This window comes from Schistocerca piceifrons, chromosome 11 (assembly GCF_021461385.2).
Source record: "Schistocerca piceifrons isolate TAMUIC-IGC-003096 chromosome 11, iqSchPice1.1, whole genome shotgun sequence".
Lineage (NCBI taxonomy): Eukaryota > Metazoa > Arthropoda > Insecta > Orthoptera > Acrididae > Schistocerca > Schistocerca piceifrons.
In genome coordinates this window covers 111,581,965-111,654,053 of record NC_060148.1, presented here as the reverse complement: position 1 = coordinate 111,654,053, position 72,089 = coordinate 111,581,965, and positions in this window count along the sequence as shown.

Genomic DNA, 72,089 nt, shown 5'->3' with positions numbered 1-72,089 from the left:
AATGAGACGGACAAGAAGTGCAAAATGGCTAAGCAGGGATGGCTAGAGGACAAATGTAAGGATGTAGAGGCTTATCTCACTAGGGGTAAGATAGATACCGCCTACAGGAAAATTAAAGAGACCTTTGGAGAAAAGAGAACCACTTGTATGAATATCAAGAGCTCAGATGGAAACCCAGTTCTAAGCAAAGAAGGGAAAGCAGAAAGGTGGAAGGAGTATATAGAGGGTCTATACAAGGGCGATGTACTTGAGGACAATATTATGGAAATGGAAGAGGACGTAGATGAAGATGAAATGGGAGATACGATACTGCGTGAAGAGTTTGACAGAGTACTGAAAGACCTGAGTCGAAACAAGGCCCCGGGAGTAGACAACATTCCATTAGAACTACTGATGGCCTTGGGAGAGCCAGTCCTGACAAAACTCTACTATCGGGTCAGCAAGATGTATGAGACAGGCGAAATACCCTCAGACTTCAAGTAGAATATAATAATTCCAATCCCAAAGAAAGCAGGTGTTGACAGATGTGAAAATTACCGAACTATCAGTTTAATAAGTCACAGCTTCAAAATACTAACCCGAATTCTTTACAGACGAATGGAGAAACAGGTGAAAGCTGACCTCGGGGAAGATCAGTTTGGATTCCGTAGAAATATTGGAACACATGAGGCAATACTGACCTTACGACGTATCTTAGAAGAAAGATTAAGGAAAGGCAAACCTACGTTTCTAGCATTTGTAGACTTAGAGAAAGCTTTTGACAATGTTAACTGCCATACTCTCTTTCAAAATCTGAAGGTGGCAGGGGTAAAATACAAGGAGCGAAAGGCTATTTACAATTTGTACAGAAACCAGATGGCAGTTGTAAGAGTCGAGGGGCATGAAATGGAAGCAGTGGTTGGGAAGGGAGTGAGACAGGGTTGTAGCCTATCCCCGATGTTATTCACTCTGTATATTGAGCAAGCAGCAAAGGAAACAAAAGAAAAATTCGGAGTAGGTATTAAAATCCGTGGAGAAGAAACAAAAACTTTGAGGTTCGCCGATGACATTATAATTCTATCAGAGACAGCAAAGGACTTGGAAGAGCAGTTGAACGGAATGGACAGTGTCTTTAAAGGAGGATATAAGATGAACATCAACAAAAGCAAAACGACGATAGTGGAATGTAGTGAATTAAGCCAGGTGATGCTGAGGGAATTAGATTAGGAAATAAGACACTTAAAGTAGTAAAGAAGTTTTGCTATTTGGGGAGCAAAATAACTGATGATGGTCGAAGTAGAGAAGATATAAAATGTAGACTGGCAATAGCAAGGAAATCGTTTCTGAAGAAGAGAAATTTGTTAACATCGAGTATAGATTTAAGTGCCAGGAAGTCGTTTCTGGAAGAATTTGTATTGAGTGTAGCCATGTATGGAAGTGAAACATGGACGATAAATAGTTTGGGCAAGAAGAGAAGAATGCTGAAGATTAGATGGTTAGATCACATAACTAATGAAGAAGTAGTGAATAGAAATGGGGAGAAGAGGAGTATGTGGCACAACGTGTCAAAAAGAAGGGACCGGTTAGTAGGACATGTTCTGAGGCATCAAGGGATCACCAATTTAGTATTGGAGGGCAGCGTGGAACGTAAGAATCGTAGAGGGAGACCAAGAGAAGAATACACTAAGCAGATTCAGAAGGATGTGGGTTGCAGTAAGTACTGGGAGATCAAGAAGCTTGCACAGGATAGAGTAGAATGGAGAGCTGCATCAAACCAGTCTCAGGACTGAACACCACAACAACAACAACAAGATGGGTAAATTCAGTTCTTAACGAAAAGTTACATAATCGAATGGATGAAACATATAGAAGAAAGCAACTGACAGCAAACGTCTTCAAGTATGAAGGCATCGTTAATCAAGTAATGGAACAAAGTGTGTGGTAGTACAGAAAACGTGAAGAAGCAGAACAGTGAATGGTTGGAGCTATCAGGAATTCTTTACGTGATTAGCTACAATTGAAAACATTACTAACAGATATTAGCATCCATAGGTTTAATACTGATTCGCAGGGCAATTTGAGACACATTGCCCATGATATCCACTCCTTTAGATTACGAACGACTGTGCAAAGAGTGTTACTTAAATAGTGGTCAACGTTTTGCTTCGAGATAGAGATTTTCTTCGGTCAGTCCTAAACTATTCTACCTGTGTTCTTCAGAAGTACAGTGCAATGTTCTTTCGGACATGTATGCATTTACGCACGCTTGCATGTCCGAAGAAACAACGCATCGTATTTCTGAACAACACAGGCACTGCAGCATCGCATTTATCCGCCGATACCGGGCAAGCGACTGTCAGTTAACATGTCTCCCCTGTACGGGAATATACACAACGTATGTACGAGTGCAGGGATAGCAGACACACGGTTGAAGACATAGCCAAGTCAGGGTCCAGTGATGAAGAAAAGCAAGTGAATTTACGCTAATGAGCATGGTTTTATGCGCCATTTCGTCACATAAGTGTTTGAATGTCAATTAAATAGGTGGTAGAACACTGGTATTTTTTCCTGTATTGGTTGATGAGTCAAACTTTACATTTTCCTTTCATTTCTTTCCCTGTTCCACTTTCTCCTCAGCGTGAATGTGGCGTTCCACGTTCGTTCGTTCAGATGACAACAGCAGACAGTAGAGCGGTGTACAGTCTGCATTTCGATAGAAGCACAAAAAAAAATGGCTCTGAGCACTATGGGACTCAACTTCTGAGGTCATTAGTCCCCTAAGAACTAGTTAAACCTAACTAACCTAAGAACATCACACGCATCCATGCCCGAGACAGGATTCGAACCTGCGACCGTAGCGGTCTCGCGGTCCCAGACTGTAGCGCCTAGAACCGCACGGCCACTTTGGCTGGCGATAGAAGCACAACACAGCGACAAAGAAAAGAAGAAGGAATTATCTTCTCACTGCGTAATAACACAATGACTACTGCAGCGTTGAAAATTAATACGTCGCATAGGGTGAGAACAGTAACAAGCGCTAGTGTTCTGTATATTTTATATGTTCATATTGTAACGATTGTTATCGGGTCTGTCTTTGTGACCGCCATTTGTGTTGTGTGTACATGTGTGGCCGGTGGTAACATTTATGCTTCAGGTTTCACCATGCAAATTTAATGTTTGTAATGTATCGTCAAGAAATGTAAGTAGGACGTAAGTGTGTAATAAAATTTGATAGCAAGCTTTCTACAGCATAAACACAGTATGGTAGCAGTGGATGGATTATAATATTTCGGATCAATCTTTGAGATAAATTATCTTCTAATGTAATTCAAGAGTTCAGGACTCCTCATTCGGCGTTCATCTGAATGCGCTATTATCCTAAAAATGTTGGCCGGGGAGTCTAGGTATGCCTGTAGATGTTGGTCTATTGAATTTCCTGTTAAAAAGTGTCCGTTGAATTTTATATTGCTGTTAGACATTTCGGGGCTCAGATTCTACAGAAGCAGCGTCGCACTACCACATTTTTGTTAATGTGACGTGGAGGACTGACTTTATGGCAGCTGGTGAACAGTCATCGCAGCAGTCTTCTTGAAAGACGGTGTTGCTTCGTCTTAGCCTTCCAGTTCTACGGTGGCGGTGGCGTCCTTGTGGTAGCACGCTGTGCATGGCCTTCTGTTCGCCGATGAGCGTCAATTCCGTAATGGATTTAGAGTCACTGACCAGCGCAGTCGCTTTCCTGCAGTAGACACGCTACAAGAAAGATTTACCTGTTATGGTCACGAATCGAACCGGCTTGAAAAACTATAAGCATCCCCAACCTTATCTGGTGAGACTGCCTTTTGGGGTGATATTCCCTTGCATTCAGCCTCCTCCTACTTGCCAAGGGCAAAGTCAAACACACTATGATCGGCACAGTGTAGATGAAGAGTCCGTGTGGAACCACTTGCCTTCTACCATTTCATGAGTACTGCATACTGGAAGTGTCTGCGCCTGCGCAGTATAGCGACATACTTGCCAATTTGTTGAGCCTTGCATTTTGTCGTCAAGGCATCGGTTGAGTTAGCCAGTCCTTGTTGTATTCTCGTCATGGCCCGTTTTCAGGTATATTAATTCACAGTTTATCAAATCTTTTGACATTCTTGGTCTCGTTTTAATTTTAAAAAATAAGAAAAACGTCTGGAAACGGAGAATGACAGTACCATTTCCAGCTAACTACGATATTGTTTTATTCTCTTTGGAAAAGAAAATGTGTAATGAAATTTTAAAAAAAGTAAAAGTGGTAGACCGTTTAGCTACGAATCGTAGGATCACACGATCTAATCCTGCCTGTATAATTTTTTTCCAGTCTGTTAAAAAAAGAAAAATAAGCAGTAGGTGCTCGATCCCTTAGTTTACTAAGCACTTTAAAACCTCCCGTAAGAAGATTACAAAAAAGTGGGTTAGGGTCTTCTATTAGTAATAAAAACGTCCTGTGTCGCTGGTTCTGACCTCGGCTCTGCTTAATTTTTGAATAAAAATCAACAGCAATTGCAGCTGAAGACTTCTGGCATAAGAAGTCAAGTCAGCATCGTTTCTCCAATGGCCTTGTCAAAGACGGAAGACGGTGGACAGCCGATGGTGGTTCAGGACCCTCTCTTAGCCTAGGGGTGGGAAAGTGCCCCTATAAGACGGAAGAATCAGTAGTTACCAACAGTATGAGGAAGCAGAAGGTAATGAGAACCACTGCATTAAAGATACATAAAGTGTATCAACAGGAAATGTGGCATGTAACTGAAAAAGTGTCATAACTGTCTCTGCATTGGCAAAATATTTCAAACTAATCCACCAAACTAAGAGACTGATTATCCAGTGAAAGGGTAATGTTCTAGGAGTCGGTGCGTTGAACGTTAGAAGACTCAAAAATGAAATCCTAAGGCTCAGTACAGATATAGTGCGGGTGAGTGAAGTGACTTAGAGCCTTGGCATCTGACACTCAGCCAGCACCGTCTCTCTTCAAGCCCAGAAAAAGTTTTGTAAGGGTTTATGTAAACAACAACAACAAAAACCAAAGGCTAGACGCGTGGAGAAAGAGAACAGAGACTGCTCCTCTGGACTGCAGACAACCTAAAGAAGAATTACCTCCCAGCGATAATGAGAGCTGGTGTACCTGGAAGTCCCTCAACAGATTATGAGCTGGTGTTGGGCGGCGTAAAGAAACTCTTGAAAAATGGGGATACGCTAGAGGACCCTCACCTTGTGAGTGTGGAGAGGAGGAGATGATGTCTGCGAAACTGACGTCTGTACCCGTCGTCATGCACTGAAAAAGATTTTATGCTGGCCAGTTCTAACGCTTTGGGCGAAGATAATTTAATTCATGTCTGTTATTCCATACTTAAGTATATTTATGAATTTTCATTTATGTACAATTACTTCTAACAGTATGCTAACTGTAATGCTTTGAACGTAGCTGACTTTTGGGCAAAAGCAAGTTAAATATGTGGTGTCACCGCCAGACACCACACTTGCTAGGTGGTAGATTAAATCGGCCGCGGTCCATTTAGTACATGTCGGACCCGCGTGTCGCCACTGTGTAATCGCAGACCTAGCGCCACCACAAGGCAGGTCTCGTGATATGAACAAGCACTCGCCCCAGTTGTACGGACGACCTAGCTAGCGACTAGATGTACAAAGCCTTTCTCTCTCATTAGCCGAGAGACAGAATAGCCTTCAGCTAAGTTAATGGCTACCAACTAGCAAGGCGCCATTAGCCTTACAGTGATTGTAATTAAAGTCTCCTGTGATTGTAATTAAAGTCTCCTGTGTATAATCAAGAGCGATGTACCACAATGATTGATTAAATATAAGTATTAACCCAGCTACGTACTTTTCTTCATAGCATTAATTACATATCCTGTTCCAGTACTTCACGCCCGTCTGCGTTAGTCTAGCGTGCATTTTCAGCCATCTCTAGCTACAAGGTGTTGGCCCAGCTGCCGACACATCACATGGCGATGAGTCTACAAAGGATCTTGTGTTTTACTTTGCCCTAATTTATTTGTGTCATGGCTTCGCCACATTCTCCAGATGTACTGTCCGAGTTTTATCGCTTGCAGAATCAGCAGACGCAGGCGTTATTGGATGCCCTTGGACAGCTCGTCCAGGGTCAACGTGCCATTCAAACCGATGCGGCCGCCGCCGCTTCACCGCTACCGCAGCCACAACCTGCCGTTGCACCATCATTTCGAAGTTTTGATGAAACCCACGAGACTTGGCGGGAATGGTCCCGCCAGTTTGCCTTCCTCCTCGCCGCCTACGGAATTCAAGGTAATGAGCGGCAGCCGTTTTTGCTTTCTTGTGTCGGTGTGTCCACCTACCGTGTGATAGTGAAATTGTTTCCCCGACGCGACGTAGCAACTCTGTCTTACGAGGAAATTTTGTTTGCTTTAGATGCCTATTTCAAAGAAACAGTTAATGTGGTTGCAAAACGGTATACGTTCTTTCGTACAAAACGTACGGCCGGTCAAACTAAAAGGGAGTGGGTAGCAACATTGCAAGGACTTACTAGGGACTGTGCCTTTGACTGTGACTGTGGTCTTTCTTATTCAGATACAATGGTACGTGATGCTATTGCACAGAACGTTTCTGATGTTCGCATACGGGAGCAAATTTTGAAACTAGTTAATCCCTCCCTTCAACAAGTGATCGACATATTAGATAGGCAAGACACACTTGACTGTGCTCAGGAATCTTTTGAAACTTCGCCAGCAGTGTGTAACATTAACCGGCCCGCCGGGCGAGCTGCGCGGCCCGGTCAACTGCCCTCGCGCAAACAAACGCAGCTGCCGCCGCGTTATAAACCAGGTGTGCCGCGCCAGCCCACAAATGCAGTGAAATCGTGCCCGCGGTGTGCTACTAGACATTCGCGTGAACATTGCCCGTCACGCCAAGCTATTTGCTTTTTCTGTAATAGGAAAGGACATGTTCAAAGTGTTTGCCAGAAAAAGCTCAGATCAGACAATACCAATCATTCCAGGCCCTTTGCTTCGCGCCGGAATCGAACCAAGGACACTCAGGCTCGTGGACCTTCGCCCATGGACATTCATGTCGTTAATTCCAATTCGTCCAGTGCCACTTTCTCTAACAGTGACTGTGTTCGTCCCACAAAAACTGTGCGTCGACGTCGCCGGAAATCACGTCAATTAGCAAGTGATTCTGTACCAGTGTCTGTTCCTATTGCACAAAACAGTCGCTCTTGTCGTCAGCAGGACAATAAACTTTTTGTGGACTTAGACTTGGAAGGCAAAGTGATACCATTCCAGCTCGATACCGGAGCTGCAGTTTCATTGCTCAATCACGACACATACAAACAACTGGGCGCACCTCCGTTGCGTGCCGCAAATGTTCAGTTAAAAAGTTCTTCCGGACAGACAATTCCTGTGTTAGGACAGTGCACTCTTCTTGCCACATACAAGGGACAAACAAAACTTGTTTCATTTTACGTTCTTCGTTCTTCTACTGCAGTGAACTTGTTTGGCTTAGATTTATTTCAGTTGTTTAACATGTCTATTGTAAATCAGGTACTATCAGTGATTCAAACTGTGCCTACAGACAGTGGTTCTGGTGTATGTGAAGAATTTGCAGACATTATTGCACCGGGTTTAGGTTGCGCTAAAAACTGTGAAGCACATTTGGAACTGAAAATCAAAGCGCAACCGAAATTTTTCAGAGCGCGCAATGTTCCCCACGCATTGCGTGATGCGGTCGCACGACCGTTAAAGGATATAGCATCACAAGGTGTAAGTGAATGTGCGCAATGCCTCTTCCCTTTCAGCTCCGCTCAATCGCTTGCGCCGTACAGGTGTTCCGTTTCTCTGGACGACGGAATGCGTACGCGCCTTTCGCCAGTTGAAATCGGCGTTGCTTACAAATACTTGCCTCACGCCTTTCGATCCCCAGAAACCCCTTTTGTTGATGGTAGATGCATCGGATTTCGGGATCGGTGCTGTGCTTGCGCACAAAGTTGGCTCCCATGATCGCCCTATTGCCTTTGCGTCCAAATTGCTCTCGTCTGCGCAAAGAAATTACTCGCAGATAGAGAAAGAAGCTTTGGCTCTCGTGTTTGGTGTTACTAAGTTCCATGATTTCATGTATGGTCGTCACTTCACCATCATCACAGACCACAAACCTTTGACATCGCTTTCTCATCCGAACAAGCCTGTACCTCCGCGTACAGTGCAGAAATTCATTCGCTGGTCTATTTTCCTCTCGCAGTACCGCTACGATATCTTGTATCGGTCCACTGCTAAGCACGGAAACGCCGATGCGTTGTCCCGTTTGCCGGTTGCTGAGGATAAAGCATTCGATTCTTCCGAACTTGCTTGCCTGTTCATTGATTCGGAAACCGATGAAGTGGTCGAATCGTTTCCGATTGATTTTCGTCGTGTAGCTACAGCCACCGCTGCTGACCCTGTCCTTGCTACTGTTTTGCGTTTTGTTGCTACGCAATGGCCTTTGTCAAAGTCTCGGATCGAGGATCCGTTGGTTCGCAGATTTTTTGCTCACAGGGAGAGACTTTTTGTTCGACGTGGTATTTTGTTGTTGCGTTCTGATAATCAGTCAAGAGTCGTGGTCCCACGTTCGTTACAGTCCTCTGTCTTACGGCTTCTTCACCAAGGACATTGGGGTATAGTGCTAACGAAACAACTAGCTCGTCAGCACTGCACTTGGTTCGGAATCGATGCTGCGATTACGAATATGTGTTCTTCTTGCATGGCGTGTGCCGAACAACACTCCGCACCGCTGCGGAAGGTCTTGCATGGCCGAAAGCCACTTCCCCTTGGCAACGCTTGCACATTGATTTTGCTGGTCCATTCTGGAATGCTCGATGGTTGGTTCTGGTCGACGCCTTCAGTAATTTTCCTTTTGTTGTCCGGATGTCTTCCACGACGTCCTCCGCCACCATCCAAGCGTTGTCTGCTATCTTTTGTATTGAAGGTCTTCTGCAGACTATTGTTTCCGACAATGGCCCACAATTCATGTCCGCAGAATTTGTCATTCTGCCAGGCCAATGGTATTCAACATCTGACATCCGCGCCGTTTTCGCCTCAGTCAAACGGTGCCGTTGAACGATTGGTCCGGACTTTCAAGTCACAGATGTTGAAGTTGAAAGAGTCGCATTCTCGGGAGGATGCGTTGTTGCTCTTTTTGTCTTCGTATCGCTCTCAGCCCCGAGATGGTCGCTCGCCGGCTGAGTTGCTCTATGGTCGTCCTCATCGCACCTTGATGTCTTTGCTGCATCCGCCGCATCAGGTTCCTGTGCAGCGGCAGACTCCTGCTTTTGCTCCAGGCGACGTTTTATTCTATCGCAACTATCGCGGTTCACGGCGTTGGCTCGCAGGGCGCATTCTTCGCTGCCTCGGCCGCGCGATGTACTTGGTTTTGGGGGCCTCTGGTGAGGTGCGTCGGCATCTCAATCAGCTGCGCCTCTGTCGTCGCACGGGTTCTGCCGCTCCCCGTCTGCTTTCAGCGACGGTGCCGTCCGGTCAGCGCCCTGGGGACCCATCTACTGGCTCGCCTCATCCCCAGGTGTTACCGACGATGCCTTCCATTTTGCCCCATGGCGGCGCGCCGCCGCAGCAGCCGCCGCCGCCGCCGCCGCAGCCGCCGGTACTCCCGCCGGCGCCGCCCGCATTCGACGCTTCGCTGCAGCCGCCATGCGCCTCCCAGGGTCACGCGCCGCCGATCGCTTCCCGTGACCAGCTGTCCTCCACCATGGAACTCCCGCCCGCTCCGGACCACATGACGTCATCGCGCGTCGGCTACCCCGACGCAATGGAGGTCGACCCTTCGGCCCCTCCTGTCTCTTTACGGGCGCATACACCGCATGTTGACGTGCACCCTGGACTAGGTTTTCAGGCGTTTCCTAGCTCCCCTCGGACCGAATGGCCGGGTGCGGGTGGCACAGCCTCGCCTGTTGTTAGGCTCCCCACCTCATCGCATACGTCAACATGGGGTCCTCCCCACGGCGGGCGGAAGCCTTATCTCACGACCGTTCGCCGATTTGCGGGGGAGGAATGTGGTGTCACCTCCAGACACCACACTTGCTGGGTGGTAGATTAAATCGGCCGCGGTCCATTTAGTGCATGTCGGACCCGCGTGTCGCCACTGTGTAATCGCAGACCTAGCGCCACCACAAGGCAGGTCTCGTGATACGAACAAGCACTCGCCCCAGTTGTACGGACGACCTAGCTAGCGACTAGATGTACGAAGCCTTTCTCTCTCATTAGCCGAGAGACAGAATAGCCTTCAGCTAAGTTAATGGCTACCAACTAGCAAGGCGCCATTAGCCTTACAGTGATTGTAATTAGTCTCCTGTGATTGTAATTAAAGTCTCCGGTGTATAATCAAGAGCGATGTACCACAATGATTGATTAAAGATAAGTATTAACCCAGCTACGTACTTTTCTTCATAGCATTAATTACGTAGCCTGTTCCAGTACTTCACGCCCGTCTGCGTTAGTCTAGCGTGCATTTTCAGCCATCTCTAGCTACAAGGTGTTGGCCCAGCTGCCGACACATCAAAATATACATCTCTTTGTCCTTTTCATGTTTACATGTTAATGTCCATGGTCTACTTACATGTTTTATAACTATTAATTTCTGTTAATTCCCTTGTAATTCGTGCCCTTAACACGAACAAAAAAGTGAAGTGAAATGGAAGTAAGACAAGGGTTTATGGTCTGGCGAGTGTAGCAGTAGAGAAGGTGTATAACAGGTTATGAATAGGAAGACAGGCCACGGAGTGAGCTAGTGTGAATAGTCATTGATATGGTTTTCCTCGTCAGAATCGGTAGCAAACCGATACCTACGACGACAGTTCAGGTATACTCGCCGATGTCGCAAGCAGAAGACGAAGATATAGAGCAAGTATGTGAGTGTATTGAACGGGTAATTAAGTATGGAAGGGAGGTAAAAATCTAATAGTCATGAGGAACAGGAATGTGTTTTAGGGGAAGGAGTAGAAGATAATCTTACGGGACAATATGGGCTTGGCAGTAATAATGAGACAGGAGAAAGACTAATTGTGTTCTTCAATAGCTTGCAGGTAGTAATTGCGAGTGCTCTGTTCAGTATTTACGAGTGGTAGAGGTAGGCACGTATTTGGAAAAGTTTGGGTGATGTGGGGTGCGTCCAGTTAGATGACATCATGGCCAGGCAGAGATTCCGAAATCAGAGGAGACATGGGATCCAGTACTGGAATCAAGTACACGCAGAAGATGATGTAGACTCATATCACAATTTAGTAACGACGAAGACTAGACTGAAGTTGAACAGTTGGTCAGGAAGAAATAATGCGCTAAGAACTGGGATACACAAATACTAAGAAATAAAGATTCAATTGAAGAGGAATGGACATTAATAGAAAGAGGAACTACACAATTTGGAAAGAGAAACATAGCTAAAAGGTAACAGAAGAAATACTTCAGCTGATTGGCGAAAGGAGGAAGTACAAAAACGTGCAGTGAAATTCAGGAATAAAGATATAGAAGTTATTTAGGAATGAAGTAAACGGGAAAAGCATGAAAACTAAGGCAGAATGGCTGCATTAAATGTGAATAAATCGAAAAAGTGATATATAAATGTCAGAAGGACTTACTCAGCAAATAGAAAAGTCAAGACAACCTTCGGTTATATTAAAAGGAAGGGTGGTAAAATTACTAGTGCACTGGGGATTGCAGTGTTAAATGCAGAGGAGTGGGCTGAATACAGTATCAGAATCACAAACAGTTATGAAAATGTAAGTTGGCGTTTCTACTTTCGCCAAATGAACATTTCAGAATTGTGCTATCAGAATGAAGAATGTCGTCTGAGATTGGTGTTTGGCGCAGCACAAAAGAGGATGTAGACGGACCGAATTTTAGTACATGATTGGTTTGGAAAAACACAAAATTTTTTTTTAACGTTTGCAGGAGCCGCACATGTAATCAATAAGAAAGAACATTTTAAATTAGCAACAAAATCACGCCAGTGACGGATCAGTAACACATAGAAATGTTGCGACTTCCCTGCTAGATACCCTGAAAATTAAAGTTGTTACACAGTGAATGATGAAATTAAACACGTGAACTGGATTATTTATAATAAAACAGCACTTAAGTAACTCAAGACAAGCTATTACGTTGTAATATTACTACAATTACAGTCCCTGTTGCTCACATTATGGAAGTTGGACAGCAGAAAGACACGTGCGAACACTCTGGCTTCTCCTAGCTGGTCTCAAAAAATTTGAAGGCCGCGCCGCCTTTTATTACACAGATAATACAAAGAAAAACTTCGACTCTGTGGTCACAATCTTAATACAAAGGTTCTGAAAAAAACACAGTTACTTTGAATGTGGGGTATTACAATGCCCCCTGAATAACTACGATACAATGCGTAGCTCGGTTGTGAGTAGTCATTCAGCCTTTACACACCGGTAAGAGATGTTGATAGGTACATTCCTCTTTCTTATTCGACAAAAACACTTGCATTAAATGTAAAGTTAATCACAGTGAAGTCTTTGGCACGGGCTTGTCCCTCATCAACATGACGTGAGTGACACACCAGCTAATAAGATTTCTTTGGGACACATTGTGTTGTCCTCGTGGTCTCACCCCACAACCATTCATCACTCTGTCGTATTTTATCAAGGGAAAGGCTTGGAAATTGTTCATAGCGTAGGAATAATTTGACTTTATACACATTTGGACAAAGTTGAATGTTTGTTCCTGTTTGCAGAATAATTTGCTTATCTGCAAGACTTAGGAGTTTTTGAGTTCACACGAATATCAGGCGGCAGGATCTCTTGTTTCGTCGTAAGCTTATCAGCGTGTACATTTTATATTATCAATCATGTACATTGAACACAAGTGCGGCCGGCCACGGTGGCCGAGCGGTTCTAGGCTTTTCAGTCTGGAACTGCGCGATCGCTACAGTCGCAGGTTCGAATCCTGCCTCGGGCATGGATGTGTGTGATGTCCTTAGGTTAGCTAGGTTCAAGTAGTGCTAAGTTCTAGGGGACTGATGACCTCAGATGTTAAGTCCCATAGTGCTCAGAGCCATTTGAACCATTTTTTAACAAAAGTCCGGCGACAATTGGAATTTTCGGCTGGCGCGCAATTTTTCGGGCCATACGATCTGGATCGCGCATGTACGATACTTTACGGTGGCGCACGGACATTACGACCCACCCTTCGGATCATGCTCTTTAAACGCTTACTTTTGATAAGATTTCATCTTTATTATTATTTTAGTTTTTACGATTTCTTTAATTTATGGCAGTTTATTTCACAAATACGATTCTGAGCAACCTACATGTCAGTCTGTCTGGTCGTGGGATTACCCAATTTCCTTATGCTGCAGCTGCGTAAGTACGTGTACGTCATTCCCCGTGGTGAATCCGCTGGGGAATTGAATGCACTGACTGTCTCGCAATGTGCGCAGTGGCTCGCTCTTACGGGAGTGAAATCGATTACAGTTAAGTCACTGGTTCAGGTGGGGGCAGTGAGCGATTTATAAGGTGTTAAGTAGTGCAAAACGATCTCAGTGGAAATAGAAGACAGTGATAGAGGTTCTAGTACTCCCAAGGAATGTACAGCGGCGTTGTTTGAATGTAAGATTGGAAAATAAAAATACGGAAAGTGTGGGAAACGTCTCGTGACTGTAAAGGTTGGTTCGGCGCTATTGAATCGTACTCAGAAAGGGCTGTATGTAGCACCTGTAACGTAAATGTTGAAACTGAATTGATATGTGTCAAAATACATTTTATAACTGAAAATAATGTCAAAAAAATTGAGGTGGTGTCATATAAAAGGTAGACAATTTTGAGTACATGGCAACAAATGATGTGTCTTTAAATAATCGTGCCCACGCTGACTTGGCAGGATTCCTGGCAGGACAGCCTTCGTTTCATTCTTGCAAAATCACCTGGATGGCGTAGTTCAGAGTCGCTGTCCTGATTCTAAAATTTGTGACGCTACACAATTGCGTTGAAAAGGAAATTTGGAAATTTGTAATAAGTTCCCGTCGAAACAAATTGCTGATGTTATTGGTCCCTAGGCTTAGACACTACTTAATCTAAGTTAAACTAACTTATGCTAAGGCTAACACATACAGCCATGCTTGAGGGAAGACTCTAACCTCCGGCGGGGGTAGCCGCCCGAACCGTGGTAACGCGCCTCAGGCCACGCGGCTAACTGCGTTGAACTAAATCTCTCCAGATCATAAATAATGTGATATCAGAGAGCCATAACAACGTAGAATGAACTTGCAGGAAAACTGAGACACACGAAATTCACTGTTCTCACTGAGGAGTAAACAAAAGTAGAATCTGTTAAAACGTCGTGTGTTCTGGTTTGATATTTTGTTAACGACACAAATAAAATTGAAAGTATATTTTGGAACCTTTGTGGAATTTCAAAACATGGCGAATATGATAAGGCAAACGAAGGTGCAAGAAGTAAAAACATTTTTCTAATCTAATGCTTTCATTTTCTGAGTACAATGCTTCTGAAAACAGTATTACAAGATTTGCTTCTGGTGATGGCCAGTTATATGATGCGATTGAGAAACTCTGTTGCTACTCGGTTAACTGAAAAATGTCGTGGACTAATTATTCTCAAATGCATATTTCACATTCTTCACACGTGTGTCAGTGGAGCTTGTGAATGTCTTTCCTGACACTTTGAAGTCCTAGCTAAGAACCTGCATAACCATTTTAAGGCTAGTGTTAAGTGACACGACCTGTCACAGACGTGGCCTCCATCAAGTATACACGTACTTGCCATTTAAGGGCATGTTTCGCCTTTAGCGGAAAGCCACTGTCGCAGGAACGCGTATTTGCGTACCGACATCACTGCGGATGTGCGCCGGGAAGCTCCACGTGTTTACGTGTGTGTCTTGCAACAGCGGACACGAGTACTGACGTCATGTCCCAGCTGTGAACGCAGGCGGTTAGAGGTCTGCGGTCAGCTGAAATCCAGTTTGTGCTCCAAACTGAGTCCCGGTTGCGACAGCGCGGCTGTGGGCGTTATAATGCAGGGCGTGGGAGGCCAGCGACACGGACCGGGACCGTACAGTTTGGGGCCCACCGTACGGGCCAACCCAAAATCACTACAGCGGTGACACATGACTGCAGCTAACACTTACCAGTACATTGATAAGCATTACAGAGAATGTAAAATTAACTTCAGAATTTCCATCGTTATGCAAGAGCTGCGAATCGGAAGCCGCTGCACACTTTAGAATCAGCACCTCCCAAAACGTTGAATCCGTCGTCCTTGCCACGACGGTACTGCGTTCCCTGCCCGCTATAGTTCTGGCCCTGACACCAACTCATTTCTTTTCCTGGGGTTATGCGAAATACCTTTGTCCAAAACCATTCCACAACACAAATCGCTCATTTCTGATGCATCAATTATTCCACATACGCTTCTAAATGTATGTTACGAAATGTTGTCGCTTACATACTGTCTGTGTCGGCAAGGGCTTCATACAAAATACCTATAAAGAATCTAAAATAAATTTCCTCCTCACGGAATATCTATGACCACTGGTAATCGCTTCATTCTGTTTTAACTGTATACCTAGACACAGTTTTAATCTGCCTGGATGTCAGCGGACACTCCACTGCAGAGTGAAAATTTCATTTCAGAAATATGAACAAAGACTAAGAAGACTTAAAGGATTCAGTAGACGTATAGACAGTCTTACCTGGCGATTACCAGTGCAAGGGAGGATACAGAGAGCCTGTGATACCCTCATGTCATTTATGAACCAAGGAAAATATTGGACAGCGTAGACTACAATACTCCAGTCCCGCCTCCTCTTCCACAGTTTAGCAACAAGGCTATGCAAGATTGGGGTGGCCTGCGTGCCTCAGTGATGCTGACAGCCATACTGCAGATGCAACAACGTGGATGGACCGTCTATACAGCAGTCAGACCAACAATTGGTTCCCGAAGAGGAGGGCAGCCTGTTCTTTAGTTAGAGGGGGTCAGTCCAGATGAGTTTCAGAAGGTCTGGCTATGCCCACACGCCCCCCATACGTTGGTATTATGGGAGGATGATGGGAAGCACACAACTGTCATGCATTCATCGTTGTAGAATCTGAAATGTGATACAGAATAATTCTGAAGATGGCTAAATTGAATACATAATCAAGAGGTATAGGATTTAACTAATAGAAACAATAGTGGCCCTGTCTGACCAATTCAAGGAATCGATTGATAGGATACATCCTCAGGTATCAAGGAATCGTTAACTAGGTAACCGAAGGAAGTGTGTGGTGGTACAGAAAAATCGGAAAAGTAAGCACTGAATGGTTGGAGATACCAGCAATTCCTTACGTCACTAGGTACACCAGACATTAGCATCCATAGGTTACATCCTGGTGCGCAAGTCAATTTGCAAGACATTGCTCATAATTTCCAGTCCTGTTGATGTTTTCCTCAGACCACAACTGAGCTGGCCGCGGTGGACGAGTGGTTCTAGGCTCTTCAGTCCGCAACCGCGCGACTGCTGCGGTCGCAGGTTCGAATCCTGCCTCAGGCATAGATGTGTGTAATGTCCTTAGGTTAGTTAGGGTTAAGTAGTTGTAAGTTCTAGGGGACTGATGACCTCAGATGTTAAGTCCCATAGTGCTTAGAGCAATTTGAACGATTTCAACCACAACTGAAACGTGTCCTATGCACGTAAACAAACGAAAGCAATGTGACTAAAATAATGGTCAAAATTTTTTCGTTGGACGAGAGCTTTTATTCGATCAGTACTATACTGCTCTACCTCTGTTCTTCAGAAATACAGTGCAATGTTCTTTCGGACACGCATGCATTTATGCATGCATGCATGTCCGAAGAAACATTCCATCATATTTCTGAACAACAAAGGAACTGCAGCATTGTATTTATGCGCCGGCATGGCGCAAGCGACTGTCAGTTAACATGACTAGTGGGGCAAACTATGTGCTACGACACACTGTATTGTTGCAAATTTAATCAAGATGGCGGCGATGACATCATCCAAGATGGCGGCATGTAGACTTGGCAACAGCGCATGACGTCATCCAAGATGGCCGATTTTGGCAGGAAAATAGGCCAACTGTGCTATGTCCACTAACCTAACCTCCAGAAAAAATGGCGGAAATTTTGAATTTTGGCGGGAAAATAGACCAATTGGGCTACGTCCACTAACCTAAGCCTCCAGAAAAAATAGGCGCGAAATTCAAATTCCAACAGGATAATGCATGCAAAACCGTACTGACCTTTATTATTTTTTATCATTTATTATTATTATTATTATTATTTGCCTGCCCCCACTAACATAGAATCAAGATGTCCAATATCTGCAGTCAGAAAATCATTTCCTTTACACTCACAGCAAAAATCTGTCCCAACTTCAAATTCCAACACCATAATCTATCACATGTACGAAATAGCCCACATTCCCACTCACTTATATTTTTCTCACTGCTTACCTATCGTAACCATGTCAAAGAATAATAATAATAATAATAATAATAATAATAATAATAATAATAATAATGGCACTTGTACTAACATAAGTCACCTCCTGTGAATTGGCAGGAAAGGAGGATGCAAGTCTTTATTTCAATAAGTACGGACATCACTTGTTCTCCATCTCACTTAGTACACACATCTTGGAGATGGCAGCTGCACCCAGTGCGCTCACCACGATATTCACACCAGAACTGGTTTAGTTGAAATCGTCGCCAGCAGAGGGTCCTACTCCTACCTGCCACGGTCGCCACAGGTAAGGGAGCGACCGCGTACCCCCACGTTACGGCCGGTCCAGCGTTCTCGTCAACAACAACAACATATTATCCCAGACAGGAGAGTCTACCCCCTGGCCAAAGCAGCATGTTGAAACCTGCACATCTCTAGGAAAGAAAGAAAGACATGCCACACGTTTCCCGCCAATTTTCTTTCTGCAGGACACGTTGCACCCTGTCCATACCTACCTCACGACTGTCCTTGTAAAAACTTGTTTTACTCACACTTGATGACGTTTCAACTGTCCGTTGCCTACACGTTTCCCGCCAAAATTGTTTTCCCCGAACAAGTTAGTACCTGCCAAGACCAACCGTTCACCATCTACCACGTGTATTTCTCGGACAAAGAATGCCCTTCCACGCTTTTTGCGTCAAAAGCTATTTCCTTAAGACTGGAAGCTTCCACAACAGCATGTGTGTTCTGCCCTAACTTAACTAATCACCCTATTCTCATTATCCAAACAATATCCTTTCATTAGCAACACACTCCTGAATACAAGAGTGATTGCATGTCCCTAGTCGTGTGCACAATCAATTTAATTATTTAATTGAATCGACCACTTAATTAACGTCTCTCGTCCGAAAATGCAAAGTCCACCTCGACCTCAAATCAATTTTCGTCCACCTGGACGAATGAAATAGTTAAACACTCTGCTGGCCACTACGTCCCTTTACCGATCCATGTTTATTCGCTAACATGTACTATTGTGCACTCCACTTCTAGCAAACAAAGCCGCTAACCTAAGTCACCTTTGCTTCTCTCTCTCGTGCCACAAGCGCGAGGCCGCCCACATCACAGTCGCCACCTTTGTACTCTTGTCTGACGTACTCCTCCGTAAATATTCCAACAATGAACTGAATACTGTTGTTCAATCCACGCGATCTAGAACATGGCCACAGCACGCCCTCCAGTACCTAAGCCGAGAAAATCGCTCGCTAGCTTACCGCGAAATACTGGAATCCATCGCGCGCTCGTAGCTAATCCCCTCCGCAAGTCGATCTAACGCGAAGTTCGCAACTCAGATCCATATCTACACAACATGAGGACTAAACAAAATTTTATATAAATACTTAAGCTTCCCTTTACGAAGAAAAAAAATAGCTAACGATAATCATCTTCATACTTTTTAAATCATGTCCTTCAGCCTTAATAACGCCCTTCTTGATACCGTGAACATCCAGTTACACTTATATTACTTTTAATAATAAATCACCCATCCCAACACACTTTATGATCTCAAGTCCTCAATTCACTCTCTATTCTAAATACGATCAATTACTTTTCTATAATTTTATAAAATGCTCAGCCCTCCCCCATGTGCTGGAAGCATCTGTGTAGTTCAGCTTTCAGCCACCAGAGTTGTTAGTGAACTCATTCACGTAAGGAGCCACCCCCTGCTCATCTATCTCACTCGTCCATCGTCGGCCGCATTGTTCGCTTTTTGTTCTCGGTGACTGTAAGTCCTTATAGGATGATGGACTCGATGAATTTTATGAGGGGGCAATAGACTGCCCAGATCAATTATTCGTGCCCTGGAGTCAGTGCCAGAAAGGTAATTACTCACTCTCATTACAACCATGTTTGTGTTCGTTAGAATTAATCGCCATAGACAGTGTACTCATTTAATTTTATCTCTACAGCGGTCGACTCGCAGCTGGGCAGTCGCGCGCGTGCCTGTCGTGGCCAAACTGGACCGTCAACAACGCCCGCGGGGACGTACCTCTCCGGCTAGAACGCCCCCCGCCGCTGCGCGCAGAGCTGCATCTGCCGTCGCCGAGGTCACGCAGCCTGGCGCCTGCCGGCCGCCACCTGCGCCTCCAGCCGCTACCAAGGTCACAGAGCACGCCCCCGCCTGCTCAGACTGGTCCCTCACAGCAGCCAGCACGTGCACCACCACCACCATCGTGTGAGGTACAGCACGCCTCACCTGGTTATAGCTCTAGCATTAGTGATCCTGTAGCTAGTGGCAGTTCTCTCTACCGCCCTTTTAGAGAAGTAGGTCAGGTCGGCGACACCATACCTCAGTTGCAGTACTCTGCGATTGCGGACGCCTTTGAGGAGCAATCTCGATCACTAGGATCGAAAACCGGGCAGGGGGGGTACGGCGATCCTGTTGGACTCTGAAAACCTGTGCCTCCCTGTCCTAGAAACTGAGCTTCTCAAGGTCGTCCAAAATCCGCGTTATCCCGCTGTTAAGTGCAGTACAGTGCTCTGCATTGAGTTATCACCCTCCCCCCCCCCCCCATAGTTCAGACTGGTGATGGAGAGGCCAGCATCCATCATCTTTGGGGGGATAATGACGTGATAACGTGGAGCACATCAGTCGCCGAGTGGTTTCATAAATTCACCTTGAGTGTCATATTGGGCCGGTTTTCCGAGATGGAAGTCAATGGCTCAGCTAAGGCACTCAGCAGAATTCTACACATGGACATCCATATACGTGTCCATGATCCGCTAAATGGAGGGTGTAGCTATATCAAGCTCCCTAAACATATACCAAATAAACATGCATGCATTTATGTCCAAACTAAAGATCAGGCTTGTTTTGCATGGTCAATCTTGGCTTGTGAAAGAAAGTATAATTATAGAGATTGCCCTCATCATCGAGGTACATACAAAGTCAGCGATATTAACACATATTATAACTTTGATGATATTGAGTTCCCTGTCAAGGTCCAGGACATACCTAAATTCGAGGCACAAAATCCTGGAATATGGGTACACGTTTATGGCCTGGAGAAGGAAAGCAAGTCAGATGAGCCAGACAAGCATATCGTAGTCGGCCCCCTCCATTTCTCAAAATTTGCCAGTGAGCATGTAAATATGCTTCTCTTTTCTTAAGGTGCCAATTATCACTATGTCTGGATCAAGGACATGTCCCAGGTCCTTTCCTCCCAACTATCACCTGATTGTTATGTAAAACATATTTGTTTCAGGGGCCTTAATTATTTCTCATCTGAACAGTTATTAGCTACGCATCTAGTAGACTGTACCTCCAAGGATGCGGTACGGGTTATCATGCCTAGCAAGGAAAACAAACCACCATGAGCGGTGTCTATTTGTTGTGTACGCCTCCTCACTCCTGTGACCCGATGTGAAGGCGATACTACGACCTCACACACCACCTTTACAGAGAAACACGTACCATATACTGCAGCGTACCAAATTGTATCGTCATATGACACCAACCTTAACCGATACAAATCTTACGTCGGGGATAATCCATCGATCTGGTTGCTCTCTCAGCTCGAAAAATTTTTACTGGAAGTTGATACACTGTACAGCGGCAACGTTCCCATTACCAAATCGAAGGAGAATGAAGATTTGTATAATAACGGCACCGAGTGTCATATTTGTGGGCTGCCGTTAGACAGAAAAGCGGAAACTCCTCGTAGGGATCACTGTCATCTTACAGGGGAATTTCGCAGTGCAGCTCACAATGCATGCAATTTGAAGTACCGATTACCTAGGCCCATACCAGTTTTCTTCCATAATTTAAGTGGGTATGACACTCACTTTCTAGTTGAGCACTTGGACGATTTCGGTTTGGAGAAAGATCAGGTCAGTGTCCTACCTGAGAGCGTTGAGAAGTGTATTTCATTCTCCAAACGAATGACGCCGAGAATTACGCTGTGCTTCCTCAATACACTACGTTTTATGCAGGCACCACTATAGAAAGTTGTTGAGACTCTAGCTCATGGAGAAATGCATATCACTCGAGCTGCATTTCCCGATGAGGAAAAGTTTCAACTTGTGACTAGGAAAGGGGTTTTCCCATACGAGTATGTGGATAGCATGGCCAAACTCGACAAAACCAGGCTACCGACATAACTGCATTCTCCAGCAACCTCACAGGCGACACCGTAACGAATGCAGAGTACGAACATGCCGTGAATGTCTGGCGGGAATTCAATATTCCTAATTTAGAAGAGTACACAGACATGCACTTGCTTGCGGACGTTTTCGAGAAGTTGCGGAGTCTATGTTTGACCACATATTCTCTGGACCCCGCATTTTATTACATGGCACCTGGGTTGTCTTGGGATGCGATGCTCAAGAAAACGAAGTGCAGCATCGAATTATTGACCGATTCTGACATGCTTCTTTTCTTCGAGCTTGGGGGGCTTTGCCAATGTCTTCATAGACACGCGAATGCAAATAACCGACGGATGGATGACAGGTTCAAAGCATCCCTTGATTCAAGTTACATAATGTATCTAGACATCAATAATTTATACGGGCACGCTATGATGCAATCGCTGCCGATTGACGAGTTTACATGGCTGTCCGAAGACGAATGCACGGGATTTAGTGGAAAAATCAGGGGGGGTATGGCCGCCGATTCTCATGTAGGGTATGTTGTGGAGGCAGAACTCACATACCCTATTAGTTGGCATGACGCGCATGCTGATTTGTCGCTGTGTTCAGAGCAACTAGTTCCACTAGGAGGTTCCACACCGAAACTGATGACGCAACTGGGGGACAAGCAGAGGTATATTACTCATCATCGCAACCTCCAGCAATGCCTCAGCTTGGGTATGGAGCTCATTAAAATCGCCTGGGCCATCTCCTTCAAGCAGTCCCCCTGGCTGAAGGAGTATATTGATCTGAATGCGAGACAGAGAACTTCCATGTCATGTGACTTTGAGAAAGATTTTTATAAATTAATGAATAATTCAAATTTCGGTAGAACTATGGAGAATTTGATGGAACGACGTGAAATTTTTATTAAAACGCAATGGGATGGGCGTTATGGCGTAAGAAAATGCATTGCCAGACCAAATTTTAAATGGGTCACCATTTTCAATAAGAACTTTGTTGCTGTGAAGATGGCTAGAACTGCAGAAGAGTTTACTATGTAGGGATGTGCATACTAGACCTATCCAAACTCCACATGTACCGCTTTCATTATGGGTTCGCGAAAACTCATTTCGCAGATCCTAAATTACTTTATATGGATACAGATAGTTTCATCTGTTGGGTGAACTGCGATCCATATGAAGTAATTAGGTACCACGCCAATGAATTCGACACATCTTCTTATGCGGCCGATAATCCTTATGGTAATGTTCCACAAAACAAGAATGTTATCGGTCTCATGGATTTTAGAGTTTGTAGGTCTTTGGTCCAAGATGTGCGCATATTGTGCATTGGAAGGTCCCACTCAGAGACGAGCTAAGGGGGTACGACGAATGGCATCACGAGCTCAGTCTATCGATGACTATTTGCACTGCGTACGTGGTGGTGTTCACGGTGCTGAACCGCAGCCACCGCATATGGTCAGGCAAACTAGCATTCGATCGATAGCGCACGAGGTATACACTGTGCTGCAGTTTAAAATCGGTCTGTCGCCTCATAACGATAATAGGGTCATCTGTGATGACGGCATTGAAACTCGCCTGTACTCACACTGCTCACTTGTAGCGAGAGAAGGGATGAGGGACTCTGATTGAGGGGAAGAGAGAGATACTGAGAGAGAGCGAGAGAGAGAGAGAGAGAGAGAGGGAGAGAAAGATGACAAGAGTGTCTGCAGAGTAGTAGTATGACCCTTTTATCATAGTGTAAATATTGAATGAGAGTGTTTTGTGGTGTGTATCAGACTGTGTACTTCTGTGTATGTCTGAGTGTGTGAGCCTGTGTTAAGTTTGTCTGTGTGTAAATATAAATATTATTTATTATACAAAAGAAAAAATCATAAAAACACAAAAAATTAAAAAACAACAAACTAAAAATAAAATTATTAAAAATTATTTATATATATTTGTATATATTTCTTGACGAGTATTACTAGTTAATGTATATATGAACAAAAAGATAAAATTTTAGACCTTCAGTTCCTCCTTTTATAATGAAGAAGAAGAAAAAAACAATTTTATGCAGTTCATATCTGCTTCGATCTGAGTAGTTGTTATAGATTTTAGTTTATAAGTTTCACCTGGCACTAGCCATCCAGTCAGAACTAGTTTTAGGTATGTGAGTTCCAAAAACTAAATTCATTATATATATATATATATATATATATATATGTGTGTGTGTGTGTCTGTGTGTGTGTGTGTGTGTGTGTGTGTGTGTGTGTGTGTGTGTGTGTGTGTTCATTTTATTGGATCAAATGTTTATAACGACCCGTGTATGTTCATCTGGTTATTGTAGGGGAAAAAAAAATGTTTAGACCAACTTACTTGAATGAAATGTATTTTCAATTGGTCTTTGTACTGGAAAATGTTTTAGAGCCGCTAACTTGAAGTAAAAAGTAAAAATTCGTGTGCCATTAGTTAATAAAAAGTCTTTCCTGTGGAACTTTACTACCTATACTATTATTTATCTTGTAAGATACTGTAATTAGCTTGTGATACCTCTGCTTTAGTTTTAATACATATATACAGTCATCTCAGCACACTACTTATGAATAATGCAAAACACGTATCTGCAAAAGAGCAGAAATTGCATTTTTTACATGATCAGAAATAATGTATCTGTAAACTCATATAATGTGAAAAAAAACTGTATGATTGTACTGATATTTCGCAAACACTTTACAAAAAAATTAACTCATTTTATTGTAAAAAAAAATTCTAATGTCCTTATTATTTTACCGTCGACATGATCATTCTTTTTTATTAAAAAAATGATAGATATATACAAAACGCTGATAGAGCCACAGTGCACTGCAGAGAGGAGAGGTATAATGTTTTTACTGCTTTAAAGACACAAATGAATTCTGAATGACGAGTCCTGGGCTTCGTCCGCCGGTTGCAAAAAGACAACAGCACTCTCTTCCAGGTCCTGTCACTTTAAACATCAGGCATCTGACGAAGTGGACCCTGCCACTTTCCCTCTTTCAGGTCCTGTCACTTTCATCGCCGAGCAGGCGAGGTGGAAGCAGGTAAACTGGCTCAGACAGCTCCAGCGGAATGCGCTTCATGCACAGTATCACCAATAAACTTACTTCTATGGATGTAGGTGTCACAGAAAGAAAACAACAAGTATTCTTATGGAGAAAAAAAAATATTTATTTATTTGTGAGCCATTTTAAAAGTAATTTTACATTTTCACATGCAGACACAAAACTATTTGTTTCTTATTCACATGTTCACTGACTAAGTTGATGGATAGGTGGACAATCGTAGTATTCCAGGTTCTGGGTAGCCGCATATTTGAAGATTCGACGCAGCCAGCTAATCTTCTCACCGCCTTTAACGTAGATTATTGTCTCCTTGTGACCAAATACTCTCAACACTTGCAGCAAATGTTTATACGGGATGCCAGGGTCATCCCACTGAATCCCATGATAGAATTTTGTTAGCCACATTGCGCTTCTGACTGTCTTATTGCACTTGACGTCTTTCAGTGGTTTCGGCGATTCAGCTCTTGATGCAAATGCTCCTATTATTCCATCACAATGCGTGAATGCTATTAATGTACAGTCTTTAATTATGAATCGCCTGCACTCATCATAATAAAATCCTGGAACGTCAGCTACGATACTCACACCTTCAGGTAAAATCGTGATCTGCCCTAGACCTAGCAGAGTGAGTATTAATTTATACAACTCGTTGCACTACACCAGTGAGCGGACAGTAGTTAATGAGACGATCATTCAGAACGAGAGTATATGCCGATTTCTGATCAGGTAAGTTTGCTGAAGATTCAAATTCAATCCATACATATACAGGCCCTGGTTTAATTATTTCATTCTGTTTTGAACAGTCAATCACGATTATTGGCGCTAGCTTCTTGAAACTCTGTGGGCTGAGTAGGCATGCTTCATTTTCAACACCTTCATAGTAAGATGCTCGAATTCTCGCATACATGTCAAATGCCTGACTGTATACATTGCTGTCCCACTGTAGATGTAAATTCTCGTATGGGTAGTATTCTGAATTCAAGTAGACTCTGGCGTTAGTTAACTTGCAGTGGTCAAATTCAGTCGAGTCCTTTGATACATTAGCACGCCTTTGAGTTTGAAATGCGAGTATGATGAATGGAGGTGCTTCCAACTGCACTGATGTTTTAATAGCCCAAGTATGTGTGGACACTGTAAGTAGGACTGGGTATTCAAAATCTCCCATGATTGGAAAGTTAGTGGTAGGTAGGTGCGAGCATTCAGAACTTTTAAGAGCTTCAAGTGCTCCTCGTCGGCAATGGTGATGTGAGGCATTTTCCATGATATGCTATTAATCTTGATTTGAACATTCTTTGCAGCTGTTTGAGAGATTGAATTCGCATCACTTGCGCTCCTCACCAAAATAAGTTCCTCTTTAGCGTTGATAATTATTCGTTGCATATCCTCAAAATAACCCATAAGCATTTTAGTGGGATGCACTTGGTAAACCGGCTTTGTCCACCCTCCCCATCCGCTGCAGCTATGAACCACCCAGCATTTTCCAAACTGTTTGAATCAGAGGGTAAGGCTGAAACGTACATCTTAAGGGTTGTAATACCGACATTGCGTGTGCGGTCGATTTCAATTCCATTGAGTTCATAACGTATCTCTTGAAACAGGAATGCTACAGCATTTCGGGTGAGCTTCGAGAGCGCTACGCCAGCCCCGTCAGCTTTCTTAAATGTGTAGTCCAGGTAGAGGAAGCTCTTGCTAGGCAGTGTTACCGCGTCCTGATGCTGGACAACAATCCTAATTTCATAATTTTTGTTAAATGTGCTTGAAGCGTAGGGATTGTGTGAGTGGTATTCATGACGAATAATTCGGTCATCATACTCTACTGACTGAGTTACGCTGAGCGACGTCATTCTGCGGTTTTAAACCTGCTGAAATGAGGAATTCGTAATTAATGCGTGTTATCACTTTGCCCTTCTGCGTTGCACTGACGGGTTGTGAGCTTGGTGTGCTAGCTTTATACCTTATTCACATCTCGCCTTAGATGCAGGTGTACAATTATCTCTTCTCCTCTACAGTTAACAAGCTGATTACTGTGGTGCACAATACGCAGTTCAAGGTAGTCCAGTGTCTGAACAGTCACCAGGAGATATATAGCGTTTGTGAGGGCTTCAACTATTTTGTACCCTGTGCCAACTGTAGGAAAGAATCCGTAAATTGAATGAATCAATTTATCATTCAGGTATGAGTTTGTGGCAATATTACACTCAACGTAGATTGTACTCACCGGGAGTATATCTACAGCATGATCTGATGTGTAAAATTTACTGGCGTCCTTCACCAAAACACGATCCTTCGCAAAACCTAGCAGTGGACCAATTGAATATCTCTGTGTAAAGTCGATCGTAGCACTCTCTGTCAGTATTTCAGATTTAAGGGTATTAATGTTTGCCCATAGTTCAGTACCTTTTCCTGACTGTTTTAAGAGTTCGCTTAAATCATTAACATCGTAGGCACCAGTTTGTATTTGTAGAATCTCCTTCCAGCTGTCAATTTCAAAATGTAGTTTACTGTTGCTCTGTGTGATATTTGGAATGCTCTTATTCGTCTCTAGAACAATCAGTGCAATACTCCTCACCCATGCACTTAAACCAATCGGCGGAAAGTAATTTGCACGTAATACTGATCCTCGCTCTTTTAAAGTCAGAGTGCATCTAAACATCAAATGACGGTCATCTGTTCAATGACAGCTCTTTTATACATCGCACACATGATCTGACGATGACACATTCTAGTGGGGGTTCGCCGTAGCTGTGATGAGGAACATAACGAAGAGATGCCCACACAGGTATGTGTTAAAGTCCTGATATCGCCGGAAATTGTAGAAGACGCGTCTTTTGCTGGTGAAGTAGCGTTGTAATTCTTCAGGTGGCTGTAAATCCCTGAATGAATCGAAATACTGAACTGTATTTGGCCTTTTTTTAACATACGTGACCCAATGGGTCCCTGGACCCCCAGCAGCATCTAAGATTACAATTCCGCACTCATTAGTCCTCCACATGATCTTCGGTAATGTATCGCGCATCAAGACCTCTCGGAATGCGCGAATGTGAAGTTTTTCTTTTACAATTTTAACTAGATCTCTATTCGTGGGCGCTCGGTCAGGTAGGATAACTAACGGACTTTTTTTATTTATGAAAAGACCTAGTCCTTTCTTGTATGGTTTCCGATAGCCGCTGCCTCCATAGCGCGATTATGTCTTTTGGCTTCCTCTAGTTGGGCATGAGCATTCTGGGCGTTTTTAACCGTTTTGGCGACAGCTGCAGCCCCGCCTGTAAGCGACCCCACAGCAGACAGGGCTGCAAGGGCTGGAACGAGGAACGGGATAATTCCACCTGAAGTCTTTGGTAGGACCCTAGCTGGTTTAACTGCAGCCTTGTTCTTCTTGCTCCTACCGTTCAACACACGTTTTGCCGCACACATCGAAGTAAGAATACAGTTTTTCCCACAACTGGGGTTGTTCTTCGCACACAAAGCTGTTCGAGCTGCTTTCATAATTCGTTTGTAATTCATCACCCCCATGCCCAACTTCATTTTTCCACGCACGGTTTTATCAACCACGAATGCAGCAACGCGTTGGCCTGTTTCTAGATCTTTTCTTCGCCTTATTTGCTTGGCTTTACCTGCTAATATTCGGTCAGCGACGTGGCGCGCTGGGAGATCCTTATTTGCAGCGTATGCGGGGTCGTGTTCAAGGCAGACTTCGTCTAGTAGGTTAATACCAGACGTTTCTGAAGCTTTGTTCCAGACCCACAGAAGTTATATCCTGGAATGTGCAATTCAACAGGTAATTTATCGAGAACACCACCTTCACCTCTTGTTATGATATGTCTCCTAAAGTGCATGGTAAACTACTAACGTGATAGATGTCTAGGCTCTCGGTTATATACCAAATTGTCAGCGTCAATCCAACTGTTTTCTGATGATGGACATCCTAACCATTATCTAGCGCTCTATTCCCGCCATATCTTATGACGCGTTTGATGAGAACTCTTCTGAAATTCTTCAGTGTAAAAGCATCCTGCAATCTCCTCACCCTTGCCATTCTTCAAGATATATGTCCTAGGGTTCATTCTCTGCACTTTGGATACTGTGACTATCTCGGCAGACCAGTTTGGTAAATACGATTTCTTGAACGCTGTCTTCTGTTTTGAAATACTTACTAAGTCACCTACATTGAACCTCTGCTTGCGAGGGTCCAGCATTTTAATCCGGAAATATACTGTGTCCATGAGTAAATTATCGCGAACATCGATCGGTCTCATTTTTATTGTACTATGCTTGGTTCGATTATACTTTGCAATTATCTGTGGAAGGATATCTATCCACTTGTACGAACCGCGAAGATTAAAATGCATCCACATTTGAACTTTGACTGTTCTGTTCAACCGTTCGACGATACTAGCTTCAAGGTGGGTAAACGTGGAGTAGTGGTGTATGCCATACCGCCCCATCACAGTTTTCAAATGTTCATTGTAAAACTCTCCACCGTGATCGGTTTGAAGATTGGCCGGGCATCGATTCATTCCTGTCTGCAGCAAACGCTTAAACACCACAGCAACATCTCTACCGGTTTTCGTTTTCACAGGTAATGCCCATGCGAATTTAGAGTATGTATCAATAGCCATTAAAATGTATTTGAATACATTATTATGAGGTGAATATCGATTCATATCTACAAGATCAGCTTGCCACAAGTCATCCAGTCCCTTAATCCTGACATGCCTACGAGGGTATGTTTTGTGTGCTGGCTTGTGTAGTTCTCGAACCACGGTCTCCATACTTATTCGATGATACCTCTCTCTCGGAGCTCGCAGATTATGGATACAACCTCATTCGAATGAGCTGTATTTCCCACAGCAGCCGAAGCCATCAACAGTCCAAGTCTGTCTATTAGTTCATCCAGCTCATCTTAATATATATACTGAGGGGATGATTGCTCACTCCTTTATGCTGGAAGTCTACACTCTCACCAATGTTTTTAGGTTGTTCATTAAGTAAGGGTTGTATAATGGTCGTGTATTTAGAGTTTTCCAACTTTCTCAGGATTTTTGTACAGATCAGTCAAGTATAGTACACTGCTGGCCACCGTAAATGCAACACCCTGAAGGAAGCATCCGAATCAAGTGAAATTTACACCATGGGTTTGCAGCGATGAGATATGCAACTGATTAGAATTTCAGCGCAGACGCACATCACGCGCGCCTGTGGCGCCACCTCATAGCGCCATTTAAGGCTTGGCGATTTCGACGAGTGTACGTTCGGCACGTGTGTTTACCTTGTGGTTGTTTCACAGGACGATCAGTTATGCCTCGTAGACAACAGCGAACATCGCTTGATCAAGTATCCGAGTTCGACAGAGGAAGGATAGTGGCTTACCGAGATTATGGATTATCATACAGAGAAATCGCTAGTCGTGTTGGACGAAACTAAACAACTGTAATGCGGATATATGACCGTTGGATGCAGGAGGGTACGACGGACCGACGTGGTCGATCGCATTCACCTCGGTGCACCACTGCACGTGCTGATAGGCAAATTGTGCACATGGCAGTGACGGATCGCTCAGTGACATCCCGAACCATAGCACAGCACATTGCGTCTGTAACGCATCATCCAGTGTCTGCGCGTACCATTCGACGCCGTTTACAGCAGAATGGTCTGTCCGCAAGACGTCCATTGCTTCGTCTACCATTGACGCAGAACCACAGACGTCTCCGTCGCCAATGGTGTGATGACAGACGGATGTGGACGGCAGAATGGAATGATGTTGTCTTTACTGACGAGGCACGCTTCTGTCTGCAGCACCACGATGGTCGGATTCGAGTGTGGAGACACCGTGGAGAGAGGATGCTGGACAGCTGCATTATGCACCGCCACACTGGTCTTGCACCGGGTATTATGGTATGGGGCGGTATTGGATATTACTCTCGCACGCCTCTAGTACGCATTGCCGGTACTTTAAATAGCCGGCGCTACATATCCGAGGTGCTGGAGCCAGTTGTCCTTCGTTACCTTCAGGGCTCGGCCACAGCCATATTTCAACAGGATAATGCGCGACCACACGTGGCACGCATTGTCCACTGGTTCTTCGTCAATAACCAGATTGAATTGCTTCCCTGGCCGGCTCGCTCTCCGGATCTTTCGCCGATACAAAACATGTAGTCCATGGTTGCTCAACGAGTGACCCAGATTACATCCCCAGCTGCCACACCAGATGATCTTTGGCAACGTGTGGAAGCTGCTTGGGCTACTGTACCCCAGGAACACATCCAACGTCTCTTTCACTCAATGCCGAGACGTGTGGCAGCGGTGATCAACAATGGCGGCTACTCTGGCTACTGATTCTGGCAGGAACCACATGTCACAGACGTCTGTAAACGTAATCATTTGATACTTGGTCAACATGTTATCTACAAAATAAATTTTGTTGTGCTAGCTCTTGTCTTTCTTGGTGTTGCATTTACGGTGGCCAGCAGTGTATTTCACGATAGACTTTGTGATCATCAGCAGAGTATTTTCAGTTTTTTGATGGCCTTAGGAAGATTAGGTTCATTAAGCCAGGCGTTCTTTTAAACTCTGCATCCCCAATGCGTATTGTGCTATCGGATAAATTTATAGTTTGAGAGCCTAGCTTGTACGGTCTCTCCCTGCCGACACCAAATGTTCTATCTATCTTAACGGGCAGATACTGGATTGTGAATTCTGCTATTGGATCATTATCACGAGAAGCCATCTTGCTGATAGATTCGGTAATGGGTTTAAAAGTTTCTTTTAGAGTTTGCTCGCGATCGGAATGTCCCAACTTCAGCAAACGTTATTTATGTCGAACTGCTTTGCGCGCCTGAATGACTTTATGCTTTGTCGACATCTCGAAGGATACTAATGAGAGTTCTGAATATCACGTGGTTTTATATATGCTTTGTTGTACTTCTTCTTCTCCTATTTTCCTACACTGTCTTCTTCAATAACAACAGCCTCGGCTTCTATCTGCTGCTCAATTGCGCTAATTCTGTTCTCTATCCGGTTTTGGTTAATGGCAAGAAGTTTCTGAGTGTCGTTTAGTTCCCTTGCAACTTTAACTAGTCTGGAATCAAGATTTTTAAATTTGATATCGGTGTAGATGCGGACATTCTGTCTCTGCACACCTAACCTCTCAGACTGAGCATGTGACATGCGTGCGAATTTGTCCATGCTGTAGTGTCAAGCACTAAACTATTTTGCACGTTTATATATGGAGCAAGTCTTGGAAGTTCAGGCTATACCTACCGTCATTCAGTTTACGAGTTTTATCAATAACGAGAAAGCCGTATTGTGAGTGGTTCCAGTAATCAGCACATATCTTTACAAATTCATTGTATGACATGTCGGTCCCTACGTGAGCATGGTAAATGTGCTTTAAATTGAGATTGTCTTGTTTGAATGCTATAATGAAGTTGGCGTTATCCCGTACCAGCTGTTTTGGGATCCTGGAATACGTCTGACTCAGATAAAATACATCAACACCCATATGACGCCCAAAGCAGAAATATTTACGGATTTTATCTTGCTTTTCAACAGCGACATCGTCAAATATGTAGGCAGTGTTAGGTTTTACCTCTTCAGGTGGGGGGACGTCGTCGCTTTCACTGAAGGCTCTGTACATTACACCATTTACTCCATCTAATATTTTCTTCGGAAACTGGTACTTGGGCTGAAAGAGTATTTTGAAGGAGACAAAAAGGTGCTCGAAGAGGACTCCATCCATCTGCGTTAACAGAGCCATGAGGACATTTGTATAACCGCAGTTGGATGGACGTACAATTATTACTCGTATGCTGTCAGGAAGGAGTGGTCCATTCTTGTTGGTCTTCTGGTCTTGGTCATCATGACAGGACCAGTCACCTACAACAAAGTCCTTGCGGCGAGGGTGTTTCGCCCAGCCCGCCATGATACCTACTGTGGTAGGTCAAGGAGTGGAATGCGCTTTTATATGACGAAAAATATATATATATGTGTAGCCACTATATTGCGGTCACCTTACCAACTGAGCTACAACGGCTACACAATAGAATGAACTCTAGGTGGTATATTTAAAGGGAAGACTGTCATATAGATTAACGTAGGTGACATTTTGTCTTGACAAATAAAAAACACAATCACTAATTTAATATTATAAAATAATATATTTACTTACTAAAATAATTACAAATTGATTACCATGAGAAAAAATCAGTACATTCTTTTTTAAGCGGTGCAGCAGAAGTACAGTATTTGGAAAACAGCTGCTTCTTGTATGCTTGAAATTCAGCACATATATCTCATAATGTTATGCATGAATTACAATAGTCCGGTATTCTGTCAGTAAATTTGAGTTTGACATTTTCAACACTTATTCGAGGAATAGCACAAGACTTGGGCACTGGTGCTATACACATACTAAAACAATGTTCTATATCATCTATGTGGATGCTACATGTGTGAAGCCAGTTAATGATGTCGGTGTATACTGCCTGAACATATGGGCACCACCTATTTAGCCTCTCTATCGTACTAGTTAGAGCCATGGCTAAATTGAACAAGTCATCAACAGTGGGGTGATGCATGAAAATACTATAACCGTCATCACATTTAATTTTTAGTGTTGCATCATCATACATTGATAGAATACTTACAGTTACAGTGCCACAGTACATGTCCTGGTAGGAGTGGGAGGGATAATATTCGGTAGTCTTATGTTTCTTGATCTGTGATTTTAGATGACATAGTTCATGCCACTCATAGTCAGAAAATTTCACTTTAATATTTTTGAGCATATTTTCCAGCCCTAACACAGTTGACATGATACTGTATTGTGAAACTTCAAGTCCTACATGAAGACGTTTTGAAGCACTAATGGTTAACACATAGCTTGAGGCGAATAGTAAAGGGTGAGGTGGACTGGCGGTCGGTATCTTCTCATCGACGACATCCACACCTGTGTGGTTAGCCTGCTGTTCTTGCGCTGATGGCGGGACGTCCCTTGTGAGATTATGATCAGTGGACAATGCATACAAAGGAGCCCTGTACTGTGAAGCCCCGTCAAGGGCAGCCTCTGGCACCGACATTAACACCTGGCTATCCTGCTCCAGCATGCTGAGAAGCTGAGCTACAGGATCCTGCATGGATGAGTCCGAGGCCTTCACGTGCGCGACTGGGACATGCTGGGACCTGCTGATGCTGGCGTCACAGGTGGAGCTGCTGGAGGACAAAGACGCATATTCATAAGAAATGATGTGTTGTTGGTAGAGAAATAATAATAATAATAGCAATAATAATAATAATAATAAATCCCGTGGAGGCCCGGGAAAAGAATAGGCCTCCGGCATGTTCTGCCAGTCGTAAAAGGCGACGAAAAGAACAAACCACTAATAGGGCTAACCCCCCTTTTAGTGTGATTAGTTGGTTCAGGACAGAACTAAAGAAGCCTCGGACAAGCGCCGTCATGGTCGGGGACGACGCTTGAACCCTATGCCCGCCCACAATGGTAACGACACTGCTAGCCAACTGGAAAATGATTTAAATCCAAATAGAGGTGTTTTGCAGGATATGCTTCCTGCAACCACTCTAGAAGGAAAACAAAGACAGAGGATGAGATGGTCAGATGAAGTTAATCGACACCTCATGTTCTGTTATTACCAAGCAACGAACCTAGGAACCAACACAACTGGATACAGATCACAAGTATACACAACATTTATTACCAGATACCCGGAATTAAAATTTTTAACAGAACAACGACTAGCTGATCAGATCCGTGTGATAATAAAAAATAACAGGATACCCCAGTCAGAATTAGAAAACATCAAACAACAAGTACAACAACTACTGGAACAAAATAATGTGCAATGTGAAGAAGAAGAAAATACAGTAATGGACTCAAACATCCCAGAGCAAACAAACAAAGACCAACACACATCAATTAAACAATCAGAGGAAAACGAAATCTTAAGACAGCCACCAGAACAAGCGCAAATAGAACACGAAGAGACACAAGTGTTAGATATAGAAGAGAAATTTCAGCTGACATATATAGAATACAAAGACACAAATACAGACATCAGACCATTCTTGCATAGACCGCCAAATAACCCACAAGTCGAAACAACAATAAAAACTATCAACACAATCATACACAACAAAACAAAATGAAAATACAACTATGGAAGAGTTACAACTACTGGTTTATATAGGAGCACTCACTACACTAAATATACACACTAGGCAGAGATCAGAACAAACCAACACACAGAAGAAACACACAAAACCAGTATGGCAACACAGGCTACAGATCAGAATAGAAAAACTGAGAAAAGACATCGGACAGCTAACACAATTTATAAGAAATGAAATATCAGACAAAAAACGAAAAAGGTTAGGTAAAATCTCACAACAAGAAGCAATAGAGCAATTAGATGAAAAGAAGCAGAAATTACAAGCAATGGCCAAACGACTTAGAAGATACAAAACAAGTGAAAATAGAAGGAAACAAAACCAAACATTCAACACAAACCAAAAGAGATTTTACCAAACAATAGATAACACACACATTAAAATAGACAATCCACCAAACATAACAGACATGGAACACTTCTGGAGCAACATATGGTCAAACCCGGTACAACATAACAGGCATGCACGGTGGATACAAGCAGAAATAGACACATACAAGATGATACCACAAATGCCTGAAGTGATAATTTTGCAACATGAAGTCACCCGAGCAATTAATTCTACACACAATTGGAAAGCCACTGGAAATGATAAAATAGCAAATTAGTGGCTAAAGAAGTTCACCTCAACACATTCACATCTAACTAAATTATTTAACAGTTACATTGCAGACCCATACACATTCCCTGATACACTTGCACATGGAATAACCTATCTGAAACCTAAAGATCAAGTAGACACAGCAAACCCAGCTAAATATCGCCCCATAACATGCCTACCAACAATCTACAAAATATTAACTTCAGTCATTACACAGAAATTAATGACACATACAACACAGAACAAAATTATAAATGAAGAACAAAAAGGCTGCTGCAAAGGAGCACGAGGATGTAAAGAGCAACTGATAATAGATACAGAGCTGACATATCAAGCTAAAACTAAACAAAGGTCGCTACACTACGCATACATTGATTACCAAAAAGCCTTTGATAGTGTACCCCACTCATGGTTACTACAGATATTGGAAATATACAAAGTAGATCCTAAATTGATACAGTTTCTAAACATAGTAATGAAAATCTTTTCGGGTTTGCTGCCGGATCCTAAAATCAACTTGACTCGATATTTCGGCGATCCAACTGTTCGCCATCTTCAGGAACGCTGCTTCTGCTGATGAGTCCCGCTGAGAACTGACGCAAGATTGCAATTCGACGTCCTATATAGGCCACCGTTCAGTATACGGCGCATGCGCCGCCCATCACGGTTTCTACCTTTCAAAACAGGGAGGTGGCGCCGCCCTTGGTGAAACATCGCTGGCAGCGATATATCGCAATCCATGCCGAACCGAAGAACGTTCAGTTTTGATGCGAGATAATACGGGATTCCACGTTTTGCTAAGAGGAAACCCATTGTCTCTGTTGATTAAATTACGAACGGTGGCCTATATAGGACGTCGAATTGCAATCTTGCGTCAGTTCTCAGCGGGACTCATCAGCAGAAGCAGCGTTCCTGAAGATGGCGAACAGTTGGATCGCCGAAATATCGAGTCAAGTTGATTTTAGGATCCGGCAGCAAACCCGAAAAGATTTTCAAGACTTATTACGCCGGGAAAGCTTACGTAATCACATAGTAATGAAAAACTGGAAAACCACACTTAATATTCAAACAAATTGAGATAACATCACATCACAGCCAATACAGATTAAGCGTGGAATATACCAAGGAGACTCATTAAGTCCTTTCTGGTTCTGTCTTGCTCTGAACCCACTATCCAACATGCTAAATAATACAGATTATGGATATAATATTACTGGAACATACCCACACAAAATCACACATTTGCTATACATGGATGATCTAAAACTACTGGCAGCAACCAATCAACAACTCAACCAATTACTAAAGATAACAGAAGTATTCAGCGATGATATAAATATGGCTTTTGGAGCAGACAAATGTAAGAAAAATAGCATAGTCAACGGAAAACACACTAAACAAGAAGATTACATATTGAATAACCACAGTGACTCCATGGAAGCGATGGAAAAAACAGATGCCTATAAATATCTAGGATACAGACAAAAAATAGGAATAGATAATACAAATATTAAAGAAGAACCAAGAGAAAAATATAGCCAAAGACTAACAAAAATACTGAAAACAGAATTGACAGCAACATTGACCTACTCATTTGGAGTTGTGAAATGGAGTGACAGAGAACTAGAAGCACTCAATACACTTACGTGATCACAATGCCACAAATACAGAATACATCACATACATTCAGCAACAGAGAGATTCACATTAAGCAGAAAGGAAGGAGGAAGAGGATTTATTGATATAAAAACCTACATTATGGACAGGTACACAATTTAAGAAAATTCTTTCTAGAACGAGCAGAAAGTAGCAAAATACACAAAGCAATCACTCATATAAATGCATCGGCTACACCACTGTAATTTCATAACGACTTCTACAACCCTTTAGATATCGTAACATCAACAGATACAAAGAAAGTAAATCTGAAAAAGAAAACACTACATGGGAAGTACCTGTGTCATCTAACACAGCCACACATTGATCAAGACGCATCCAACACATGGCTAAGAAAAGTCAATATATACAGTGAGGTGGAAGGATTCATGATTGCAATACAGGATCAAACAATAAACACCAGATATTACAGCAAGCATATTATTAAAGATCCCAACATCACAACAGATAAATGCAGACTTTGCAAACAACAAATAGAAGCGGTAGATCACATCACAAATGCGGATGTACAATACTAGCAAATACAGAAAACCCCAGAAGACACGACAATGTAGCAAAAATAATACATCAACAACTTGCCATACAACATAAACTAATAAAACAACAAGTCCCCACGTATAAGTATGCACCACAAAATTTACTGGAGAATGATGAATACAAATTATACTGCAACAGAACCATTATAACAGATAAAACAACACCACATAACAAACCTGACATCATACTCACCAATAAAAATAAGAAATTAACACAACTGATCGAAATATCCATACCCAATACAACAAATATACAGAAGAAAACAGGAGAAAAAAATTGAAAAATACATCCAACTGGCTGAGGAAGTCAAGGACATGTGGCATCAGGATAAAGTTGACATTGTACCAATTACACTATCAACTACAGGAGTCATACGACACAATATCCACCAGTACATCAGCGCAATACAGCTACATCCAAACATACAACTACTGAAATCTGTAATTATTGACACATGTTCAATTACCCAAAAGTTCCTAAATGCAGTGTAACATATACCACACAGTTAAAAGGAAGTCACGCTTGATCAAGGTCCGTGTCACTTTCCATTTTTAACGAGACGTAACGTCTGAGAAAGGAATATAATAATAATAATAACAATAATTTAGAGACTTACTTTTCTGATGCTGCTTGCTCCTCCTCCTATTGTGCTGTGGTGGCGACTGATGCTCCATCTTGACTGACTGGAACAGAGATCGAGGAGCTGCTGAGTGGTCCTTATATAGAAGCCACCTACATCATCATGATGCTGGGTGCTTATTGGTTGAATGACGTGAACACGTGACCTATCGAAGTGCCCTTTAGGGGGGGAACGCGTGAACTAGATCAGTTAGTCGCTCTGCTGGATAGGAGGCAGTCATCTTTTATGGGCTGGGAACTTATATGTTGGCTTTAGAAAAGGTAGACAGTTCCAACAGTAGCAGATGTTTCCATGAGATGGGTAATGCATTTTTAAAGCATTTCGTTGGAGGGAATTTATTTGGAGGACTGTGTTCTTGTTCTTATTCATATGTTCCAGGATTAATGCACATTTCCATTCAGCATGTACGAGGCTATGGGGGCAGTCGTCAGCTGTATTTTTGCAAACTACACAGCTGTTAAACACAGCGTGGTCAAACACCAATAACTCATCGATTGAACACATTCTGCGGGATGGTCTTCAATGGTATATGCGTAGTATACGAATATGCTTATGCCAAAGTGAATTGGTGTGAACTGAACGTCTATTGCGTTTTGGAAGAGCGAATGCTTGATGGTAAATACATCTACAGTTTGCGCATGTGGATGAGCATATGCTGGTTACGGAATGCATCCTGGCTCCATCCCTCTCCATTGCCGAAATCGGCTGAACAGAATACTTGTACTTAATGCTCCAACACTCCTCCATTATCATACGAATCCACACCTCATGTAGTAAACTGTGGCTACAGTTCTTCCTCGAATGTCTACATGAAATGCAGTTATTGAAAGCTGCTCTATCACCCACACTCGTCTCTATGATTGAACATATGGTGATGGTTTGACAATGACAGCTCAGCAAAGACTGAATGTGCAGGAGAATGGTAATGGTAGTTCAGGGGGGGTAGCACAATTGGCTTTCTTCCCACCAAAATCAACTGTCTTAAATGACGTCACGGCGGCTCTCTCTGGTGGCAGGTGTATGAACTAACACAGTTGGACTGCATACACACATGAATGATATAAATAATAATAAATGATAATGAATGTTAATAAATGATAATCCATAATAATGAATAATAATAAAGATAAGTACGGTTTTGCATGCATTATCCTGTTGGATTTTGAATTTCGATCTATTTTCTCCGCCAAAATTCAAAATTCCTGCCAAATTTTTCTGCAGGTTAGGTTAGTGCACATAGCGCATTTGTTCTATTTTCCCGCCAAACTCGGCCATCTTGGATGACGTCATGTGCTGTTGCAAAGTCTACATGCCGCAATCTTGGATGACGTCATCGCCGCCATCTTGAATAAATTTGGCAACAATGCAGAGTGTCGTAGCACATAGGTTGCCCCACTACTAACATGTCTCCTCTGTACGTGAACATACATAACATATGTACGAGTACAGGCGTAGCAGACACATGGTTGACGACATATGAAGTCAGGGTCCGGTGATGAAGAAAAACAAGTGAATTTACGCCAATGGGCATGGTTTTATGCGCCATTTCGTCACGTAAGTCTTTGAATGTCAATTAAATGTGTTGTATGACGCTGGAATTTTTTCCTGTGTTTGTTGCTCAGTGAAGCTTCACATTTTTTTTCCCTGTGCGACTAGCTCGTACTTCCTGTTCCCCTTTCACCTGAACGTGAATGTGGCGTTCGATGTTCGCTCGAAAAACTAAACGCAAGTACACACTCTCAGATGAGAACAGCAGACAGTAAAGCGCTGTATCATCTGCAGTTAGATAGAAACACAACACAGTGACAAAGAAAGAAGTAAAGAACTATTTACCCATTGTGTGATAATGGAATGACTACTGTACCGATGAAAATTAATACATTGCGCTGGGTGAGAGCAGTAACAAGCGATAGTGTTCCGTCTATACCAGTGGTACAGGCACCAGTCCCTCACCCTGTAAATACACACACTCACACACACACACAGACGTCGTCAGAAGGTTAAGAGCTGCAAATACGATAAATTTGCTCTTATTGAATTAGTGGATAAGTTGCAGAACATAGTGGGTGGAGGAGAGGTTCCAAGTGAAGCCACTCTTATTGACAAGAAGAGGTATTGTTTATGGAAACGTTAGGATCGGCCGGGTTTGGACATCCATTCCCTCCAATGTGTTGACCACCCCACCTCAACCATGTGCAACCAGACACACCTTGCATCTAGCCATTCCAAGACCCAGGCAATAGTATAAGACAAACAACCACTTTTCATCTTCATAACTACTGCCTGATGGAACCATCATATTACTAACTCACTAAAATACACAGGGGTACGTCTCGGCTGTAAAGAAACGTGAAAACTTCACGTAAAAATCATACAAGAAAAGCGTACAACAGAAGAATACTTTTGTAGCTACTTACTGACCAAACATGAGAATTGCATCCTTCTACTGTACCCCACACCTTCAAACCTGGGAATTGACTTGTCTCATTTTCCAGAGCTGGTATTTTCTATGAACGCTCCCTGTGAACATCAAATGAATGACTGCTGTCGAATAATGTTCACAGAAATTTGTTGCCAAAGCATTCGTCTGCCGCATTCAATAAACAAGTTGTGTAATTAGTCACTCAGGAAATCGTGAACAGTACCAATGCAACACAGTAACCAGAGAATTCTGATTTGCAAATACGACGTCATAAGATATAGATTCTTCTATGATATTTCTGCAGCTGTGGTCCAGGGATGGTTCCGCATCGAGCGCCGGCTGGGAGGGTCGCCAATTTACTGCCTCACCACAGTACGCACATACCTGGACAGCTTTGCCTCGGTGTTTTCGTGTCCTCGAGTGTAGCACATCGTCTTGGCCAGAAGATAACAACAGTTTACTTTGGTTTCTTAGAGTGATGTGAAGGGGTATACGATGTGAACGCTAGTCCACTCAATACCCTTCGCAGAGTTACAGTAGGATCTGTTCAGTGGAGATGGTAGTAAAATACAACACTCCTTTCCATCTACAGTTTTGTGTGAACCGCATTCATACTACGTATAATGAGGAAGTAGCGACGTGCTTTCTCATCACCTAAAGTGACCACCTCTGATCTAATTGCTAGTGGAGGATATTTGTGTTGAAGTCCTCCTTGGAACAGCGTCGAAATTGGCGTTAGCTGATCTCGTTTCTATTGCCCACGAGATTGTTTCCACGTCTTGGCCAGGTGGAATGGAGCAACAGCTGAATGCGCATCTACCTGCTCCTGACTTTTCAGTTTGAACTTCGTTGCAGGGTCGTGAAACTGTTGTTAGCAGACTGGCTGTGTCCGCAGTGCAACACAAGAGATATCGTATACAGGACAGAGTGGAGTTGGGTACATCTACTCCTCACACAGCGCTCCCTGAAGAGAGTCTGTTGGTTGTTATATACTGCAGTGCTGACTCCTGCTCTACAGGTAGGATCGATGGTGCGAAAAAGGAAGCTGAGATAGCTGGTGTGTGTCCTAGCATCTTCCATAAACATACAGGTGTTGGGAAGTCATTGGGATTTCTGGTGTTGCAATGATTAAACAACAGAAAAACTGAGACGCCTCTAAATTTGTCTGATCCGTTTAAGTCACGCTTTCCTACGACCTCTTACCGTCTTTCTCCTGTTACTCCCATTAAGCCGATTGGTGGCCAGGATGTCCTCCCTCTTTATCCAGATATGATGCCTGACTCCTCTCACCTGTGCCGATTAGAATTGCAAGACAGAGCCTCTGGTTCAAATTGTTTTTCAGATAATCTGGCTAATGTTCAAGAACAACCTACGTACCTGACAGCAGTCACTCTATTGCCTCGTAATCGCTATAAGCAACGCATCTTCCTTGAGCGGGTGGCAACTTGTAAAAGGAAGAAAATGCGTCCTGGCCCGAAACTAGCTATCAAGTGAATAAAAAAGTGAAATATCCCACAGTGGCTGGTTTTTCGTTGTACAGATATTTTGTTTCAGCCAGTACGTTGCTAATAACTTCCGTGACTTCGAGACAACATTGATTTAACAGTACTCGCTCCTAGTGACTTATCTAGTGTCATAAACTTAATATTATCAACCAAAGAAAATGAAAAGTAAGAGTTGCATCGAGTGGATGGACGGACACAACCTCACGAATCTATGGATCCTGCATATCAGCAGGGGACTGTTCAAGATGATGGATGCTCTGTAATGGTGTGCGGCATGTACAGTTGGAGTGATATTGGACCTCTGATACGTCGAGACACGACTCTGAGAGGTGACATGTATATAAGCATCCTGTCTGGTCACCTGCAGCCACTCATGTCCATTATGCATTCTGACGAACTTGGGAAATTCCAGCAGGACAATGCGACACCCCACTCGTCCACAATTGCTACAGAGTGGCTCTAGGAACATTCTTCTGAGTTTAAACACTTCCACTCGCCCCAAACTCCCAGACATGAACATTATTGAGCATATCTGGTATGCCTTTCAAGGTGTTGTTCAGAAGAGATCGCCAGCCCCTCGTACTATTACGAATTTATGGACAGCCCTGGACGATTCATTGTGTTATTTCCCCCAGATCTCATTCAGACATTAGTCGTGTTGCGGAACTTCTGCGAGCTCACGGGGACTCTACACGATATTAGGCCTGTGTACCAGTTTGTTTGGTTCTTCAGTGTATTACAGTGTATAAAGTAACAATTCAGAAATTTTATGCGAATGATACAGAAATACACGACGTTTCAATGTATAGCTATGCTGATATTGAACGACAGGAAGAACCTGAACCTGAATGTGGATGTTCAAGGAGTGTACGCCGACCTACATATGAAGAAACGATCACCATAATAAAATAAGGGAAATCAGAGGTCGCACGGAAATATATAAGCGCTGTTTTTTCCACGCGCTATACTTGATTGAAATAACAGAGAATTGAACCCTTTGACAGGCACTTACATGGGATTTGCAGAGTATCCATGTAGATGTAGATGTAGATGTAGACTTCTGCTGGAGACCTGGTCAAGTCGGCATGACAGCGGGTATGGAGCAAAATCAGAAGGAGTGCTAGGACTGAGCATACGCAGAAGTAACAGAGGTGGTTGTGGCATTCATACCGGAGTGTTTGGCAGAAGGACGAAGTTGTTTTCGTGAAATTCTCAAAAAAATGGTTCAAGTAGCTCTCAGCACTATGGGACAACATCTGAGGTCATCAGTCCCCTAGACTGAGAACTATTTAAACCTAACTGACGTAAGGACATCACACACATCCATGCCCGAGACAGGATTAGAACCTGCAACCGTAGCAGCACCGCGGTTCCGGGTTGAAGCAGCTAGAATAGCTCGGCCACAGCGGCTGGCGTGAAATTCAATTAGGTAAATTTACAGAAAAGGAATGCGAGGTAAAATGTGCTACATTTACGTTGAAACTATTGCACGTGTGAAGTAGGAACCTCGAGAACGAAGTAAGAGAGATTAATGTGCGTACAATGGTATCTATTCAGTTACACACACTAGCTAAATATGGCAAAGAAACAGTAGATACATTCGTTAAGGTTGTTACCAAGTACCATTAACCATGCTGTATTATTCATTGATCTATCATCAGTGATTGTTTGCTTAATGGTTCCTCTGAAATATGATACTCAAAAGTGAGGCTTGCATGTCGCTGCCAGGGGAGCTGATGGACATCAGAACAACTTGTGCCACTTATCGCAGAAAGTGACGGAAAGGGCGGTGTTCTTGTGGAACATCGTCTCCTACTCACCCAGCAGAGGCAGGACAACACTCTGGACACCTACAGAGTTCAGTAATTCCTCAGACACAGGAGGATCGTTTCATGGTGGGATCCGTACCAGGTCGGGTTGACGGAGGAGATAGAGAAGATCCAAAGAAGAGCGGCGCGTTTCGTCACTGGGTTATTTGGTAACCGTGATAGCGTTACGGAGATGTTTAATAAACTCAAGTGGCAGACTCTGCAAGAGAGGCGCTCTGCATCGCGGTGTAGCTTGCTCGCCAGGTTTCGAGAGGATGCGTTTCTGGATGAGGTATCGAATATATTGCTTCCCCCTACTTATACTTCCCGAGGAGATCACGAATGTAAAATTAGAGAGATTAGAGCGCGCACGGAGGCTTTCAGACAGTCGTTCTTCCCGCGAACCATACGCGACTGGAACAGGAAAGGGAGGTAATGACAGTGGCACGTAAGGTGCCCTCCGCCACACACCGTTGGGTGGCTTGCGGAGTATCAATGTAGATGTAGATATAGATAGATGTTAAAGTTCCCCAAGCCACGAGACTGAGAGTGTATCTGATTTGTTACTTCCGAGGAAACTGTGGTATGTAATGGAGAGTAGTGAAACTGTATAAATGTCTTGTCCTGTTGAAAGATTACTCCCAAAAGTAGCACAGTAGTACAGCTTGGAGGAATCCAGCACAGTTTAGTGTTCCCTCACAGAACAACATGGGTTATTTTAAGTTACAGTTGGCCACAAAGGATGTTTAAAAACTGATCCTTTAACCAGTAATACAGGATATGAGGAACATCTGCGGTAGGGCAGCTGTGTGATTGAGAAAGTTAGTCAATCAGAGCTGTCCAGCTGAAACAACACATCCCAGTAAAGTTGTCCAAAAGGCAGCAGACCAGGCTTGTTGTATCTAGCAAATTCTGTGTTTTCCGGCCAAACACCACTGGTTATTTTGTCTTATTATTCTGTCCAGCATGAAACGCCAATATATCAGCATGTCTGCGACAGGTGAGCTGAGCAACACCCTGCAGAGGAGATCCGTGTAACACAATAACTGAGTAGATGGGTGTCGTTCTGAGCAAAGGTTAAATCAGCTGGTTTTGTAGGAACGGTGTAGGAACAGGTCTGGTGTATACTGCTGTCATCAGGGTGCCGTGAACAGGCCTCAGGGGCTACTTTCGGCCACAACTGAACACGACATGCAACCTGGATTAGCTCTTAGATGTCACAACCAGGTTGGCTGAATTACTTCAGCACGACTGGAGCTATGAGTGAGGCGCATTGTCGTGCTGGTAGATACCAGTGTTGCAGGGTCAGTGCAGGCTAACGCTTCTTATGTTCTCCACAGTTCAGCGTCTCCTTAACAAACACGAGGCTTCGTTTCAACCCTACGTTTCCGCACAGCATGATATATTAATCTGGTCTTGCATGTCTTCATGTTGGGACATAATGAGTATCACATCAACTGTATCACTGTAACACAGCATGCTTTGTAACTATGCAATTACAATTTTATTTATGTATATACAGGCACTGATTACGTCTGTGGGCTGTGAATGATAATAGAATAGAGACAATTATGATATATTTTGTATTTATAAAGGATTAAGTAGTGGATTTCCGAAATAATATCTGCGTCGGCGAGTTCTGAAACCGCCACAGAAAAGAATTAATGAAGAAAAACTCAAAGATTTCATGACAATCAGCCATTTTATAAGTAGTAGTGTAAGAATAATATTGTCGTTGTCGTATTCTTGGAGTCACATAGAGAGGAGGAATCGGTGACGCTATGTTTAACACGTAGGTAGCTTTCATTTGTCAAGATTATAAGCAGGACGCTATTGGGCGCTGAGTATAAAAAATGGTGTGTGAACTTGTTATTCGAGTTTTAAATGTAGTTGTTTAATGAGAATTCGTATGGTACTATTAGAAAGCTTGCCTGGTATTTTACACACCTATTTGCGACACTTTCAGCTTTTTAACTCATGTCCGTGGTGCAGAGCTGAGACATGGCGGAGCTAGCCGCCGCCGCGGCAGATTCAGATCTGATAATAAGGGCAACCATACGGCAATAAGCGGTCAGGTGAAAAGTGCATTTAAAATTATTTCTCACAGCAGTTCGAGATCGGAGTACATAGCAGCAGATTTTACGTTCTGTTTCACAGGCGGACGCGGGCTGCTGATATTGTAAACTTTAACAGTATCAAAGTTAAAATACTTTCATGTTTCAAAAGGAAACCTTGCTAAGCAAAAATTATGGGCTCGTAAAAGTTATAGAGAAATCATTTTCTGGTTAACAATGATAGTCTTACGCTCTAGTGTTAGCCATGGCACTGATTAATAATTAATGTTGACGAAAAATCCACTGCAAGGTTTGAGGTTCTTTAAGCATTCCGTTCGGTAACTTCATTATTTTTGACAACAGAAATAATTTCAGAACATTTTTACGACAACTGTAGGAGAGGTGGATATGTTGTGCCGTCTACTGAGTTACAGTAACAAATCTGTCCATTTAATAAGAAGCCAATTCCAGTATAATAATAATTAATCTCATTTGTTCGCAACATACAATTAACTAAAGTAAACCAGTGTCCAGAAAAAATAATTGGAGCGCGAAAACTCATGCAATGAATTTTGGCAATAAGATCCCACATACTATCAAAAGTACGGCAACTAACAAATCTGAGCCTGGGGTAGGGGGAGACACAGTAATACGGTGTGACCTCCAGAACTCGAACCTGGGGGAGGAAATCGACATAAAACTGCAGTCTCCGTATGTCCATCTCTCAGTCACTCGACCTGAATTTCCAGCTGTTCCATCTCACTTCGTCCTCGAGCCGCGAGTTAACGTCATTCCATTCCAATCTGGGCATCATACGTGAAATGCGAGCAAACCCAGTAATATACAGGCAGGGACAAATAAAAATGGCGCGGACGAATGGATACGATTGGACGTGAATGTGTGCACATAACAACACCCTGTGACGTATGTGCCGGCCACGTGATCCAGACCAGTGCAGAGCGCAGTGCCAGCTGTGTCAGTGCGAGTGGAGCAGTGCAAAGGAGGCGACGGTGCTCACAGAGGAGCAGCGGGTGTCCGTTGTGGAAAGTTACGTGACAAAAAGGCATTGGAATGGTGTGGTCAGTTGTTTGTCGAGGTCTCAAAGTGCCAGCAAGAAACGCCACGCAACGTTCAGTCCAAAAATGGCCTCAGACAGTATCTGTTTTGAACAAGTCAAAAAACATTCCGAAACATGCCCGGACGACAGAAAATGTGACTGGAGCTCACCAGAAAATGCTATAATGTCCTATCAAATCAATCCGACGCCTGTTGCAAAAAACTGGAATGACACGTCCATCATACTGACGAATATAGCTATGCCTCCACATGCATCCTTACTGAGTGTCTGTTGTCCGCGCATTAAAACCAGCAGAGTTCCCTTAGTGCCTCCAGTTTTGTGATTGGCTTCTTTATGTCTGACGAAGTCTGGTTTCACCTGAGTGGTTACGTCAACTCACAGAATCACTGGTTCCGTGCAGCGGAGAATCCATATAATTTCCACAAAACAGAGCTGCATTATCACAACGATGGGGTTAGGTGTGCAGTGTCTGCACACCACGTTATTGGCCCCATCTACTTTCATCAGAGTCTGACTTCGGGGCGTTACATTGCCAACATTTTGAAATCATTTCTGGCAGCACTAACGGAGGAGGTAAACACCTATAGTTAGTTTCAACAGGATGGAGCAGCTGCCCATACAGCCAGCCAAATCTAGGAGTCATGCGTGACAGAGGTGTTAGCGGAGGTCAGTCTGGTCACGACCGTAGCTGGCCAGCCATTTCACATGATCTGTCACTGCAATCATATTGTGTGGGGAGCTCTCATGTCTAGGGTGTGTCGCAACAACCCTCATAGCCTTCAAGGACTGCAGCAGAGCATTTGGGATGAGACTGCATCAATCACAGCGGTCCAGCTTCGATCCACGTTCAGCAGCTGGCTGACCAGGACCCACAAGTGCCAAGAGGTGGATGGTGGTCACTCGCGACATCTGCTACAGACAGGTCAGTTCTGTATTTCCTTCACCCTGCTGTGTCCCTTCGTACCCTGTCCTCTGGGCCACTTTTATTTGCCCCACCATATAAACTGGCGAGCTGTATTGAAGGCTAAATTCATCATGAAGTCTCATCATAACCACATTTATCCTCAGATCATTAGTTTGTAACTCGACAGCATGAAATAGCTAGCAATTAAAGAGATGCAACATTGATGATATGCCACGAAAATTGCTTTGGGCCACAAACTCCGTTACAGCATGGAACTAAGTTTCTGATGATGACGTTCTTATGTCATATGTTCTCGAAGTTCCTTCCGTGTTAAATATGAACAAAAAGTTCAAGTTCAGAAGAAATATCTCCATCGTCGTTATCAAAAACAACAGATTACCACTGGGCTACCAGACAAGGGGTCGGTGGCGGCCCCACCGTATACATTGCCGAATGCTGTTTTCTCAAGTTTTGATGTAAATAATTTGGCGAATTACTTTATAGTCTCCTAGGGGTAAGATAATGACCGTCATTCCGGTGAAAGCCAAAGCCCTACATTCTGATGTCTACAGCCTCTTACACAGCAGAAAATGCAAGACATGAATGGCGTGTCGCATTTTTTATTGAACAAAACATCCACGTCCGTCTTCCGAGAATTACCTGCTCCTTTCTCTTCATTCGTATTAAATATATTTTAGTTTTCTAACATTCTGTACTTTTCTCGAGTGGTTTTCTGTGGTTTGGTAAACAGTTCCATCATATACAGTGCCGAAAACTCATCACGGCGTAACCAGCGTCTGACAGGTATAAGCAGACGTAAAAAGCACCTCCCGTAGAAAACTGCCGTGTCGCGGCACGCCTCACGCGGTTATACACGTCTGTGATGTCACGACATCAGCACTTGTGACACGCTTATTGGGAGTTAGTCTGACCCAGCACATCCAGTCTGGAGAGGTCGGTCGTACATTCCTTTCACTACATTAATGCTTTTTAAGTGTCCAGAATTATGAAGGGCAAATTCTACATTTGTTTTTTGCCTCCTCAGCGGTATTGTGTTGCGTGGTTCTCGTATTTGTCGATCTGCTCTGTAGAAGCAGTGGAGATAACTCAGTGCAGTCGCAGAGTGGCGCTGAGGCGGCCTGCGGCAGGGCACACACTTTCCACTCGTCGCCGCTGATTCTGCATAAAGCCTCGATTCAGCTGACATCAGTACCCCATTCCCACCCGCTTCCTTTCTTCCCCCTCCACCTCAACTTACATAAAGAAATACGTATTCCTCACACACTCTCAGTCGAACAACGACGAATACAAAACTGAATTTTTTTTTTTTAGTATTCAGTAGCAGTTTATTTATTTTGCTACTGGTTAAGTTTACTTCCCAAGTACATGTAACGTGTCAAATACAAAAATCTGACACAGTTACTTCGGAAGAGAGGGTCACGAATGCGTGCCAGAGAATGGCCTGAGGATGGTAGTGTGTACCGCAACTGGTAGCTGGGAGGGAAAATAAACAAACTGTGACTATAGACTAAAACCAACATTTTCAAAACAAAAATAAGCGCTCATTTTCACCTTCTTGTATCAGTCCACCTCAACATTATTTCACCTCGGTGTGAGGGCGGTTTGGTCGACCTGTTATAAGTAGTCACGTAATCGGTTTAATAGTTTATGCTTAACGGACCTGAAAGAATCGACGTACAGTGAGTTTTCCTTAGTCACCAATGTATTTGTTTACTGTACCAGACTTGTCCGAGTCGGCTACACCAGCCTCTCGCGCACTTTGGTCCACCCTCCTACGTACTGCGCACTTGGCTGAGGTTCGGGCACCTTTTTTTTTTTTTTTTTTGCTTTATTGTGATTCCATTCCCCTGTCAGGGGCACAACCTGCCGTTCTTCAGCCCAGCGACATGACAACTAAAATAAGAAGAAATGTTACATACATAAGGCGATAAAAAGGGGAACATAAAACAGAGTAAAGGGAGAAAATGGAGGTAAAATTAGACTGACATGGAGACGTTCACAGGGGACGGTTAAAAAAGTCACCAGGAAGTTAAAAAACACAGTTGGCGATGCTTAAAACACAGAGAAGACACTGAATGGACATGCACAGGTGAAAAGTCGGCCACAGTATAATAAAAACTCCAGAACAACACACTTAAAACCCACTTGTAGCACACACGACGAAGAATAAAACTGCCAGGTGGGACCTGCCGAGGGAAAGGTCAGAGAGGATGGAAAAGGAGGGAGAACAAGGGGCAGGAGGGGAAGCGGCGGGATGAAGAGAATAGGGGTGTCAGCGGGTACACAAAGAGGCCAGGAGATACGTGTGGTGGGAGATGAAGAGGGAAGACAGGGCTGGAGGGAGTGCAGAGACACTGAAAAAGGGCACAAGAGGGAGGGAAGTAGGAGGGGGAAGCCGCTCAGGAGGAGGAAGAGGGAGGAGGAGAGGGAGCCCTGAGGAGGAGGCAGGACGATGGGGTTAGATTTGGTAGGAAGGGTAGAAGTCAGGGCGAAGCTCAACATCTGGGAGGGGTAGACGGTGGAAGTTGAGATGGAGGGTGTGGAGATGGAGAGAGGATGGGACACAATGGTAAAGGCATGGCAACTGGTTGGGGGTGAGGGGGATCAAGGCGGCGGACAATACATAGTGTGCAGATGTGTCAAGAAAACGGAGAAGGTGGGGGAGGGGGATGAGGGCAGAGAAGGAAGGCCGGAAGCCACATCGGGTAAGGGGAAGGAGGTGGTTTTGGTTAAAGTGGCGGTGAATACGGTGAGAGAGGATGGCCTCGAAGACCTTACTGAACATGGAGGTGAGGCAGATGGGATGATAGGAAGAGGTATCAGAGGGGGGTTTGTTATGTTTAGTGAACAGCAGGACATGGGAAGTCTTCCACAGGTCGGGGTAAAATCCAGTGGAGAGGAGGACATTGTAGAAGGTAGCAAGGACAGACAGGAAGGATGTGGGGGATTCCTTGAGGTGGCGGTAGATGATACCATCATGACCAGGGGCGGTGTTGAGTTTGGAGCGGAGGACGATTGTGGTGATGGTGCAGTGATGGGAGTGTTGATGTCTGAGGGGGGTAACCGATCCAAGTACTGGAAGCTAGGGGCAAGCGGGGGGACAGAGGTGTCCGTGCGGTCAAGGATGGTGGGGAAGAGGGAGTAATCAAAATGGGGATCGTCAGGAATGGAGAAGACCTCGGATAGGGGGGAAGCAAAATGGTTAGCCTTACTGAGGTTGTCAGGAAAGGGTCGATCGTCATGGAGTATGGGGTAATGCAGGGTGGGATGGCTACCAGTAAGGCGGTGGAAGGCTGACCAGTACTTGGAGGAGTTGACAGGGAGGGTGGAGTTGAGGCGTGTGCATGTCTGGCGCCAGTCCCGGCGTTTTTTTGTTGTAAGGAGTTCCCAGATGTGTCGCTATAATTGCCGGTGGCGGGTGAGAGTATCCTGGTCACGGGTGCGGAGGAAGGAGCGGTAGAGACTGCAGGATTCACGCAGAAGAAGGGCTTCCTGTGGAGAAAGCGTTGGGCGGTGAGAGTGGATGAGTTTGGAAGGGACATGAGCCTCCACAGAGTCAGTTATGGTCTTCTGGAGGAAGGAAGAGGCATGGGTGATGTCATCAGGGTGGTGAAAGGTGAGAGGGTGGCTTTCGACCTGTAAGGCAATGGATTCCTGTTAGGCATCCCAATTGGCTCAGTGGTAGTCATGGAGAGGCTTTGGAGGGGCAGCTGTGTGGGTAGCTGCAGGGGTGGGACGGGTAGAGGAGATGGTGAGAAGGACAGGGAGATGGTCACTACCAATGAGATGCAATGTGACCAAGGAGGTTGGGGGCAGCGACGATAACATTGGGGGTGGAGTTACTTTCAGGATGGGTGTGCTGTTAGAGAGGAACAAGATCACCATGGAGGGTGGCAAGGAACTGATGCCTCCACCGAAGGGTGGCAGGGTCACAACTGTGGATGTTGAGGTCAGCAGCGATCACATAGGAGGAGAAGGTATGGTCAACATGGGAAATGAAGTCAAAGGGGAGAGGAGCTGCATGGTAGATATAGATACTGGCACAGGTGATGGTGAGGGAGGGAAAAAATAGGCTGAGGAGTTTGGGCAGGTCATTGAGGACGGGTTGTGGCCGGACAGGGAGATGCTTGAGGTGGCCTATAGCGACCCCACCTTGGGCTAGGGGTAGGGGATTGTCAGTGCAGTGAAGGAAATAGGGGGAGGTGCAGACAACAGGGTGGGGTTGGAGGAAGGTTTCATTAAGGATGAAGGAGTCAACCTGGTGCTGGGAGAGGGTATGCATGAGGATGTGCTTGTTGGCAGGGAGGGAGCGAATGTTGAGGTAGAGGAGACGATACTGCTAATGCGCCAAGAGGTTGGAGGTGGGAGGTATGCGGGAAGGGGAGACAGGGGCCTAAATGAGGGTGTCGAGGCAGGTGAAGGTAAAGTGGGCCTGGTTGTGGGAGTAGGTGGCGTAGGTCTTTAAGTGGAAAACAGAGTGGGTGGCAAGGGAAATCTGCTGGAGTGTGTGGGGGCACTGGTACCCATAGATGTTCTGCAGGACAATCGTGAGGAGCTGGATGATGTCTTCTGCTGTAGGGGGAGGATGGAGGGAACTGTGAGGGTGGATGGTTGAGTAGATGGGGCGAACAGGGACAGTGATTTCAGGGTTGGTGGGAGGGGGTTTGGCTTTGCATTTGGAGGAATAGGTGGGGTGAGGTTCATTGCAGGTGTTGCAGGAAGGGGGGAGGCGAGGTTGGGACACTGTTTAAGGAAGTGGGAGGCTTCACAATGGGGGCAGGCGGGTGGGTTCTTGCAGGTTTGGGTGAGGTGGTCGTTGTACAGGAGAGAGCTCTGGCAGCGGTAGGATTGAGGAGGGGAATGTGACAGGTCAACAGGGTGGCAGCAGTTGAAAATCAGGGCTCCCTGCATGAGGAGGTGGTCGATGGAGGAGGTGGACTCGGTAAATATACACATTATGAAAGTAGGGCCAGAGGAGTTGTAAATACGGTGGGCCAAGCGGACTTCCAGGGCAGGGTGGGTGTTCAGTGCTGCCAACACCTCAGCCTCCGTGACCACAGCACTGAGTTTTGTGATGACGGCAGTGAGGGTCGGCAGATGACGAGGTGGTTGGGGCTGATGAGGAGAGGAGGATGTAAGGAAGGGGGTGAGGGATGCATGGGGCCCAAAGGTGATGCAGGGAAGAGGCCGGAGGAGATCAGTATGGAAAGAGGGAGAGGGAGACTTGATGAGAACAGAGTCTCTGTGAGGGATAAGTTGGGTGATGGGTGCAGTGGGGATGTAATTTTGGATTTCAAGGGTGAGGGTGCAAGCATCCAGGAATTTCGGATCAGGGTTGGCTAGGACGATGGTATACAGAGAGGGGGCTGGAGAAGAGAGAGGTGGGGTGGTATCCATGGTGGAGTCAGAGGAAGGTGGGGCAGGCAGTGGATTTTTGGAAGATTTTTATGTGGGTCTTGCCTGGGAGGAGCGATAGACTGGATGGATGGGGAGGTGGTGGAAGGCAGGGCCCTCCTGTGAGGCAGTAGCACTGGGTGAGAGGGTAGGGCACTCTGTGGTGGCGACTGTGGCGCGACGGGTGGTGACTTGGGCCGGGGAAGCAGTGGTAGTTGCAGGGGAGAGAGGGGAAAGTCGCCTCGGCGGGTGACAGGAGAGGAAGGGGGGCGGGAGCAGGGGCAGGGGCCGGGGCAGGTGCAGGGGCAGGGGCAGGAGTGACATACAGGTGGGGATACAGTGATGAGGCGGAGATAGATGGGGAGGAGACTGTGAGTAGGTGAGTGGATGAGACAGGTTAATCCCAGAGGATGTTACAGTGGGAGCAGGTGAAGGGGAGATGATGGTAGTTGGGGTGTCCATGATTGCAGGCAGTCCCCAAGGGCAACAGGAGACGCCGAAGTACAAAAGGAACTAAAATGGGGGGGTGGCGACGAGCACTGGGCGGCGGCGAGCACAAGGAGACGGCGGCAGCGGCGGCGGCGGCGGCAGCAGCAGCAGTAGCAGCGAGCACCGAGAGACGGCGACCAGGCGGCGGCGGCGGCGGTGGCGACCGGACGGTGGGTAGCAGTGACAGCGTGCTGACGGGCAACAACACGACAGGCACGGTTGGGGCTCTTCCACTTCGAAAATACACCCTGAGTGAAGCCCAGGCAGTGTGAGTCCTCGATCAGGAGGTGAGGGAACCAACCCTCGAAACCTTCTGGACACCTGTGCTCCAGGCTTATAGCACAGCAGCGGGCGCTGATAGGCTGCCGTGTCGGGTGTGGCCAGCACACAGCGCCAAGCTGGCGGCAGCGGTGCCGCCTAGCCGCTGTCGCCCAGGTATGTGCGTTCTGGCGATGCCAGAGTTTGGACCTTTACTTGCTAATTAATACACATGAGGGAATAGTCACACTTGATATGTCGAAGTATGCTATGATTGTGTTTACCATTCGCAATAAACGTAATTTAAATTCTATGTGGCTAATTTCGGTTGCTGATACACTTCCTGGACTTACCTAAAAAGATCATCTGACATGTGGCTATTTGCTGGTTTCACATTAGAAACTACAAGGAGGAAGGACACTCGACCTCGCTACCTACCCGCTTTCACAGGTAGTGATTTGTGCACACGTGAGTAAGTGTAGCGTATGATTGTCTCAGAAGCGCTCATTTATCAGAAATGTTGCTCCAAGGCTTTGATAAAAACAGGAGCCACAATTCAATTTTTAGCAGCTATGGCTTTTAATTTCTGGTAAGTGTTATGAAACATGTTGTTTGTGAAACATCCAAATGTTCAAATGTGTGTGAAATCTTATGGGACTTAACTGCTAAGGTCATCAGTCCCTAAGCTGACACACCACTTAACCTAAATTATCCTAAGGACAAACACATACACCCATGCCCGAGAGGGGACTCGAACCTCCACCGGTACCAGCGATAAAGTCCAGCCTTAGACCGCTCGGCTAATTCCACGCGGCTGTGAAACATCCCCTTAGAAAATTATGTATTACTGTGGTGATAAACCTTTTACGTTATACTGATTTTCAAACAGCTGAGCAAAACTGAACGTACTCAGACATTTATCTCTTTACTTATTCTTATCATCACTATACTGACACACAAATTTTTTTAAGCGCAACGCAATCTAACTTTCAATAAGCTCTACAAAAGTCCGCCCCCAGTAGCTGAGTGGGTTTAGTTCGGCGCTAGCGGCCGTGCGAAGCGGAGGTCGGATACTTCCGCCTGTGCGGCGTGTGCGAGTGTTTGTTTACTTGTGGACTTAGTCTGCACGCGGGCTAGTAACAACGATCATGGCGAACAAGTACAGGAAAACTACATTACGATTCAATTTCTGCAAAGACTACGAACGACCAAAGGCTTTAGCAGTGGAACGATTCATTCGAGAGGACGTCAAGATACCGCCAAACTATATTATCGGAATTCACCTATCCATCGTTAGTCCCACGGTGTATGTTAAGATGGTAAATGACGCGGCGTGTGAGAGAATTCTACAGGCGACAAAAGCAGGTCTCCGATTTTGCCATAGTAACGGGAATATCGGCACGGTAACTGTAGAACATGCTGGTCTGGGTATACTGACAATACGTGTTTTTGAGCTGCCATTTGAGCTCCCGGCTGACGAAGTTATCGAGGCTTTTAAGCCATACGGCACAGTACATGGTCACACAGCAGAACGCTGGACACAATTCGCCACATACCCCGTTCTTAACGGAGTGCGGCAGATCACTATTGATCTTCAGAAGCATGTACCGTCCTATCTGACAATTGGTGGTTGTCGGGCGGTGGTGATTTACGATGGTCAACCACGTATATGTTCTGGCTGTGGCCAGGAGGGACACCTCAGGTCGAACTGCATGCAACGGCGGATTACGCAACTGCCTTCAGATGTGCGGGAGCCGTCGCCGGCGATGACAGTACTACCGATCACCTATGCCAAAGCCCTCACTGCGTCCGCTGATGACCGAAAGGACACAGCCCCGGTGGAAGATCAAGATGGCACTCTCCGAAACCTTGTAGCAGACGTCGGGATGACAGAGCATGCTGCTCCGTCGAGCATACAATCTACGGCGACAACATCAGATGAGACCGAACTCCCACCAAGCACACCGATAGTACAAGAAGCAGTTCCAGCCACTACGGATGCTGTTCCGTCTGAAACGTACTCTGAGACGACATCATTAGTTTCGACCGAACTCCCGCCAAGTTCAACGATGGGACTCGAAACACTTCCAGTTCCTACGGATGCTTTTCTGTCGGGCAGCCGTGATTCCCTGCAATCTGAGGACACGGACGGAAGATCACGTAAACAGCGTTCCCCGAAAAGGAGGAAACGGCGGCGTCGCACGACATCTCCTAGGGATGACTCCCCTTGCCCCGACGACGATGTGCCTGTGGACCAAGACGACACAACAGCCTCTACGAAACAGGATGAGGCACTGGGAACTGTTCGATCCGACCCACAGCGGTCTGTCACATTGACGGTACCGGGACGTGCTGATGCTGAAGAGAAATCACAGCCAGTTGGCTCTCCAGACGCAGATGCTGTGGCTATGGACACGAATATATCACAGCCTGGAAAGATGTGGTATGAGGATATTGAGGAGGCGCCGGACGTCATACAGAGGCAGCCGGCACTCACGAAGACGGCCTAATAATTGCTGAAGGTGAAGGGAGAGGGGCGAGAGAACGTCTTCTAACTCAGCCCCCGGCGTCGGTGCAGGGAGATGTTGTTGCGCCTCGACAGAGTGGGATTCAACGCCATGCGAACCGTATTGCGACATTAAATATCAATGACGTGCGTTCACCGGCCAAAATACACCTATTGAAGGAAACGGTTTGGGCATCAGATGTGGATAATGCTTTGCTGCAGGAAGTCCACATAGCTGCACTCCCATACATCGCAGGCTACCGAGCCTATTCGTCTCATGGAGATCACAATGGCAGTGGGGTGGCAGTTTACGTGCGAGATGGCTTCCCAGTGGAAAACGTGTGTTATCTTCCGTCGGCCAGGGGAATGGCTTTCTCGACGTTTGGGACACGCATCATCAATCTTTATGCACCGTCGGGAAACAATCGGCGGCGGGAAAGGGCGCGATTTTATGCAGAAGACATTGCCCCACTATTCTATGGACGTTCTGAATGGTTAATAATTGGTGGAGATTTCAACTGTGTTCTCAGCCAGAAAGACCAATGGCCGCAAGCAAACATCAGCCAGGAGTTGCGAATCGCTGTCAACGACCTTGTACTTAGTGACACGTGGGAATTACGACATGGAGATGCACCGGGATACACCTATGTGACAAGTCATTCGGCGAGCAGATTAGATCGCATTTATATCTCACGGGCTCATGCATATGATGTCCAGAACGCGGAACGCTGGCCATTGACATTTTCCGATCACAGCGCTTACATCTGTACGGTGCTTCTTCCCCGTAGAGAGGTGTGGAAAAGTAAGGCCCCGTGGAAACTAAACATTCAACATCTACTTGATCCTGAATGCCGTCAACGGATCCTTGAGACATGGACGATGTGCGAGAGAAGGGTTGGAAGGTATGCGACGATGTTTGATTGGTGGCTGACTTGTGCTAAACCGGCGCTTCGCCGTACGTTCATCTCATATAGCAGGGAAATGGCAGAATGGCGCCGCCGTATCACCGACTTTTATTTTGCAGCACTGCGCGACCTGGATGATGGCCCGCCGGGACAGGACATCAGGATCGAACGCAAAAGGATAAAAGCTAAACTAGTGGCTTTAGCTCGGAAACATCTTCAGGGAACCATGGTGCGCGCCAGATGTCACGATACGATAAGGTACGAGATTCCTTCCATGCACCACGTCGTGAATGAACGAAAGCACCGACGACGCGTTTTGGTACGGGAGTTAATCACCCGCGAAGACCGAAGAGTGACGCGTTAAGCGGACAGTGTCTCTGCATTCGTCGACCATTACCAACACATCTATCGGGAAGAAGCAGCCTCTTTCGATGACCTCGACCGTATAGCCACGTCCGTCTCCCGTACACTGACGGTGGAAGCCGCGGGAACCTTACTGGAAGCCATTAGCTGTGAGGAAGTACATGATGCGATCGCACAAGGTGCGTTGAATCGGTCCCCAGGCATTGATGGGCTACCTGCTGAATTCTATCGCGAATTTCGCAACGAAATGGCACCGCGATGGACGGAAATGTACAACGAGATGTTAAATTCCGATGCGCCTATTCCACCGGCTTTTATGGAAGGCCTTCTGGTGCCAGTACATAAACCGAAGCCAGGAATTACGGCCACACATTATCGCCCCATCACCCTGCTTAATGCCGACTATAAGATCTTTGCACGGTTGCTGGCGTCCCGATGTCGTATGTTAATTCGTAGCGTTCTCTCTCCGGAACAGACGACACCGGGTGGATCGGTGAATGTGCAAACAGCTACTGGCGAATGCCGTGATGTGATAGCGCTGGCGGAGGAGTGCCGGCTTAAAGCGGCGATGGTGGCGGTTGATTTTGACAGTGCTTTTGATAAGGTGCGCCACAACTATCTGTACGCTGTACTGGAACAAATGGGTTTTCCAGACCGTTTTACTGGTCTCATTAGAAGGATTTACGGGGGCGCACAATCCTTGGTACAGGTTAATGGGCGTATAGCAGGGCCCATTTAAATTCGACGATCCATTCGCCAGGGCTGCCCTCTTTCGATGCTGCTGTTCGCGATAGCGTTGGAACCATTAATTGGGAGGCTCACCAATTCTCTTTCTGGGATGGAACTACGGGGCTACACCTTCAAATATCGTGCCTATGCGGACGACCTCCTGCTGCTCGTTCGTTCTGAGGAAGAGGTGAAGACGGTCCTTGAACTGTTCTTGGACCACAGTGTGACGGCGGGTAGTGCAGTGAACATGAACAAATCGGCGGCAATGCCGGTGGGAAGGGGCCTTACGCCGGAAGAAATCAGTCCGTTTCCTTATGTGCAACGATTCCGCTATCTCGGCATAGACTTTACCTCATCTGTAAAACATACTGCAGCAGTTAACTACCGACGAATTTTACAGACAACACGTACCATGGTCCGACAACATCTCCTACGCCGCCTTGACCCTTTGCAGCGAGTCGAGTACCTGAACACTTATGTGGTTTCTCGAATGGTGCATATTTCGCTGATCCTGCCCCTACCACTCACGCTCGGACGTCGACTTCAATCAGCACTAGGCTATTTCGTGATGATTGGGCCGCCCCTCAAGGTGCGATTCGAAACGCTCACTCTCCCTACGGACAAGGGGGGACTCGGACTTACGAATGTTCACTGCCGTGCGACGGCGCTCCTTCTAGCCACTATGTATAAGCAATGGCGTAGCGGGCGTGATTCCCTTACATCCCGCCTACTGGATCTCCTGGTTCCAGCGGCCCTCACACCTCCGGTTGCGGCGGGCAACATTACGCCACATTTTGCGCATGTCTCAACATTTATCGTGGAACTTAGTTATATCAGAGACGAGCTTCCGCGCACGAGACCGCCATGCGCGAAGGATTTTTATGTTTGGTTTCTACGACGGATAAGTTGTAATGTAATTGAACTGAAACACCCCAGGTTGCATTGGCCGAAGATTTGGAGACATGTGCACCAAAAATTCTTTCCTACCTTCGTTCGGGCACTGTGGTTCTCTGTCGCCTGTGGCAAGTTCAACACCCACCAACGGCTCCATGCAATTGGACTAGTGGACACTCCACTATGCCCGAAATGTCACCAAGTGGATGACGACCATCACCGCTTAACTTGTATCGCGGTGGAGGACGTCTGGCTCCTAGGAAGACAGGTGGTGGCTTGCTACCTCCGTCTGACCCCGCAACATATTACACCTGCTTCCTTCTTACATCCGGAGAGTGACTACTTTCCGGCGACTAAATCACAGTCGATCATCTGGATCAAAGGTTGGACGATCGCGTACCTCTATCGGGATACTGCCACGTCGCGACTTGACTTTTGGTATTTCTTGCAGCAAGCCCACAATGAGGTTCATAGATGGTCACACTATAGGAAAACCTTTGCCAACTATCTTCAAGCAGTCTTCCTCGACCCCCCACGCAGTTGGGATGTGCCTGGTGCAGTCGGTGTGCACATTTGACAGCTGATGATGAACCTCACGCTTCTCTCACCACTTAATATGTAATGCACATACTATACGATGAAATGATCTATATGTTCCTTTTAACAGAGTGGTCTTTATTGAAAATAAATAAATAAATAAATAAAAACAACATCCCTGTACCTTTCAATTTGTGATTTGTTTTAATATCTTTTGTTTTCTTTCTTTTTGGCAGAGGATGCATTTCATTAAAAAAAAAAAAAAAGTGGTCATCGTGGCGGTCTGTCACGCCGAGGGGCCCGGGTTCGATTCCCGCCTGGATCGGAGATTTTCTCGGCTCAGGGACTGGGTGTTGTATTGTCCTCATTATCATTTCATCATCACCAGTGGAAGGAAACTGGAAACCACCACTGGCATCACTTCCCTAGACGCTCATGTGGTGGACCTCTCTGACGAGGCCTCCCCGATGACCAGACCTGCCGTAAGGCAGAACCCAACCAAAAAAAAAAAGTGGTCAGCGCGACAGACTGTCAATCCTAAGGTCCCGGGTTCGATTCCCTGCTGGGTCGGAGATTTTCTCCACTCACTGACTGGGTGTTGTGTTGTCCTAATCATCGTCATTTCATCCCCATCGACGCGCAAGTCGCCGAAGCGGCGTCAGATCGAAAGACTTGCACCAGTCGAGCAGTGTACCCGATGCGAGGCCCTCGTCACACGACATTTTTTTTATCCCTACAAAAGAATGGCCCTGACTAACAGTAACCTATACCTTTCATGAATCACTTAACTCACAAAAATCTTCGTTACTCAAATTACTGCAATACTGCCAGCTGAATAAAAGATTCTAACTACTGAAGGCACTAACTACCGATAGGCATAGTTAGCAAATGAAAGATTTTGATGGAGAACAAACAATGTATATACCTTAATAATGTTGAAAAGTCATCTTATATATATATATATATATATATATATATATATATATATATATCTCAGTTCATGATATGCAGTATTAGCAATTTACTCTTTCTGATGGACACACATCCAGATTGTCCGCTCTCAAAATTCTGCCATCTCTCCCCCCACATCCACCACTGCTGGCGGCTCACCTCCAACTGCGCAACGCTGTGTGCGGTTCACATCCAACTGCCCAACACTACAATAGCAAATATACCAACAATGCAAACCAGCCATAAACTGCACACAGCACAGTCAATGATTTTCATACAGAGCGCTACGTGGCGTTACCAACATAGGAACCAAAACAGCCTACATACAACTGTAACTCGTGACATAAGAACAGTCGTAAAAATATCCAGAGACGAGTAGCACGGATTGTCAATGACAATAATTTTCACATCTGACATGAAATTCCCCTGTCAGAGAACTGAGGTCCATCTCAACCAGTTCCCAAGTGTACATTTCGTAGGGAGCTGTGTGCAGTGCAGGTGCGGAGTTGAATACCTCTAAGAGTGTCACAGCTGACATCGGCACATAATGCTGCACGCCTCCATTGGGCCAAACAGCACAGGAACCGGACAGTAGGTGACTGGGTGTGCGTGTGGTGTTGGCTGAAGGGTCGCCATTTCCCCAAACAAAGCGAGACGTCGAGGGTACCGGTGGTCCAGTGAGCTGTGTGGAGGAGGTTACCATCAACATAAACAAGGAAGCTTACTTCAACGTATTCATGATGTGTGTGCTATGGACAATCACGTCTTCCCACAAGAGATTGAACATATCCACAAGACACATTCCTGGTTTCGCAGTCATTCACGCACCCTATCACCTCTCGAGTGGGCCACTAAGGAACCAGGTCCTAAACAGCGGCGCTGTTGATTACTACTATTCATCTGTTATAGTCCAGTCGTTACCTGTAATGTCTGGACTATACCAGATGAAACTTAACAATCAACAGCACCACTGTTTTGTTAATCTGAGGGATCTGACCATCAACAATGGGCTCTTACTGGATATGACACATCTGAAGGAACCCGTGGATCTTCTCCGTAGACGAACTAGGGCTATTATCTAGGCTAGAGTCGGTGTCACAAGGTGTCACGGTCATGTCCTCCAGGAACGTCAGACTTTTTGTTCGTGGTGCTTAAAATTGGCGGCCTGTCGTAGTTTGCGCTAAACATATGGATTGTGTAGCCTTTAATGGCATTCGCTTGGCTCCACGGAGAACGTAGGGCGACGGTTTTTCTGCTAACTAAAATGGTGTCCCTTTATTCCGAGATCTTCATTGAAATCTGACCATCATTATTTATTAGTGGTCAATGGCGATTGAACGGTTCTGATTTATTTGATCGGACTATGATGAAGCTTCCTCGCTATTGCTTCACACCAGGCGATAGTTCAGTACAGATAGTAAAATACTCACATACCTTGAAGCTTTAAACACAGCAGTGTTACGTATGTGGTTTCGTAGTTTACAGCGGTTATAGATTCAGAGGTAGCTTCTGACAATACTGACTGTAACAACATCTTTTCAATTATCTACAGTTCACACATAAACCAGGACCAATACTGACGTTTGAAGAGTCGAATGAGATGAAGAGAATGAAGCAGAGTTGTAGCCTTCCCCTATGCTATTCAGTCTGTACATCCAGAGAAACGTAAAGGAGTAGGAAGAGGGGATTAGTGAGGAAATGAAAGTTCAGCGACCAGAAGTAAAATCTTGATGATTTGTATATGACGCTGTAATTCCGCCAGAGACGCCAAAAGTCATGGGACAGCAGTTGAACGGTGTAGAGCGGTGTACTGCAAGGAAGCAAGAGAGAGGATGTTGTTGTGGGTACCCAGTCTCCTCTTTCTACAACGCAAATGCACACATGGTATTAAAAGAGTTATTTATTTACATGAGATGGAAACATTTACGTAACTTGAATGCTGTTGTCGTCTTCATTCGTTTGATGCAGCTCTCCATGATACTCTATCCTGTGCAAGGTTCTTCATCTCCCAGTACCAACTGCAACCTACATCCTCCTCAATTTGTTTAGTGTATTTATCTCTTGGGCTCACTCTACGATTTTTACGCTCCACGCTGCCCTCCAATACTAAATTGCTGATCCCTTGATGCCCTAAAATATGCCCTACCAACCGATCCCTTCTTCTAGTGAAGTTGTGCCACAACTTTCTCTTCTCTCCAATTCTATGCAGTACTTCCTCAGTATTTGTGTGATTTACCCATCTAATCTTCAGCATTTTTCCGTAGCACCACATTTCTAAATCTCCTATTCCCTTCTTCTCTAAACTATTTATCGTCCTCGTTTCACTTCCATACATGCCTAAACTCCATACAAATACTTTCAGAAACGACGTTCTGACACTTAAATCTATTCTCGATGTTAACAAATTTCTCTTCTTCAGAAACGCTTTCCTTGCCATTACCACTCTACATTTTATATCCTCTCTACCTCGACCATCATCAGTTACTTTGTTCCCCAAATAGTGAATCTCATTTACTACTTTAAGCGTCTCATTTCCTAATCTAATTCTCGCAGCATCACCCGATTTAATTCGACCATATTCCATTATCCTCGTTTTGCTTTTCTTGATTTCTGTCTTATATCCCCCTTTCAACACACTGTCCATTCCGTTCAACTGCTGTTCCAAGTCCTTCGCTGTCTCTGACAGAATTAAAATGTCATCGGATAACCGCAAAGTTTTTGTTTCTTCTCCGTACATTATAATTCCTACTACGAAGTTTTCGTTTGTTTCCTTTACTGCTTGCTCAATATATAGATTGAATTACATTGGGGATAGACTACAACCCTGTCTCACTCTCTTCCCAACCACTGCTTCCCTTTCATGCCCCTCGACTCTTATAACTGCCATCTGGTTTCTGTACAAATTGTAAACAGCCTTTCGCTCCCTGTATTTTACCACTGCCACCTTCAGAATTTGAAAGAGAATATTCCAGTCAACATTGTCAAAAGCTTTCTCTAAGTCTGCAAGTGCAAGAAACGTAGTTTTGCCTTTCCATAATCTATTTTCTAAGATATGTCGTAGGGTCAGTATTGCCTCACGTGTTCCAACGTTTCTTCAGAATCCAAACTGATCTTCTCCGAAGTCGGCTTCTACCAGTCTTTCCATTCGTCTGTACAGAATTCGTGTTAGTATTTTGCAGCCGTGGCTTATTAAACTGATATTTCGGTAATTTTCACATCTGTCAACACCTGCTTTCTTTGGGATTGGAATTATTATATTCTTCTTGAAGTCTGAGGGTATTTCGCCTGTCTCAGACATCTTGCTCACTAGACGGTAGAGTTTTGTTAGACCTGACTCTCCCAAGGCTGTCAGTAGTTCTAATGGAATGTTGTCTACTCCCAGGGCCTTGTTTCGATTTAGGTATTTCAGTGCTCTGTCAACTCTTCACGAAGTATCATATCTCCTATTTCATCTACATCTACATTCTCTTCCATTTCTATAATATTGTCCTCAAGAACATCGCACTTGCATAGATCCTGTAATACGCCTTCCACCTTTCTGCTTACACTTCTTTGCTTAGAACTGGATTTCCATCTGCGCTCTTACTATTCATGCAAGTGGTTCTCTTTTCTCCAAAGGTCTCTTTAATTTTCCTGTAGGCAGTATCTATCTTACCCCTAGTGATAAGCGCCTCTACATCCTTGGGTCTTGCGGTTCTAGGCGCTGCAGTCCGGAACCGCGGGACTGCTACGGTCGCAGGTTCGAATCCTGCCTCGGGCATGGATGTGTGTGATGTCCTTAGGTTAGTTAGGTTTAAGTAGTTCTAAGTTCTTGGGGACTGATGACCTAAGATGTTAAGTCCCATAGTGCTCAGAGCCATTTGAACCATTTTTGAACATCCTTACATTTGTCCTCTATCCATCCCTGATCAGCCATTTTGCACTTCCTGTCGATCTCATTTTTGAGACGTTTGTATTCCTTTTTGCCTGCTTCATTTACTGCATTTTTATATTTTCTCCTTTCATCAATTAAATTCAATATCTCTTTTGTTACCCAAGGATTTCTATTAGCCCCCGTCTTTTTACCTCCTTGATCCACTGCTACCTTCACTATTTCGTCTCTCAAAGCTACCCATTCTTCTTCTACTGTATTTCTTCCCACCATACTTGTCACACGTTCCCTAATGCCCTCCCTGAAGCTCTATACAAGCTCTGGTTCTTTCAGCTTATCCAGGTCCCATCTCCTAAACTTCCCAACTTTTTGCAGTTTCTTCAGTTTTAATCTAAAGTTCATAACCCATAGATTGTGGTCAGAGTCAACATCTGCCCCTAGAAATGTCTTACAATTTAAAACCTGGTTCCTGAATCTCTGTCCTACCATTATATAAGCTATCTGAGACCTTGCAGTATTTCCAGGCTTCTTCCATGTATACAACCTTCTTTTATGATTCTTGAACCACGTGTTAGCTATGACTAAGTCATGCTCTGTGCAAAATTCTACCAGGCGGCTTCCTCTTTCGTTCCTTACTCCCATTCCATATTCACCTACTACGTTTCCTTCCCTTCCTTTTCCTACTATCGAGTTCCAGTCACTCATTACTATTAAATTTTCTTCTCCCTTCATTATCTGAAAAATTTATTTAATCTCATCATACGTTTCATCAAACTTCTTTGTCATCTGCGGAGCTAGTTGGCATATAAACTTGTACTACTGTGGTAGGCATGGACTTTGTATCTATCTTGGCCACGCTCCGATCCATAAAACGCCAGTTTTCTTTCTCCTGATAACAACATCCTCCTGAGTAACACCGCCTGGAGATCCAAATGGGGGACTATTTTACCTCTGGAATATTTTACCCAAGAGAACTCCATCATCATTTAACCATAAAGTAGAGCTGCATGCCCTCAGGAAAAATGACAGCTGTAGTTTCCCCCTGCTTTCAGCCGTTCAAAGTACCAGCACAGCAAGGCCATTTTGGTTAGTGTTGCAAGGCCAGATCAGTCAATCATCCAGACTGTCCATTATAATTATCCGGGCTGTTACGCCGTGGTCGGTTGATGAATTCTGTGTCAGTTCCCAACGTTTCGTCTCCGACTGCGGGAGACATCTTCAAGGGGGTCCGTAGCTCTATGGAAGGTCCAACACACCCACTGGCTCGCTACTGACTGCCGCTAAATTCCGCGTCCGCTCGCTCCCGCACCGCGGGGTGACGTCACGTCTGTGCAATGGGCTGTTGTACGTCGCCGTCGATCGCCGTTGCCATCACCCATTAGTGGACCGGTGGTACACATCTTCTTTAACACCGGCATCCATATGCCGTTTAATTTCACGCCCTCCTCCTTTCGATTGAATTTGTTAGGGTGTTTAGCGATTTCGATTGCCTCCCTGTAGAGCCTTTCGTAGTATCCGCTCATGGCTAACAGCACAACATCGCCTGCAGCGCCTCTCCTGGGCTCGTGACCGTCTCGGTGGGGCCGCAGATGACTGAAAGACCGTGATCTGGTTAGAAGAGTCCTGATTCAGTCGGTAAGAGCTGATACTAGCGTTAAAGTGTGGCACAGGCCCCACTAAGCCCTGGATCCAATATGTGAACAAGGCACTTCACAAGCTGGTGATGGCTCCATAATAGTGTGGGATGTCGTTAGGTAGAATGGACTGGGTCCTGTGGTCCAACTCAACCTATGATTTACTGGAAATGGTTATGTTTGGCTACCTGGACACCACTTGCAGCCAGTCGTGGACTTCATGTTCCCAAACAACGACATAATTTGTATGGACGACAATGCACCATGTCACCAAGTCACAACTGTTGCGATTGGTTTGAAGAACGTTCTGTGCAAATCGAGAGAATGATCCTGCCCCCCATGGTACACATATGGAACATAACAGGGATGTCGGTTAATACACAAAATCCTGCACTGGCAACACTTTTGCAAGTATGGAAGGCTGTGAGAGGCAGCGTGGCTCAGTATTTCTGGAGGGGACCTCCAATGAGGCCATGCCACATTAAGTTGCTGTACTACACTGGGCAAAAGGAGGTCCCACACGGTATAATGCGGTATCCCACCTCATTGTGTATCTCGCGTTGGTAGAATGAGGATAAGGTGAGAGAGGTTAGTCTGCGTATGGTGGCTTACGGACAGTCATTTTTACGCGAATGGGGTATGGAAGGAAATAAATAGTACAGACACGATTTTTCCCTACGCCATGCACTCAGTGTCCTGTAGGACATGAAAGGTTAGGAGCAATTTATTTTCTTCGGTAGTTGTTACATCTTTGCAGTACCTGTTTATCTCAGTATACCATGAAGTTGCCTGCTCATAAACATATACTGTAACAAACCTGTCGATAACATCCGCTGCATCCTTAAATATAGCGGTCCAGCTAGTCAATGATGTTGTTTGAAGTACCCTTTCCGCCCTCTGAGATATACTACTTTCATGAGAAATCAATATACCTCACCCCGACCTTCTGTCAATAACCAAAGGGCAAACTGACTAAGTCTCAATAAAATCTTTTATTTCATTAAATTTATGGAATAAATTTTAGTATCACAACTATTTAACACATAAAATACTATGATGCATGAATCCACACAGAATATACCGATACACACTAAAGCCATGCCTTCACTTTGGACACATCATTCCCACACAATGACCTAACATATACTGTATTTGGTCCTAGCTTTAACATTTAAAAGTGCCCATTTACCATAGGTGTATCTTAATTTAAAAAAAGTCAGTCACTTCACATTTATATTCTTATTCCTTTATTAGTTACCCTTTTGTCCCCCCCCCCACTATAATGGCTTCTTCATTTTATTAGTCATTTTATAACCCGCCCCCAATCCATCCTTCTATACCCTCCTCCCTTACATTTATTCGGAGAGTAGGGTGCGATCGGCCGCGAAATGGAAACCACAGTGATAATATAAAGCGTTTTGTTTGTAACAGTTAGCTACGCGATCGCGATACTTCTCTACACACTCGGCACCCCGACTTAGATATTTGTCGTTGCGATGTACCAACTTTCCGACATCCTTGTCACAGAAAGCAGCCACCTGTGCTGTCCGCCAATTCTCTGAGCTGGTCTGCAGCTCTCTGTCTGTTCCAAGAGGGTGTCCTGAAAGCGAACAGGTCATATGAGCAGAGATAAAAACTCAGAGTGAATCAAGTCCGAGATGTATGGTGGCCGATCAAAACTGCCCATCCAAAACGCTGCTGGAGCGTCTTCGTTGCCACAGCAGAAGGATACGCACGACAGGTACGTTAGGCAGGGTTGCATGAAATCAGGCGAAACACAGGGCACGCACCCATACTTGATGGCAGACACTATTTTCGAGTCGTCTTGACGTGCTCACTGTGCGGTCAGAACTGGAAAGATTGACAAGACGCGATCGTTTACCATACTAGACTCACTGCCAATCACATCTGTGCAAAGAATCATCGGATTTTCTCTGTGCTTTCCATTTTACACCTGATCGGATCTTACCTCCCAAATAGGGCTTTATGAGATTGTGTTAGTGGGGTACCTGTCTGACATGAGGATCAAAATTTCCTTGAACATTTTAAAAACTATAGATTCTCTATTGGAAGGTCGATGTGAAAATGTATTTTAGCCACAAACTATTAAATAGTATTAGGAGCGTGTGACATATGGCCTTGGTGGCTATCGACGGTTGTGAGTAACCATTACACATTACAATTCAGTTTGCGTAAATCACGTGGGAGAGAACAGCACAGTAGTCAGCACACTAGTCCACCACAGACAGGTCTCCACACAGTATCGATGCACTTGCCGTTTAAGGACATGTTATGTCTTATTTGCGTAACGAGATCACTGCGGATGTGCGCCAAGAATACTCCACATGCTTACTTGTGTGTGTGTGGGAAGTGCGGCCACGAGTGCTGGCGTCATATCCTAGCTGTGACCGCAGGCGGTTAGCGATTTGCGTGAGCTGAAATCCTGTTTGTGCTCAAACTGTTCCTAATTTTGACAGCGGGGATTTGAGCGTCATAAGCATTACAGGCAATGTAAAATAAACTTTAGAATTTCCATCGTTGTGCAAGAGCAGAGAATCCAAAGCAGCTCCACATTTTTGAAGCTGCGCCTCCCAAATCGACGAATCCGTCGACCTTGCCATGCCGGCGTTGCGTTCTCTGCCTCCTATATCTTTGGGCCTGACACCCAAGGTTTTCTTTTCGTGGGGTCATCCGAAATACCTTGCGTGTACGCCACCTTTGCCGGAAACCATTCCAGAACACAAATCACACATTTCTGCTACGCCACAAACTCCACATACGCTTCTAAATGTGTGGCGTGAAATGGTTGGAGGCTTAAATGTTGAACGTGTCACCAAGGGCTTCATGCAAAACACCTATAAAGAATCAAAAATTAATTTCCTCTCTGTTTTATATCTACAGTCTCTGGTAATCGCTTCATTCAGTTTTAACTGTATATCCTCAGATACAAACACCAAATTAAAAAATTTTGTATAAGAATCTCAAAAAAAAAAAAGATTCAGTAGACATATAGACGTCAGAGCAGCCAGTCTTACCTGACCATTATCAGTGCAAGGGAGAATACAGAGAACCTGTGATACCCTCATGTCTTTTATGCACCAAGAAAAATATTCCACACTGTAGACTACAATACTCCAATCCCACCTCCACCTACACTGTTTAGCAACAAGGCCATACAGAGGTGGGTTGGTGTATGTGCCCATACTGTAGATGCTACAACGTGCAAGGGGCGTCTATGCAGGAGCCAGACCAACATATGGTTCCCGACAACGGGCAGCATCCTGTTCTTTAGTTAGAGGGGACCAGTCCTGGTGACTGGCAGAAGGTCTGGCCCTGCAACATTAGCCCACATGCCCTCCATCCGTTGGCAAGCGGAAAGAAAGCTGTCATGCTCTCATCGATTCAGCATCTGAAATGATATAAAGAACGATGCTGAAGATAAGATGGCTAAATCTTACTCGTACAATCTGAGTAATAGGAGCAATGGGTTTGTAGGATATATCCTCAAGTATCAAGGAATCGTAACGGAAGGAATTGTGTGGTATTACATAAAAATCGGAAAAGCTAAGCACTGAACGGTTGGAGGTACCAAAAATTCTTTATGTCATTAAGTACACCTAAAAGCATTACTTACAGTTATTAGCATCTATAGGATACATTCAGATGCACAAGTTAATTTGTTTATGATTTCTAGGCCTGCTGATTACAAAGGACTATACAAACTTTCTCCCAGACAACCCGGACTTGTCACACAGGATCTACAAAAAGTAAAGAGTGTGACTAAAATTTTGGTCAAAGTTTTTTCCTTGGACGAGAGTATAAAATTGTACTTGCTGTGTTCTTCAGAAGTACAATGCAATGTTGTTCTGGACATACATGCATATATGCATGCATGCATGTTCGAATAAACACAGCATCGTATTTCTGAACAACATACACACTTAAACGACGTATTTGTCGGCAGACACCGGACAAGCCACTTTCAGTTAAAATGTCTCCCCGTAATAGAATATACACTGTGGATGTGCGAGTCCAGGGGTTGCAAACACATGCTTGACGACATATCAAAGGCTGGGTCTGATCATGAAGAAAAGCATTTGAATGTACGCTAATGGGCATGATTTTATGCGCCAACTCGTCACATAAAACCTTGAACGTCATTTAAACATATTGTAACACACTGGCACTTTTTCTTATGTTTGTAAGCGAGTGAAAGTTTATGCTTTTTTCATATCTTGCCCTGTGCTACCAGCTCGTACTTCTTGTTCGGCTTTCTCGTGAGCGTGAATGTGGCGTTCCACCTTCACTCCAAACAGTAAAGGGAAATATACGCATTCAGATGGGCAACAGAGGGGAGAAAAGCGGTCTACCATATAAAGTTCGATAAAGGCACAACACACAGCGACAAAGAAAGAGAGATTTCGTCATGCGAATTTAATTATGTTTTTAATATATCACCAAGAAGTGCACACAGTACAGGAGTGAAATAAAATATGACGACTGGTACTCCCGAACAGTACTTGAGTAAATCTTAAATTGTGCAACGAGTGAAAGTTGTGGGTGTAAACTTGAGTAGGAGTCCAAACGTCATTTACACTGTGAATTATAATTTCTGATATTAAACTGATTTTCTATGAAAAATGCTTTGAAATTCGATGTCAACTTGTGATTATATATTTTGTTAAGGGTTTACTATATAAATTTTTAAGAGGGATTTTGGGATTTAAATTTTAATGTTAAGCAGTTAGCTAGTTTTAGCAGTAACTTTCACTAATGTCGTAATTGTCATAATCTTAAATTTGACGTCATTCTATCACCACTAGTTGCCATCAATACTGGATCAGGATTAATATTTAACGAAGAGTATTGTAATGATTACATTTTTTAAAGAAAAGAATGGGTTGGGCGACATGAATTTTTTGTAAATATTGAGTAGGAATTTCTTGTTAATAATCAGTGATGAACTCTTCTCTGGTTATCAGCCGAGTGGTGGCGTCGTCTTGTCGCAACGTTTCAATGAGTTTCGTACCCATCATCTTCTGGCGAACATCACGCCACCACTCGGCTGATAACCCGAGAAGAATTCATCAGTGGAATAAGCCGAGAAAGACTGAAATCACAGATACGTCTGAATTAGTGTTAGCCCAGCACCTGACCTCTTAATACACCATCACACCGACGCTAGCAGACCACACTGAGAGCGCAGTGAGAGGGCTTGTGAGCTGGCCACGTGGCAGTCAAGAAAATTAGTTGAGAAGAAGCTGACGGCAGCGCGACGGCACTGCCGTAGCGGCTGCGCGGAGCGCGGGGACGCTGTCTTGTTGTCAGCACGGAAACAGTGGGCCGGCTGAGTAACGCCTGTCGGTGCTGCAATATCCTCCTGGAAGGGGGGCAGGCCAGTACACAGTTGTTGCTGTTTAGTATTTCTAGCCACGTGCTA